The sequence below is a fragment of the Perca flavescens genome, chromosome 7, assembly GCF_004354835.1.
Source record: "Perca flavescens isolate YP-PL-M2 chromosome 7, PFLA_1.0, whole genome shotgun sequence".
Classification (NCBI taxonomy): domain Eukaryota; kingdom Metazoa; phylum Chordata; class Actinopteri; order Perciformes; family Percidae; genus Perca; species Perca flavescens.
In genome coordinates, this window is record NC_041337.1 from 6,376,154 (window position 1) to 6,438,852 (window position 62,699).

A 62,699-nucleotide genomic window follows, 5' to 3' on the forward strand; every position below is an offset into this window, starting at 1 on the left:
CGGTGAATAAGCTAAATTCCCAATAAGTCGGCGTGTTCCTTTAACTTTGGCATTTCGGTTTAAACTGCAATAAGCTAATATTGGCCAGGCCAAAATAGTCTGTGTTGCTCATACTGAACTGAACTGACCATTTTTCAGTATTTCAGTACAGCCCCTTTAAGGTTTATTCAGTCTAAAGCACTTCAGGTTATTGAATTATTGCTACGTCTTTCAGTGGCGAAAAGTAACCAATTACATTTATTCAAGTACTGTAATTAAGCACAACTTCGAGGTACACACACTATAATTAAGTATTTCCATTTAATGGTATTTTATACATCTATTTCATTACATTTCAGAGGGGAATATTACACTTTTTACTCCACATTTATTTGGCAGGTGTAAATACTAGTTACTGATAATAAAACATGATAATCTTACAAAATACAACACATTACCAATGGTTCAGAACCTTTTTGGCTTGTGTTTGTCAATGAGTTATAGCACGTCCACCAAAGAGAAAGATATCTCCTCTGAGCGTCTCACATGGCTTCATGTCAACAACAGTTTGAGGCCTAAATTCGACGTCATACAAAACGGACAAACGTTTCACAAAAAAAAGCAAAGATTACAGAGAAGTGAATAAGAAAAGAAAAAGATATGGGCATCAGAACATTTTTTCTTCTTTCCTGCAACATTAATCATTTGCTGAGCCCTCAGATTTATCGTGTGACCCTGTTGCCTGATCCCAAGATTGGGAACCACTGAAATTACCTCACTGTATCTAAAATCGACAAACTAGCTCCACCTCGACCAGCTACAATGGTAAAATGCTATTTATGAATCAATATTTAACATCTAATAGTGTAATATCTCAGTCTCAATCTCCAATTTTCTGCAAAATGAGTATTTTCACTTTTAATACGTACTGTAAATAGCTAACAGTTAAGTACTTTTATTTAAGAGGGATTTTACATGCAGAACTGTATGTTTACATTTTTATATTGGTATTTTTACTCAAGTAAAAGAATCTGAGTACTTCTTCCACTATAGGCCTGTATGGACGCCTTGACAAAATGAATCTGATCTGATGTTTCCTCTTCCTCTATGTCCCCCCCCCGCCCCAACAGTAGTAGCAAGGTGATAATGTATTGCCAGCTGCTCTCTGACATAAATTCATTCCACAAAGACATGGCATATGCTCAAGGATCAAATGTCTTCATCCTGGTAAAAGTTGCTGTTTTCTAAATTGAAAGAGCATAAGGTCCCACTTTCACGCGACAATGTAAACGCCTCACCTCAATAATTGTATCAGCTTATAAGAAGCTTACTGTAATTACAATATTGTCGTCTTAGAGCAGCAGCCGAAAACATGAAATACAAATCACCCATTTCTAAATTAAATGCAAACTCGTTCAAAGAGAAGCTATACTAGAGGAGGCAAGATGGGATTAATGTGTAAGTCCGGCACATTTAATATTTACAGCACAATCACACAATTAATCTGACAATGTGTTCTGTATCTAATACCTGAACTGACTGGGCCTCCACCATTATCACTGGTGTGCACAGGGGGTGGGAGGAGCAGGAGTGGGGGCTCGGTGGGGGCTGTTTACAAGTGCGATCCAAATGCAACCCATCCACCCACCCTGCAAAGTTGAATATCTGCACTTCAAACTTTCGCTTTTGAAAGTTTGATTATCATGTGGAAACTGCGGTTTATAGATCTAAATGTCTAAAAAAAGAAGAAGAAAAAAAAAGCCCTAAATGTTTGCAATGTAGCCAACTAGCATTTTGCCATCTAGCATTTCAGGAAGAACCTGTGACAAATGCTGTTTCTATCCTCCATAGTGTTGTCTTCTTTTGTGGGACAAATAACACAGTCCAGTTAAAGTCAAGTTTGAATCAGATGCCACTGTTTTACATGATGAAAGTTATTATGATGATGACAATACATTAATGTCTTAATGATTGTCGAGCTACACAGAAGTCTTCCACCACCGCTGCGACATTAAAGTAATGTTCACATTAATGCGTCACTAATTATAACCCAGTGATATACTACATTATTCTGAAGATATATATATATTTTTTTTTAGAATAGATTCAACTTTATTGACATTGTGCTGAGTACAAGTACAAAGACAACAAAATGCAGTTTGCGTCCAACCAGAAGTGCAAAAGAGCAGAAAAGTGCAATGTGATATACAAAGTATAGACAGGTGGTGGACAACAAATATATTGCAGTGTTATTGTGTTATGTTGGGGGGTTAGTATGTTGAAATGTTGTTGAAATAGGCCATTATGAATAATGACTACTTTTACTTTGGTACCTTAAGTATAATTTGATGCTAATACTTTTATGCTTTTACTTGTTTGAATGCAGGACCTTTACTTGTTACAGAGTATTTCTACACTCTGGTATTGCTACTTCTACTTGGGTCATTCCTGTAATGTAGGAACAATTCTGTCTCCATTACTGACTTCCTCATATTTTCTTTAAAATATGTCAAATATTTATAACAAGTGGCTTAAATTACCTTAATCACATAAACAGAATAACACACATTAAAAAGAAAGAACTATAGTTTTATTTCATTGTTTTACCTTTTTTTTTTTTTAATTAACTGTCACCAAAGTCATTTCCCACCCTGTTTATTAGTTTGTAGTTTCTCGCCTTCCACAAAAAGAAGACGACTACAATTCCATTGAGACCATTTTCAGGAAGTTACATGTTTCTTTTTTTTGGAGGGAACTCAAAATTTAGGGTGAGCACAACTTTCACTATTTTCCATGTTTCATAATGTTAATACTAACTTAGCTCAAGTTTTCCCAGCCTGTTATATATAAGTAAACTATAAACCAGTCATCATGAGTGCCTGGCATTGGCTAATGCGTTTTCCTCACAGTTAATCATGTAACTATTGCAATAAACATGAAAAACACATTTATTATTTGTTCAAATGTTTTGAGTCCAAAATGTTGCTGCATAACCGGAATGACTCACTTAAATAAAAAGTAGTAAAATGACTTGTTCCACCACTGAATACATTTTGAGAAGAACTACATAGATAGGCATAGGCCTATACTACCATAAAATTGCTCTTAACGTTAGTCTACTACATGAATGTGAGACGTTCACGATCACCTCCAGTAATGAGTATGCGGCGCACACGCTTATGGCCTCGCGCGTTTCAACAAAAATAAGTGGTGTGCTGAAAGCTACAAAAAAATTAAAAACCCTGATTGTAGCAGCTACACCCTAACGCAGAGGTTGAGGGGTAAAAAAATAAGATGCTGGTGTCTTTAAAGGGTTAACAGGAGGAGGCGCAGCAGCAGCGGTCCGCTCGTCTGGGTGGAGTAGAGTTTAGATATAAACTTACTACAACAAATTAGCCAAGAGGACTGCATTATGGCTGGGGCGAAAATACCAAGAGAATAGCAAACATCTTCAAAACTGAATCCCGGTCGCTACAAAGACGTGCTAAACACTGAGCGGAGATGGGTGATGTGAGCGAAGAGTCGCTGCTGGATTATTTCTACTCCACGGGAGGCAGCTCAGGCAGAGTCAAAAATGCAGATTTACTGAAGACATTTAAGCCCTTTATTGGCCACAGTGACTTGCAGTTCCGTGGTAAGTAGCGAGTCGTCGTCTCGTGGATTCGGATGGGTGAAAATATTAACCCGAAAAATGGCGAAATGTGATGCGCTCGCGCGGCATCAGTTTAGTGCTCGGTACTGTGAGACTGCACAAATTCAATTCAAATTCACCCCACTTCTCATACATAGTAGGACTAACATGATTCATTTAGGGCTATTTAAACGCAACATTCATCAGTCTGCTCTAACAAACGGCTTTTTTTTTTAAATGTCCTTTCAGTGTTCCCGCTGTTGTAAAGCAGACATCTGGTTTGCATTAAAAGCCCCTCCATACATCTAGCTACAGTTTCAGCAGGAATTGTGTCATTTCCTCCCCCAGGCCAGTTGTATCTGCCTGATAACTGAACACAGGACCTGAACACAAACCCATCACCGAAATATATGTCACCACCATGCAAGAAGGCCCAGTGGCTCCTCAGACACAGCTGTGGTCTTTCAGCAAAATGAGGAATAATTGTGTGCTATAAATTCACCATTTTCCACTATTTGCTGAAAAGATGTTTGCCCGTGTGACTCCCTGCTGTTCTTCTCCACCCACATGCTTATGCAACTGTTCTGAATCATTGCTTACACTAAAATTCCTCCCATATTTGGCTTCTTTAGACAAATGTTTTTGGGTGTAACGTTACTTAACACCTAGCTAATAGCCCTATAATAAAGCCTGTCCATTCCACTTTAAAGCTAGACTATGTAACTTTTAAAAACAACGACGCAATCTTCCTGTTACAAATGAAAAGTTGAATTAAAAAGCAACAACACACAGTATCAATCAGCTCTGCTACACTCAGGGGTTATGCGGCTACAGACTTACTTGGTCTTTGTTGTCCTTGTTTTTAGCCGTTTGTCTATTTTCTGATTGAGAGCAACCAAAACCCTGAGTCAAATTCCTCGAATTTGCACACTTACATATATGCCCAATCACTTCAGGGGGCTAGCTACAGCTGCAACAAATAGTCAATCAGTTAGTTGATGGGAAGAAAATTAATTGGCAGCGATGATTTCCAATCATTTTCAAGGCAAAAAAACCATCATTTAAATGGTTACAGGTTCTCAAATGCTTTTCTTGTTCTTACATTACAGTAAATTTGAGGTTTTGGACTGTGGGTTAAACAAAACAAAGGCATTTTTCTTAACTGTTCTCCGATGTTTTATACACCAAACTGAATTAATCAATTGAGAGAATAATCATTAGACAAATCTATAAAAAAAAGAATTGTTAGTTGCGCTAAAGTTAGCTAACTTTAGTAGACATTGTTTTGTACCTGACGTCACTGAAGTTGGCCAACTTTTCTCCACTTGTGTTACTGTCGTACTACATCTTAACATGGCACAGATAACTAAGGATTTTTCACAAAAGTAAAACCGATAGTAAACACATTGTACCTCACCAGGAGTATCTAAAGCCTGCTAATATTAGCCAACGTTAGCCACCAGAAGCCATTGGTCACACCAGACTAAGTAAGGTTGTAGCAACGTGCATTCGCTGAGCAACATTGCATTGTATTGCTTAGGATGTCAACTTTTATGATTTGTGACACAAAGATTGTGACAGTCTGGTGGAATGGACAAGATTTATTGCAGTGCTGTTGTATTAGCTTGCATTGGTTTTAGCTATAGGTGTACCTAAAATAGAAATATCCCATTGAAACCCTTTAAAAGACAAAGCACACTTCACTGGCTAATGACTGCAAAATATATTTGGCCCAGAATACAAACAAGCTTGTAATGATTCAACTGTACCTTTACTTTTGGCACCGCCTGACATGCAAACATATTTTAACCTCCCTAAATGATTATCCAAAGTGACCTTGTATTGCCATTGCCAGCATGTACTGTCCAGATGCTATGTAAGCACTGCAGTTGTTGACAGAGGTTTAGAGAGCTGCCTTGATTCTCTGCCATCTGACATGTCTGTCCAATTAGAAAAGTGCTTCCCAGACATTTGAAGTCTGTCGTAGCATGTGGTTGCAGATTTCGATGTCGTAATTGTGATGATAGTGTTTTAATCACAATTAAGTCCACATGCATGACTGGAGGTAGACCTCTAATGGGGTTGCTTTTTTTATCAGACTGGAAAACTGGGGCATGGTGGGAATATAACGGTGTTGGGGGAGGGGAGGGGTGCACAAGTGTGTGTGCGTGTGGGAGGTCCTTGTTTGTGCAGACCTTTGGCTAATAAATAACTAGCATGTATAATGTGTCATGTTGGTGAGCAAGGAATTCTTTTGTTGAGACAGATGTAAGTGGCTGCTTCCTTTGGATTTCCTGTTGTTGTTGAACGCCAGTGGTACAACTATCTTACTACAAATGTTCTTTCCGTCTGCATCAGGAAAGGGAAACACTTCAATTGTCCTGAGCTGTGTGCCCATGTACACCTATGCATGAATGGAATACCTACGCCTGGAAAATTCCTCTTTTGTTTAGCCAACCTGGCTGCTCTTAATCACACAGTCTGCACATGTGTGCTCACTGCTGTAAACTAAAAGAAGAAAGCATTATCTGATGAGGTTTATCAGCTGTAGTTTGTTTGCTTCCCACAGGAAATATTTTACTTAGGTCTTAAGTGAGGGTCAGGCTTTTGCCTTTGGGGATGCACTGTGATGTGTTTGGATCTTAGCTGCAGGGGAACATCTTTCCTCTGAAGCTTAATGTGCTGTGATTTCATTGAAGCAACCGTTTCTTTACAATGTAAGCTGCATCTAGCTTTGTCAGCTAAACAGACACGGCAGCAGAACTCCTTCCTCTTACTGCGTCAGAAACACAAATCAGCAAATCCTCCATCGGACTGTAGCTCAACAACCCCACATCAATTGTAAAGAGACACCATTACATTCTAGCTGCATCTGTATCTGGAAAAACTTAATGTGTTTTTATAGTAAATCAAACTCTTTATCGCCGTCTATTTCTGTCACCCACATAAGGCAGCTGAGCTGAGTTTTGTGCGCTTTCCTTTCACCCTCACTTGGAATTTGTGGGTGTTGGAACCAGTGGTGTAGTCTACATGATACGCAGGTATACGCAGTATACCCAATAAGAAATCTCCATGACTTCCATATACCCACTTAAAAATGTGCAATGATACACAGCAACATAGTTTTGTGACAGAACTTCCACTTCAGATATCTGCATTCACAAATACGGGGTCGAGTAATGGGACAGCAAACTAAACTAACACTGCAGAACATGCAGAGACCCTTCTCATCTTTCATCGACCCGCACCTCGCTGAGCGCGGTGCGTAGTGTGCGCGTAGGGGCCAAATGCTCCGCCTACGCTAACGCCAGTATCCTCCCTTCACCGCAAATTTTAGACAAATATAAGTAGCCTATTTTATTATGTCCTTTGTTGCTTTGGGGTCAACTTTTGTGATCCAGGTTTAGTTCACTGATCTGAAAGCCCCCTTACTGCTTTATATTCCATTATATTTTTAATATATTTTGGATGTCATCAGTGTTTTTCTTCTCATAGGATAAATAAAGGTTTTCCCACCATAAATTGGTGCATAAAAGTGTATGAGAATGCAGGAAAGTCTTTGACGCTCAAAATAACCCTGTGGGAGGACACCCAGACCCCACACTTTGATATGCCCCCAAGGCCCATTCTGAGCCAGGAAAAAATAAATAAAAAATATTATATAAAATTATATAATATTATATTTATGTGGTACAGTATACCCACTACAATACATTAGACTACACCACTGGTTGGAACCACTTATGTTTTGCTGAATGCGAGAAATTAAAAGCTATATTTAGTTCTTACTTCAAATATGTTTTTCCCTGCAGCTAAATACAGAGAGGAATTCAAGCTCATCATTGACCGAATCGCTGTGGTGAAGTCAGAGAATGTGAGTAAAATATTTTTACCTTTTGTGGAAAAACCTCTGCTGCCGTATATGCTTTACTCATATCTCACCACTGTGGCATAAACAGGCGACTAGATCACAGTTATGAAATGTTCCAGCAAAACTATCATGACGTATTAAGGAGTTGTCTAATCTTTGCTTTTTGTTTTAAAGAACTCTTTGTACCCACTGGTTTCCCCCAAGGGACTGCAGCTGCAGTTTTCATTTTCCTTGGAACCATTTTTACGACGCATTTTCACATATTGACAAAATGAATGAACAGTAGAACTGGTGCTGCCACAGTTTATGTTTAAAGTAACTAATCTGACTTGTGATCCCCAAATAATTGGATTCAAAGGGCATTAGACATATATTTATATAAAAAAAGTAAGTTGTGCCTGATTTTTACACAAAAAAAGTTGAATTACCTACTTAAAGGTGCAATATGTAATATTGTGTGTAATACTGGCAGCTAGCGGTTAAAATAGTTACTGCACTACCAATTCAAAATATGGAGAGTCGTTTCCCCCGCCCCCTCCTGCCCAGACTCGAAGTTCACGGGGGTTGCCAGGCTGAGACCGCAGCATTCACAACAATGTTGCTAGACGCCTTTCTCACATAGCCAGACATTATTCCACAGCACAGCAGAGTAGCTAACGTTAGATGCTAGTCTCACATAGCCAGACATTACTCCACAGCACAGCAGAGTAGCTAACGTTAGATGCTAGTCTCACATAGCCAGACATTACTCCACAGCACAGCGGAGTAGCTAACGGTAGATGCCAGTCTCACATAGCCAGACATTACTCCACAGCACAGCAGAGTAGCTAACGGTAGATGCTAGTCTCACATAGCCAGACATTACTCCACAGCACAGCAGAGTAGCTAACGGTAGATGCTAGTCTCACATAGCCAGACATTACTCCACAGCACAGCGGAGTAGCTAACGGTAGATGCTGGCTATATTGACAGTCATAAAAGCCCGTGCTCACGCTGAGCTCTGTAACCAACTGACAGACACACTTTTTCGGCTTAAAATGACAGTATGAACCGCTAAAAACACAACAACCTCACTGTCCTCTCCACACGCCAGTCAGGCACACTTCCTCGGCTTAGAATTACAATACGAAACGCTAAAAATACCACTACCTTGCCGACGGAACACACTTCATTGGCTTAGAATTACGGCAACAATCGCTAAACGCACTGCAAACTCACAGTCCTCTCTTTCCGATTTACAGCCCCCCTGTCGTGGCTTAAAATAACTCACCGTTGTCGGCTCCAGCCGCTGAAGAGGCTACACGCTGTAAACAGCCATGGGCTGCTTGCCTGGTCCTCCCGGTAACGTTAACAGTTAGCAGGGTTAGCATGGCAGCGTTAGCCAGGACCAGTCGGGATGACTTTACTGGCTATGTCTCAATTGTTTTTGCGAGAAACCAACTTGGGTACTCTAGCTATATAATTCAATGTGAGTACACAAATGTTGAAATGACAAAAAATGCCCATCCCTAGTAGCTGTGATAAATTAGCCTGAAGCTAATGCTTACCTGTTCAGGAGAAAATAAGCCAACTCTGCGTCCTTTTGGGATCTAAGCTGTCTCCATCTTTCAAATACATCTCCAATATTTACCAGGGGGTTGTTACGTCTCTGGTCACGCAACTGTAGAATCTATCTCCGTTGATCCTGTTTGTTTGTTTGCTGCTTTCATGGCTGTACTACCGTTACAGCTGTAGCGCGCTGGGTTTACGTTTTTACAGGTATATCTGGCAACCCGTCCTGGCTGTCAAACTGGACCGTTGATAACAACACACAGATCAAAACATAAACATAAATTCCGTCACGGAATGTAAATTTCAAAAAGAAAAAATACTGATATTAGCATTGTTGTCAGAAAAGATAGTATTTCAGTTTAACATGTTTCCTTAATATCTGATGAGGCAATGGTGTCATTTTTGGATTTATTACAGTGCAAATATTACATATTGGACCTTTAAAAATTATATTCCTTCCCTCTCATTACAAAAAACAGTTTCTATAATATATGCCAATACTGTTCCATTTTACTAGACACAAGAGTACGTATAAAAAACCCCACAGAAGTTATTGTAAGAAAGACAGTATAGCCTAACCTACATGTCTGTGTTTCTGACTGTGGATTTCTTTTCAAATGATATTGTGCAAACCGACTGCGTTTGTCGCAGGGTGAGAAGTATCTTGTCCTAAAGAAGAAATACAGACAAATGCTGCATGAACGAGACCCCAAACATCACGGGACCGACGCTGATGGACAGAGCGGTTCGAGCCCGGCCAGAGCTCCGGCCACTGTACAGTGGGACGCAACGGACGCCTTGGCTTCTTCTCATCCACAGCAGGATGAGCAGATGTCATGTGGAGGGCCCGATGGTGCTGCAGAGGTACGCTCGCTATTCTATTCTCTTCTATCTGTAAAAACTAAATAAACTTTGGGCCAAGCTGCTATGATTCAGCGACAAGTCTGGACGCTGAAACGCAATTTGCTGATCCTGCTATCACCACCCCAGCACAGTGTTTACTCTTTATGTGACTGACGCATTTATTTCTAAACAGGGCCATCTTTGTGTCCTCTGCCTTTTCACAGCCATGTGTCAGCATTTAATCACGGTTTACACAGAGAAATACAGTGGAACAGAAAAATGCTCTGTTACTGGAGCAAGTTAGCCACTATGAGGAGAAAGAGAAGGTCAAAGGGCTTATCACGTCTTTACATAAAAGGCAGAGCCGTTTAATGCATAGAAGCACTTGACTGAAAATAAACACTATGTGCCGGTTTTAATGCACAATAATCCTCTGAACGTACTTTTACATATTGTTCCTGCAATAAACTTGAGCATGTAATCATAGATTTGAAAGATTAAATGTATTTCATGCTGCTGGTTTAATGTTCTCACACATGATTTGCTTAAACAGGCACCAAAAACATTAACAATAACATTTATCCACATCCAGATGGTGCAACAAAAAAAAAAAAAAAAAAAAAAGCTGAGTGCTAACGCTGTCCGTTATCCTCAGCCAGCACTTCACACAGCTAAATGTTTGAAGTTTAAATTTATAGCACATCATGTCTGTACTCCTGTAGGACCAGCAGACAGGAACAGCCTTCATGCAGCCCACTCTACTGCAACTTCCTGTCATCCAAACCCAGGGACCCTCGGCACAAAGCAACGGGGACGATGAGCTGGACAAAGATTCAGGGTCAAAGGTGACAATTTGGCTATAAGAGAGGCAGTGCTTGAATATTGGGCCGGTACTCGCTGGCTAGAGTATGTACTGCCACTTACACTACCAGTGGTTGTAGGTATGCATGTTGTATTTCATTTACAAAGGCAGGGTTGGTAACTATTTCCATTATACACTTTTTTATATATATATTGTTTGAAATGGTCTTTACACCCCGACAACAACAAATAACTTCAGGGCTCTGAAAAAGGAGTGAAAAAGACCCGTCACCTGTAGCTGCCATAATCCTGTAAAAACGCCCACCAATCACTGCCTCGCTGTCCACACAATGGTGATCGACCCCTCCCAAGTACGAGCCTGAGCTCAGTGGGCTGGCGCCGCGTTGCTTACAGTTTTAAACATTCTTTGTGATAATATCAGCCGTTTGCGTGCCGTTGAATGAGACATGAAGTAGGTGGTGATGGCGCAGTGGATAGGACACATACCTTTGGTGTGGGAGATCTGGGTTTGATTCCCACTGTGTTACATCATCCAATGTGTCCCTGAGCAAGACACTTAACCCATAGTTGCTCCAGAGGCGTGCAACCTCTGATATATAGCAATTGTAAGTTACTTTGGATAAAAGCGTCAGCTAAATGACATGTAATGTAATGTAATGTAATGAGGTAAAACGTCGGTCCTTTCTCCACTCTGGGGCAGCGATACAGCGGTGCTCGTGCACGTCTGTGTCAGGGAGAGGGGTTAGCGAAGCCCAGAGGAGGTGCTACTTTCAAATCTTGCGAACATTACCAACCCTGCCTTTTTTTTTTTTTTTAGGACAGATTAGGTCAGGAAAACGGGAAAGAGAGGGAGATGACATGCAGCAGAGGGCCACAGGTCAGAACCACGACAACGATTAACCCTCTGTACATGGGGCGCACGCTCAACCAGGTCAGCTAACCGGGCGCCCCCCAACCCTGCCTTTAAGGCTGGAGGTATATCATTCCTTTTCCGGCCAAACGAGGCTGGAAAAGAGGCGGAAATATGATGCTGATGGGAAACGATTAGTGGATCCACAGAAAATGAATGACACAATTTTGTTAATCATAATTTTGCTCGTCTCAAAAGTCACACCGGTAATAGTCATCATAGACGTTTTTTTGAAGCTGCTCTATTCATACGGTATTTGTGACGTAACATAGCATGCTGCGTTTGTGATTTGTGTCGTTTTTACAGTCATTATTAAAAAGCCGATGATTTCCAACCAAGGGTACTTGTACCCCCAGGGTATTTGGAAAGACTGGTGAGTAGCTCAATTAATTTGGAGGAATTATGATTTGCCATAAGAAGTATTTCGACACATATACACACACAAACACACAATTAGGAGTACAAATGTGAGGCTGATTTTAAGTATATTTATTGTCACAATAACCAATAACCTAGCAGCTACGATAAGACGACTGCACCTCCCAGACAACCTAAATCAGTTGTAACACCTGAACAACACGAGACGCGATTGAGTGTAAAACCAATTAGCACGCAAGCAGAGACATCAAAATAGAAAAATACAAGTTACGAATATATGGTTTAATGTTCAGCGTCTGCCACTCCAAGAGGTAGTAATATGAATACAAACTTTACCAAAGCTACTGAAAAAACAACAAAAAACAGACAATATAGGACCTCTGTGTCTTGTATGAATAAAATATATAGGCCTAATTAATAGTGTTGAGTAACTTCAATTTCACTTTAAAAATTCCATTAAAAACAACACGTTTGGGACATGAAGAGTGATGATGAAGGAGCACTCGAGATTATCTGACTGGGGCGTGGGGGTACGGTAAACAAACGGCCCACTTTAATATTCATTATTTCCCCACCAGTTAAGAGTTTATCCATACGAGGCTGTGTGACAGTATTTCATAGACTGTCGAGTAAGATAGCTGTTGGGACATAAGATGCCTGTAAATTAATATTAAAATGAACATTTACAGAAATGATAAAATATAATGTTGGAACACTGAATAAACAAAAACATTGTTTTAGTGTGTGGTCATTCAGGAATCTCAGTCAAAACAACCTAATGCAATATATTATCAATGCTTACATTATAGCCTTTTTCCGACCAAGTAGTTACAGGAACCTAGTTATAGGAAAAGTCCACTTTTAAGCAGATCCGAAAACTTTGAAGCAAATTGTCAATTTGGCATGAATTTGAGCAAAACTGCCTATATTCGAAATCTAAACAGTTCATTTATTGCCTAAAGTGTTGTCAGAAGTGAATTTAGTGATGAATAAGATGGCGAAAATTGTCCCGTTGTTGGTCTGTCTGTACCGGAAAACCCGACCCTCGTTGACCTAGGTTCCTATGCTGAAAAGGGAACAGCGAAAAGACCCTGCCCTGAAGTAGGAGCTGAAAGAGTTACAGGAACTGCGGCCAGAGGAACTTAAAAATCCCCAAATTGGTACGGTTGGAACACAAGAAAAAAAAGGGTTCTAGGAATTTTATGTTCTAGGAACTGCAAAAATCCCTCCGGTCGGAAAGCAGCTTATGATTACATTTTGAAATGTAGGCGTCAGTGTAAATGGCTTTATGCAGCTTTGTTTTAAACTACGGAAGTCATATACATCACCATTAACACTTCTTTTTATTTAAACCTTTGTGTCTGAAATAATGAACTTGTAGTATAAATATAAGCTCACTAATTGGTCGCTGGCACCTTTTTGATTTAAATTTGAAGTTTATATGATTAATATCCTGTCATTCTGAAAGTCATGTAGATGAAAAATACATTTAAATTTGTTTTATTACCTATGACTGTACGTGCTCAGAGGAAGGGCACAACTTGGACTCATACAGTAAATTTTCTCCTAGGGTCATTTGAGGTCGACAGACTGACTTCCAGGTCACTCTAGTGGTTCCTCCTTTACCCACCAGGTGGTGCTAAGTAAATTACCTAGTATTGCAACCTACAGTATGTTGAATGTGAGTGGGAGGAGGACCCATTGGGGAGAGAATCTGCATTTAAATTAAGCTCTTTGTTATTATGTTAAGCAGCAACATGTTGGAACTCATTAGAAAGATAATAATCATTTGTGCCCATTAAAGAGATTGAGATCAATCCAAGAGAAAGATATGTGGCTTCCCTTGATGGCCTACACAATAGACAGATGAAATATGTTGAAGTGTGTTAATATAGCACCAGCAATCAGATTAAGTGCGTTTGCTTAAGGTATTAGTCACACCATTGAACTTTTGTATTTAGGACACCCAGTGTTGATGGTTGTTTCACATTACAGAAGCTACCTGGCTGCTTTCTTAATCACAACACCTGAGGCTGTAAGCTTTGTTGATAGGAACTGGCATTCATAATGTTGTGCTTTTAAATGCAGGATGGCTCTCTGGAGCTCCTTTAAGTTTAGTTTTAAATCAGGAGGAGAGCATCGTCCTTATCTGGTATCTCAGTTTGTATTTTGGTCCTTCATAGAGAATAGTCAGCTGTCGTCAGCTTGAATTACAATGGATTCCAATTAGACCTCAAAAGATAGCGCTGATATATCTTTATCGGCATGTAAGTACAAATAAACTACAGTACATGAATGCCAAAGATATTTTAAAGGGCATTTTGAAATGGTTGTCTCCCATTACATATTTGTCCTCCAGAAAGAGAACAGAAGTTTATTCTTGGACTAAAGAAAATGTGGCAACACTTTACTTGAAGGTATCTACATAAGAGTGACATGACACTCTCATGACACAGTCATGACACATGAACCCTAACCCTAACTTATGACAAAAACTGAATGACACTAAAAGAAGCGTTAAGTCATAAACGTTTATGACTTGTTTATAATGTTTATGACACGTTCATGACAGTGTCATGTCACTCTTATGAAAATACCTTCAAGTAAAGTGTAACCAAAAATGTTTCAGTGCATCTCTGTCTCAGTTCTTTACAAAAAAAAAGCATTTTTGCGATCCTTACCAAATGTTTGTTTAGGTTATGTGTTTAAATGTTGCATTTTAAAAACAAGATGGAAAAAAAGCTTCTGTGGATGTTTTGGCCATTTTCTTCCTCCAGCTGTAAAACCTGTTACCATAGAGATCCAATGTAACGGACATGAATTCAAGCTACAGCTACAGTTCCCTGCTTAGGACAACCATCTTTGAACAGCTATCTTTCAGCCTGTGGGAGATTAGCATATGAGATTAATTCATTTTGGATATTGTCACTTTGATTAGAGGAATGGAAGTGTCGGTCGGTTGGTGGTCCGCCACTTTGGCCCAGACTGAAATATCTCAACTATTGGATGGAGTGCCATAAAAATGTGTACAGACATTCATGATCCCCAGAGGATGAATCCTACTGGTGACCCCCTGAAATTACGTGGGCCGTTCTAACGGACGTTCTCAACTACAGTTCCGAGACATCTGTTTAGAATTATCTTAATGAATAATGCAACAAGGACGAAGCATGTAAACTGCGTTGTTCGTTTATTCAGAATGGAATGGATCGCAAATGGATCCGAATGATGAAAGTAATGATTAAAAAAAAACACGCGGGCAGAGAATCTAAACTCTAACTCAGGATAAAGTGTAATTACGTTGGGGATTCCTTAACCTTTCTTCTAGCACCACCATCAGGTCATCATTTCAAATTTGTCCAATACTTACACGATTCAAAGCTTATGACCATACACTTGCAAAACTGATGATATTTCTATCATCCGCATGCTCGATGAGTCGATCAATCAATAAGTCTATTGACAGAAATGTAATCCTCAAATTTCGATCCAATTTTGATAATTGATTCATGGTTTCATTTATCAAGCATATAGCATCTAGTTTATTTGTTTTATATTAATTGTAAATGGAAAATGTGGGTTTTGGACTGTTGGTCGACAAAACCTTGAAGACGTCGTGAGATGTGCAACTTTTCAGTATTTTCGGACAATTTACAGACGAGATGGATAATTACAAAAAAAATAACTAACAGATGAATCAATAATGAAAATAACAGTTGCAGGCCTTGCAGTTGTTGTAACCTCTCAGTCTTTACCTTCATGCCCAACAATGTTTTTTTTCTGGTTGTTATTATTGGTCTCCACCAAAAGTGCAAAAAAAAAAAAAAAAACGGGCCAGAGTGGAATAGGCTGGATAAATACAATCCCTCCACTTTTCATGTTCAGCGCGCTGACGTGTGGCAGTTTGTGCATGAGACTTGAAAGAGCCGAGTGTTTTAACGTCACGTCTCGGTTTGATCTGAGAACAATTTGCAATCAAGTCGAGAAAGAAGAAAGAAAAAAAACGCTCACATAAATCAGCCAAAGTGACACTTTTATACACTGCCAGACGGCCGTGTTCATTATCTTTTAGAGTTTTTGTCTTGACCCTTTCAGACCGAAATGGTGACAAAAACACATGGCCTGACTGTAGGCGTGTTGTTTTTTTTGCTTAATTGTTAATTGGATTGTTATTCATTACCCCTTATGTGTGAAACCGGCACCTTTGTCTCGCTGCCTCATTACCTCTCTGTCTGTCTGACACCCTTTGGTCACGTCCCGTCAGCTGGAAAACATCACAGCAGTGTGACCAGTGTGTGAAAGTGGATGTGTGTGTGTGTGTAAGTGTGTGTGTGTGTGTGTGTGTGTGCGTATGTACCCTGTGATGCTGCGACCATTACAGTTAACTTTCGGTCACCGCTGAGTCACCGCTTTTTCTGTCTTTCAGTCCGAGTCAGAGCAAGATGAGGAGTCTACGGGTAGTATGGGCTCCGCTGCCGTCGCTGTAAGTGCTTTTTTTACTTCCTCTTCCTATGGTTTTATTATGACTTTCTTATTACAAAAGGCTTAGAGAGGGGCTATAAAAGTCTCTTAATGATAAATGACCGTTAGGGTTTGGTCTTGGACATACTCTCTCACTCTCCCTGTGGTGTCGCTACCTGTTCCCTTTAAACTAATAACAGGAGTAAAAGTGTAAACTGTGTGATCATGGGTGTCTCCCACTATGTGTGAGTTGGCTGTGACTCAGTCATTCATAGGAAATGGATTAGAGGTTTTGTAGCTTCAAGCACTATCAAAAGAGCCTACAACAGGATGTGTCGGGTGTGTGTGTGTGTGTGTGTGTGTGTGTGTGTGTGTGTGTGTGTGTGTGTGTGTGTGTATATATGTGTGTGCACATCTGAGCTCCCTCTCCCCTCTCTGTATAGCTGGATCCTATAGAGAAAGAGTGGATCTACTCGGCTGCAGGTGCTCGAGTCCCTGACCTCTCCCAGCTGCTCAGACAGGACCCCTCGCTGGCAAACAAGAAGGTAGCGTTGCCCTAAATTACCCCGGGATGTTTTATTTTTATATGTCTGTAATAATAACAACATCTGGGGATGTGTCGATGTCAACATCAAAAAAGTCTAATGGGGCGAGAAACAAAAGCAGTAAAACAATCAGACGGTTTGAAACAAACGGCGAGGATAGCCAAACTTATTTAGAAGAAAGGACGAACTGTAAAATTGTTACCCGTAAGTCGTCCCGTGTCTCTTGAGGGACAGCCATGGCCTGACACAAGGCTAAATCTCTGTGGCCTTGCTGGCTTGTGTATTGTAAGAAGGTCATCAGTGATAAACACGTAAAACTGTCCTTGAAAAATTACAGCAAAAGAGAAAATGCTTGTCAAAGCTTGTTAATCACCCTGCTGCATTGTCTCCATTTACTTTGGACTAGAATTTGGATTATTTAGTTGTGATAAAGCACCGAGTTCACTAACTTCCTTTTTAAATCTTAAATTTCTACTAAAGTGTATCCATTGCAACATTTTTTGAAATAAAAAACTCATACGACGTTATTAAACCCACATCTACGGCCTGTCCCATGATGTGACCCTAACCTCGCAGGGTGCACTGTAGCGGATCCTCGTGAGTCTCCCGTCACAGTTCACTGACCGACTTCGTGGCTCATCTTTAACCTAGTGTACTAAACATAGTTACGGCTGCACTCAGTTTCATGTGCAACGAGACATGACATGTCGGGTGCGTTCACTTTCAGTTTAACCTCCAAATAAACTGGTTTTAGATAATCTGGCAAAACTGCTGAACCTCTACTATAGCTTCACTATCACTAGCTGCCAAAACAGTCTGGGACTAGTATTTCCAATGGCAAGGACAACTCGAGTTCAACTTAATTCGCAAATTAATGAAGTACTGAGTATCTCTAGCCTAGAAATCTAGACGCACCCTAGCAGCAGCAAATGTAATTTGCAGCCAGGGTCAGTCTAGCAACTCTCTGTTGGCTAAAAACCAAACTCTAGTCAGGCCAATCACATCGTGTATAGAGTCGGTGGGCGGGCTTAACATAAGTACGGCAGAGTTGCGACGGTTCCGCGTGAATTCCACGCTATTTGAAAACAAAGAAGATGGCTGCTGCTTCTGGCGAACAGCGGTCTTTCGAATCGGCTTTCAAAATAATCTCCCTTGTTCAATTCACTTTCATTTTAGAGTTTAACAGAAAGGCAGGTATCTCTGAAGCAAATTAAAAGTTGAAGATACTCTATTGGCTCAATACAGCACATTGCTACAGGGAAAAAAAAAAAGAATAAATAAAAGACCAATGGAACCTAAAAAGATCTGACTACAAACAGGCAATAAAAATCCCACTAAAGCAACACAGATAATGTGCTTCATATTTTTCACTATTACGTACTTAATTTACACATCTACATTTGTACAAGTCTGGAAGACTTGGAGTTCAGCTTTTCTTTGAGAAAAGAACAAAGAACGGCATGTGTTCGGAGTTTTGCCGACCGGATACGGAAAAAGTTTAATCTATCAACTAGCGTTCCTCTGCCTGGTTGTAGTGCTATCCTATTGCGCGCAGATGGAATTTGAAAGACAACGGTTTATCCCGCCCCTCGGATTGAGCCCTGCCAATGGTGAGTTCCCAGACCCAACATCTTGATGTGGGTCTGGCTTGTCAGGTTAGCGTATCTATAGTGTGAGTATCACATTTCACGTGATGTTTATTGACATTTAAAACAAAAGTTACGGCTTCCCGACTGGTTTAAAAAAAAAAAAAAAAAAAGTGCAAGAAAGTAAATGAGAGAGAGAGGGAGCGGCGATGAGAAGTTAAAGTGAATCAACAACAGGAATAAAACTTAATTTGCTCATCATTTCATGGTGATTACAATCTAAAGATGAAATAAATACAGATTGTATTGCTACTGGGGAGGGAGGAGCTTTCGGTGGAGTCGGGTTTTTGTTTCTGTGTGAAAATTAAGTTTGTCGTTTAAAAAAAGAAAGTCATCAGTCTAATTTCCCTAATCTTCACGCAAACAAGAATGCACTAAAAAGGGACTTCTAAGCTCCTAGTTTAGTTCATTCGGTTGGACTTCGATATAGTGATGATGCCCCGTTCTCAGATGTCAGCGATCACTTTGGTGGGTGCAGTGTTCCGAAGTTGTAATAAACCGTAACCATCTTTTAATGTAACAAGAATATATATATATATATATATTGAACAAAACTAAAATATATATGTGGTTGGATACATGATTTCACTAACATATGCTTTTGTGTCTTTTTTTTTCAAATCAGGACTTCACCTCGGTGAGTATTTGATAGGACACATGTTGCATGTTGTGGTGCAGTTATGTCACTTATTGTTAACACGATTTTTGTCTGACTTAAAGCTTCTTATTTTCTCATTTTGACACAATGTGGCTCCCGACTCGGTGACCATGACCATCCTTCTCAGGGGGTAAGTTCCATCATTGTGTAATTAGAACTCTGAAGGCCTACTGTAGCCTGTTGGAACTGCTTGCGTCGAATGAAAGTGTTTCGGCTCTGCGCTTCTTGATCTTTCATCTGTGATTGTGATTGCGTCGCTCTCGGACTCGCTGCGTTTTGCTTGTATAACTTTCACAAGCTCATTCTGCCGAGACCTTTCCCTTAATAGTATTCTGAGAACCCTGTGTTAAAACATCCAGATCATGCATTTCAAAAGGTCCACTATCAAAAGGATTATGAAAGATAGCTTTTTAGCTCCTGTGCCCCCCTGACAACCCAAATCCTTTTATTTGTCTCCCTGTGCGCTTAAGAGATTTGAGCTCATGTTTGTTGTCCCTCCCCTGTGTCACAGTTCTCACACTGTCCTGTGGCCATGTGCAGACCACCTTCTAAGAGTAGCCCTAAGCCTCTGCCATCCCCACCCGGACAAGATAGCACGGCCGCCATTGAAGTGTACGGAGATGCTGGGGGGGGGGGATTAAGGAGAGTCTTAATGCCCCCCCAAAGACTTCACCCACTTAAAGATAATCTGAAAGTAATAGAGCAGGCTGGGATTAATTGTAGAACAATGCTGGTTGTGTCTCTGGGAAGGTGCTAAATCCCCCCCAGGCCTCTTTGATGTTCCCTTTAGCCCTCAGCCTTTCCCCGTTCCGCAAAGGTGGATGCATTTCCAAAGATAACGTACAGAGATACAGAGAATCACAGGACTCCTGAGAATCAGTCTTTTAAAATCAGGCGGTATCATATTTGATCTGCAGTGCGTCATGTCCTCACTGTGCTCAACAGAAGTTAAGTGTACCAAATACCAGGCTCTAGTTCACATGTTTGACCAGGACTGAAGGGATTACTCTTCATCCTGGGAGGACTTAAGTGTTTCCTGTTCTGACCGAATGTTTGTTGGGATCAGGCGTTTTTTTTTTTTAACGGGCGGTTTAAAACATGAAGTTGCTTGAAAGTGAAGACAGGTCGGGACACCTAGATCTCACCTCACGCAAACACCTCTCACTCCAAAGTCTCACGCTTTTTTTTTCCCCCTCTCTTCCTGCTTCTCGTCGGGACGTGGGCCTCCATTCCTGCTGTGACTTTCGGACTTCCTCTGCCGCACAGTTTGTAAGTACATCATTAGCCCATCACTCCCCTCTGTCTTTCCTCCACATCAAGTGTCAGGAACACTGGCCATTGTGTTGGCCGTTGACGGGCAGCCCTCTTTGGCCACCACTTCCCTCACTGGGGAGCGCGTGGCAGGGACAGGGATGTCCCTGAGTGATTAGACAGGTGGGGGGGTTGGGGAGGGGCCACCCCAGTGGGCAGGAACAGAAGCGCAGGAAGGGAAGACGCAGCATCCTGTTCGGCCTCGTCCATCACTCCCGCACACCGGGAGACCCGCCGAGCCGCCTGTCAAACAGCCCTTTGGCCAATCTGTCTCAAGATGCAACAGGGGGACAGACAAAAGACACGGAGATACTCGACCAGACAGCATCTATCTCAATCTGTCTCCCAGACGCCCGACACCCAGGAGGCGTAGCTACCTACCGCTCCCTCAGTCCCTTCAGTGGACACAAGCGGACAGTTTTCTCTCTCTCGCCAGCTGTTGGACAGGCTCGTAGTGCCACGGTTAGCACAATTAGTGTCATAGCACCTAAAAAGAAAAAGGACCTGTGTGTTGTTCGAGCGGCGTGCGAGCCCCAGTTTGTGCCTCGTGTGTCTTATTATCACGTTCACATCACAGAGCTAAACATCCGTTTCTCTGCTAAATGGGTGCCCGGTGATGTCGTAGAACAACTCTTACAGCTGTTCGGAGGGTATTTCCAGAATCCTCAAAGACTTTTCTAACCTCGGGGATGAAAAAATGATTCGGTGCGTCATAAGAAAAAACATTTTTAACCCGTTTCTTGAGGTGCGACTGTATTTCCTAATCCAGGTAACCGGAAACAACATATGTGGTCATTTATTTTCTATAACACATGAAAAATATGAACCCATTATTTTTTATTTATTTATTTTTTGGCATTTTAGGCCTTTATTTGTATAGGACAACTTAGACTTGAAACGGGAGATAGAGGGGGAATGACATGCAGCAAAGGGCCGCAGGTCGGAGTCGAACCCGCGGCCGCTGCGTCGAGGAGTAAACCTCTGTATATGGGCGCCCGCTCTACCAGGTTTCCTACCCAGGCGCCCATGAACCCATTATTTTGTAAGAAAATACAACATTGATATAGACAAAAATCACTGATGGTAAAAAGGTTTACATTTTGGTTCATATTGACTAAATTAAAGCAAGGACATTATTTCCGGATGCCATCTTTTGTTTGGATTAACTGAAAGAGGCACAATTTGAGAGCAGGTTCAAAGTCTTAATAATTTTTCGGTCAGGCGGTTAAAAAAAGTCTTTGAGGACTCTGGAAACAGCGTACAAACGTTGCTACGTTTTGGTTAATGACGTTTTGGTTAATGTGTTTTTCAAAAATAAATGGGTTTTTTTCTCGGAATGCTTAGCTCTGTGACTCAGATGTAATGGTGATACAGGCTGAGGATGGTTTGAACAAGTTTAAGAAACCAACAGACTGATTTTTATATTAAGGACATTATTTGAACAAGGTGCGATTTGGTTTTCAACTGTAAAAAATAAAAATAAAAAAAAAGATTTCAAACGTTACGGAAATTACGCCCCAAAATCTTTGAAATTACTTCTAAATTCTGTTGGACATAAAAACTTCACAGTTCAACATTGTTGCGGTTGAAAACCTCCATCTTCACAACCTTCTCAGTGTCTTTTTTATCATTCAATCAAGAGAAGTTAAAAACTAGTGGAGCGCAGACCTCTGCCAAGGCCATGCCCCATCTCACAATGTTAACGAATTTGTCTATCGGCTACACCATTCCAAGCTTGATGAAAATGGGTCCAGTAGTTTTTCCGCGATCCTGCTGACAACCAGACAAACAAAGTGACCCAACCGTACAAACCCAACGCATAACCTCCTCGGCGAAAGTAACGATTGAGGTTATAAAGTTTTCATCTATCCACAGTTAATATGTAATTGTGAAATGGTTACCGTTTTTTGATTCACTGTATTCAGGGTCATACTCAAAAAGGAGTGGAGTGGATGTGGTAACTTAGCCAACATCTGCACCTACGCTCTGCTTTCACCTGTTGATAGCCCATGATTACGCAGCGTAAAGAGTGCAGGAAAAAAAAACGGTGGAGATCACAGTTCTAGTGCGACAGGTGGATGTGGTTTGCATGTGTTTTCAGTGTGTCTTGTACATACATCTGTCTATTATTCTCACATCTACACACACGTTTGAGTATCTTTGCGTGTGTGTGTGTGTATCTCTGAGGGTTGTGTCGCGGGGGCCCGTGTTTCCCTGCTTGACGTGTGCTGACAGTAGTGTGCTGATGTCTGGGTGGGTCTCCACTCTGCAGGTCACACTAACATCATCAATCTTCCCCCCCCCCCCCCCCCCCGGTGACAGGCGGCCGGGCCCCCCAACTGTGGGCACAGTGCGGTGTTGTTTTGTAATTAGGCTCTGTTAGATGGCAGGAAACCATCTCTCCATCCCTCCTTCTCACCATCCCTCCATCCGTCTACTCCCCTCCGTGCGCAGCTGGCCCCTCGGCCCTCACACGGCCAATGAGAAGCTGCCCCACTCAGCTTGGAATGACGCTACAGCAATTAACATACCCGACAATAGTACAGTACTTTGTAAAGGAAGAAGTTCATTTCGGGGCTGTGTAATTCATCGAATTTTGATCGCGATTTTGGCTCCTACCGATCACAAAAACAACAAGCAATCGAGAATTTTGAACTTAACGTTTTGCGAGTAAACGCTTATTTATTCTTGTGTTCGGATAGACAGATTTGTTACAAATTTATTTTGATCCACGTTATTTTTGTTTCTTTCATTTGTATTTCACTTGTTTTCAAAGGGTTGTGAACAGTTGATCTTATTTTGGGTTTATTATTTCATACGGTTTAATTTTTATATATTTAGAGGGGAATTCAAAAGGTTCAACGGGAAAAAGTATTTCAACAGTTCAAGGTGTTTTCACTGTTGATTTCTTGAACTGTTTCACTGTTGATGTTTTTTTTAAGTTCAGTAAATGCAACATCTTTCCAAAAGTCAACTAGTAATTAAAATAATCGGGACTTCAGTATTGACCAAAATGACTGTGATTATGATTTTGTTCTCCAGAATTGAGCAGCCCTGTTATAAATGACTCTTCTTTTCTCATTGCACACAGACCGCTCTGCACTGGGCTGCCAAACATGGCAACAAGGACATGGCCTCTCTGGTGGCTAACGCAGGCGCTGATGTCAACACCAAATCAGTGAGTGCATTTTATATTTTTTTTCAATTTTACGATGATTTTAAAAATCAGTGTTTCCCAGAGCCCAAGATGACGTCCTCAAATGTTTCGTTTTGAAAATATTCACATTTAAGAAGCTGGAATCAGAGAATATTTGTATTTCTTTCATGAAGGATAACTCAAACCAATTAATTGACTATCAAAATAGTTGCAGATTAATTTAAAAGTTGACAACTAATCGATTCATCTTTGCAGCTCTAATATCCAGTACAGCGGCTGTCATTAGAAATTGAAACTGAAATTGGGATTTTTTATAAAGCTAAATGATTCCTTGTTAGCATACAATAAAAAACTACAGCTCCCATGAGACTACACCAGCACAGCAGCCCATACAGTACTTGCATCATAGTAACTTGTTTTCTTTCATATAACCAACAACACTCTCCTCTAAAGTCATTTTCCCAACTTTGTAGCTGTAATCTCTGCCGTCTAAAAAGGTTCCCAGCGTTCAGTCATCTCCGTCCTGCTGTCTTAGCCAACTACGACCCATCGACTCGCTAATGGACTCGTCTCTTTTGTCGAGCTGAGCCGTTTATTCCGCAATAGTCTAAGGCAGGGGGTGTCAAACTCAATTTCACTAAGGGTCACACTGGAAAATGAGAATCACATCAAGGGCCAGACTTTTATAGTTTATTGACATGCTTTTATTAATCGAAAGTCAGATATCATTGACTGTATTATTGCATGTCTCATATAGCCTTCTCAAGTACAATTTGGTCCACATAAAGCCCTACAAAAGTTAGCAAAAATATATGCAAACTCTGTGGTTCTGTGGGAATTTCTGAGTCTCAAAGTCAGCGAATCGGCCAATTTCTGCTTTGAGTGTCGCGTAATTGTAGTTTCCTGTCTTTTTGGTTTGGCGCGCAACTAGGCGGGCCAACATTTATTGTAAACCTAAATTGATATGCGGGCAGGATAAAAATTTGCAAGGGGACGGATTTGGCCCACGGGCCTTGAGTTTGACACGTGTAGTCTAGGGTTTATGGGAAATGGAGTTCATTAACGGCTGCAAATAAACAACAATATTAGATTGTTTTTGTTTTAACTTACGGTCTTTATCTATACATATGGAGTCAGAAAGGCCCTGTTCCAAGGCTGGATTTGCAATTATTTGCATTATTAAAAATTGCCATTTTGAATGAGGTTTTCTTACTTTTAGAAGCCACGGTTCCAGTTTTACTGGGACTTGCTTGCCTGATAAATTGCTCTCATTTTTCACACTCCATGCCCTCAGTTTGTACCACAGCCTTAAGGTCAAATATTTGAGAACTGTAGTACTTTCCATGCTGAGTAAACTGAACTTTGTGTGGTAGTGCTCTTTTAATTCTTTGACACACTGATCACTGATTTATTCGTGGTATTCTTCTTTCTTGCAGCATGTGAGTACCCAGGTGTTTATCAGGAGGTGATGGGCACGTACAGTAGGTTGTTTGATTTGAACTTGTAACAACAGGACGAGAACAACACGGCTGCTGGTTTCTTGTTCTGCGCCCCTCAGTGATGTAATGCTGAGGACAATGGTCCAGCTGTGCCAATGTATCGCAGCAGCACAAGTACTCCGCTAATAAATCATGTCATGTCACGTTAATTGTTTCCCAAAACGGTGTGTCTATGTGCCAGCGTGCACAACTCTAGAACTAAGCAATTTTCAGCGAATTACCAGGCAATTATGTTTTTATCATTATCTTATGTTTCCATAACCTTTGCTAATTTGTGTATTTTTTTTCCTTCCACGCTGTTTTCATTGGCTGCATTTGGGCCTGGGAAACTCTAGGGGGTAGGTACTAAACTCTTCCAGCACTTTGCCACAGTTATCCCTTTTGAACTTAACAAAAAGTAAAAATAGACATTTTAAATCTCCTTTTATGTGTTAATGACGTGACTGTTGAGGGTGTGTTTGCATGTCACGTTACATCACCAGTCAGAATACGGGTCTTTAATTTTCTTTATGCATGCTTTCTTTTTTTGTTTCACTCTTTTGTTTTTGCTCTGCAGGGATACACACCTTTACACATTGCAGCGTTACATGGTCATCGGCATATTCTAGACCTGCTCCTAGTGACATATGGTAAAAAATGCTTTCATTTAAACTACATAACACCGCCTTTAATGCAAAATAGCAAGTGTTGTTCAAGCCCGTCTGTAGTTATAGATCAAATACATAATTGAAGAACTTGAGTTGTATATGACAAATCCTAATTTTGTATCTCATCTGAACATGATTCAAAATATAAGCATCGTAACTAGTAAATCAACCTTGAAATCTCAAACTCGATTTGATGTAAAATACATGAGTTTACGATAGAAGTGCCGTCCATCGGTGTAAGAGTGGCGGTGGGTCGTTTTGTTTACCGTTGGATTATGGATGGTTTCTTAAAGCATTAGGTGGAAGGTGTGAGGGAAATAGCTCACCTGCCCTCCATGACTAGTCTCCGTTTTCAGAGATTTTATTTTTCTCTTATCAGGGGCCAAAGACAATTTAAGGGACTACAGCGGCCATCTTGCCCGCCATTATCTGAACATCAAAGAACCGGAGGGTCCAGAGGAAGACTGCGAGCTGCGTGAGTGCCTCGTACTTTTGCGGCTGAATTACAATTCATTTGAGGGATAATAGCTCTCAAATCGCATTCATGCTACAAGTAACGTTTTATAAATTTGTTTTATTACTTTGGTGGGTTTATGTGGTTCCTTTTTATATTTTCGTTGGATTTCTCTACGTTAAGCCTTTCCCTGAAGCACCTTGTAACTGTGGTGTTAAAACACGTGATAGAAAGACATTTTAGAAAGAAGAGCTGACCAACGTACTGACAGTGAAGCTTTTTGTTTGGAAAACGAGTCATGGGCTCACGTTTGTCATGACGACTTACAAAGATACAATGGTAGAGTTAGATAAAGTCTTTGAATGTCTTTGTTACGGCTGAAGTTGTCTGAAGTACTAAATACATTTGTTAAACAAAGTAAAATATGTAAATTTAAAAGAATAGTTGGTTGACATGAAGGTATCTACATAAGAGTGACATGACACTGTCATGAACATGTCATAAACATTATAAACAAGTCAAACGTTTATGACATCATGCTTCTTTTAGTAAGCGTCATTCGGTTTATGTCATGACAAGTTAGGGTTAGAGTTAGGGTTAGGGTTCATGTGTCATATGGCTCTTATGTAGATATCTTCAAGTAAAGTGTTATCGAAAAGTTCAGCATTTGGCGAAATAGGATTATTGTTTATCTATGTTGAAAGTTAGACGAGAAGATCGATACCGCTCTCATGTAGGTATGCAAACAATACCATGAAAAAATTGATACCACTGTCATGCCCGTCGTTTTGAACACAAAGCTCCCGCCAGCAACCGATTAGCTTAGCTTAGCATGACAACAGGAAGCAGGGGGAAACAGCTAGCGTGGCTCTGCACAAAAGTTAACAAAATCTTCTAACATGATAAAGATTAGCGAGGGGTAGTGGTTGTAGTGACTCTTGAAGGGCGACTGTACATTTGAATCCATTCTGCATACTGGGGTCCCTAAATGGTCTTGGAATTGCATAAATTGGGTCTGACTGGAGAAGTGAGACTCTTGTGGATTCAGTAAGCCCAATTGTGTTCATGTGTGATGTTAGTCCCCCAAGTAGCCATTTCAGCAGCCGCAAACTAGAGACGTAGGGCAATTCAGAGGGTGTATGGCTTTCCTATGTGTATTGCAGTTAGAGCATCCCAGGGCCTGTATTTATCAAGCTTCTCTAAAGTGCCATTTTAGTCTTAAGTGCTGAGAATTCATGAAAAGTACTCCTACTTTCAAACTTCAGTATAAAAGCAAGTTATTACTTTTTTTTTTTAAAGCTAAGAATCACTCTTACTCTCCCAGTTATTTAAGACAGCTCCAGAGGTCTCTCCGGTGGTTGGGAGTTGCCAGTGGGGGCTGGTGATCCCACTGAGGAGACAGAGACCTCTGCAAATCTTTCAGGAGAGCAACAGTGTCTTTGAAATGTTTGACGACGAGCAGTTAATCAAACCGTTATCATTTCAATAGAGCAGGAATAAAATATTATAACATCTAGGCTATATACATATAGGCAGGTCAGTTAACAGCACACCGGTTTAAAATGTGTAATTAAGACATGGTGGAAAACGTGTTCATCTTTCATTTCCAATGTGTATATCATAACGGATTCTCTTGAAAAATTCTTTATTGTCAAATGTGTGTTGAATGTAAACTCCTCTTAGGAATTTCACCATTTAATGTGAATTTATCTGAGAATATTCTTAAATAAGGAAATCTATCTAGTGATTGGTCCATGCCTGCTGTATGTCGTCATCTAAAATCCCGTTTGTGGCACAGCAAAGTGTCGCCAATCATCTCTAAGACTGACACTTAAGATATAGTCCTTCACTTAAATTACGACTGAAGTGCTTGATAACTAACTTTTAAGCGCAGCTTTGAGCAAAATTTTTTTTTTTTACTCTTAAGTCAATTCTTAGCAGTGTTCTTGTGAGTAATTCTCAGAGGCTTGATGAATACAGACCCAGATTATTATGGGATGGATTCAAATGTAGCCGATTTCACCGCTTCATTCTGTGAACTCTCATCCAGCATGTTATACAGTAACTAAAGTAGGTTTCAGCATTAGTAATGCTGTTTACGTCAGATTCCTACCACACCTATGTTATTTAAATGTCCTATGGCATGAAAATGTCACTTTATGAGACATTTTAGCATTAATATGCGTTCCCCCAGCCTGCCTATGGTCCCCCAGTGGCTAGAAATGGTGATAGGTGTAAACCGAGCCCTGGGTATCCTGCTCTGCCTTTGAGAAAATGAAAGCTCAGATGGGCCGATCTGGAATCTTCTCCTTATGAGGTCATAAGAAGGAAGGTTACCTCCCCTTTCTCTGCTTTGCCCGCCCAGAGCATTTGGCCCACCCATGAGAGAGAGACATCATGGCTTTCAAACAAGCAAAAGGGCAGTTGGCCAAGGCCACACCCCTACCCTCCACCTTGACCCCCCCCTCTCCTCCTCAATAGCTACAGACACAGAAATGGCACGTACTAAGGAATGCTCATTATGGGACTGGCTCTAGTGGCTGTAATTCTGCACCAAGGCTGAAATTTGGGAAAGAGACTTCAGATACAGTATTAGGGGACCACTAAGGTCTATATAAAAGAGACTTCAGATACAGTATTAGGGGACCACTAAGGTCTATGTAAAAGAGACTTCAGATACAGTATTAGGGGACCACTAAGGTCTATATAAAAGAGACTTCAGATACAGTATTAGGGGACCACTAAGGTCTATATAAAAGAGACTTCAGATACAGTATTAGGGGACCACTAAGGTCTATATAAAAGAGACTTCAGATACAGTATTAGGGGACCACTAAGGTCTATATAAAAGAGACTTCAGATACAGTATTAGGGGACCACTAAGGTCTATATAAAAGAGACTTCAGATACAGTATTAGGGGACCACTAAGGTCTATATAAAAGAGACTTCAGATACAGTATTAGGGGACCACTAAGGTCTATATAAAAGAGACTTCAGATACAGTATTAGGGGACCACTAAGGTCTATATAAAAGAGACTTCAGATACAGTATTAGGGGACCACTAAGGTCTATATAAAAGAGACTTCAGGTACAGTATTAGGGGACCGCTAAGGTCTATATAAAAGAGACTTCAGATACAGTATTAGGGGACCACTAAGGTCTATATAAAAGAGACTTCCGATACAGTATTAGGGGACCACTAAGGGTTATATAAAAGCATCCAAAGAGCACCATGTCATGGGACCTTTAACTTAAAAAGAGTCCATGTTTGCCTCTCTTTAGGTGGCAGGAGTGAAAGTCATCCTTAACATGTGTTCTGGTTTCAGAATGATGAAGACAATTGGAGAACAACTCGATATGAAATAGGACGTAGGCTCTACAGGATGATTTCTTTCTCGGCAATAATCATGTTTTTTCCCAAATGATGTACAGAATGTTAAGCATTCTATTATCAAATAATAAAAAAAAATAGAAGAAATTGTTGCGGTAAATGGATAAAAAAAAAATGTTGGAATATTTCCAACATCTGGCTCCGCCCCTGGTTTTTCCTAATCATTTTACTTTGGTTGCTTCTTTCTTCTTCTTCTGTCAGATTTTCAAGTCACTCAGGCCAGAGAACGGAACAGGAACAGAAAGTTGGTATCGCTGTTTCACTCCAAGAAGAAGTGGGGCTCAGCAGAGGAGCTGGCTCCGATAGAGGAGGAGAGGACGGCGTCACATCAGCTCATCCTTCCTGCATTCAGGCCCAGAAAATTCTCCCGCTGAGAAAAAAACAAACAAAAAAACAGACACAGGGAACAATTTCTGCTCTCCTACACTCACACATCCACTTAATCCTTACATGCATATATAGCTACACACATGATGTAAACCTACATGTCTGGAAGTGTTAATGTGCATACTTGTTATGTACACAAACATAGACACCGCTTACAGACACAATCCCCCCCGCCCGTTTGCCGATGCACCTACACAGCTCATCCCAGTACTGAACACACATGCTTATATGTGTATTATCAATATTTATACTGACCATAAAGTATTTCTTGAAGCCTTTTTTGAAATGAATGTTGCCATATGTCACTAATGCCTTAATAAGCCCGAGTCACGTGGATCCTTTAAGCTCGTCATCGCCTTTTGAGTTAAAATGAGCAACAACTGGACTGCAAAAGTGTCTCAGTGTAAAGAATATGGTTTGAGATATTCTGCTTTAAAAGAAGATGACTTATCCTTTAAAAAAGGAGCACACTGGTGGTTTGTATGTTTTGGCCTATTAAATATCAGTTATACTATCATTTGTACTTAATGCTGAACATTTTCCAAAACATACCACAAGTTGTTTGACTGACTTTTGACCTTACAAATGTCAGTATGGCATTATAACACAATTGCAGAGACACTGTAAGTAATCCATTATGTGGGAAAAAAATGAATTCATTATTCTAAAATCACAATTACTCTGTCAACTAAGGCACTGTATGAAAGTTAGTAATGTAGGGAGGGGGGTGAACCTTCCTGTTTAAACCAGCAAGACCCTTCAGTGTTTTTAATAACTTATTTGGATTTAGAAAGAAAAAAACGTGCACAGCCCCCTTCCCAACAATATCTTAAAATATTACATTGTTGATACAACTCAATTCACCATTAATAACAAAAATGACAAAACAAAGAATTTAACATGGTGGACCCCAACCTTTCCATTTAACCTTAATATGTTAATGGCATAATCATTTTCACTATTTTTGCATTTGATCCTTTTGACATAGGCCTACAATTAATCTGCAAGGCGGATTTGAAATAAAATAGAAATCTGTGGTGAGGACAACTTTAAAGATCCTCCCCTGCTCTCCCAATGCACCTCCCACCAACAACTCTCCTCCTTTCCTGACCCACCTCTCCTCCATCTTTTTTGCACACAGTCTTGAACGGCAATGAAAGTCTTGTTGACAGCCGAGATTGTGATGCAACAAAACCATTGCGTTGGCAGCAAAGTTGTAATTCTCCAATATTGGATAATGTCCATGAATGCATAGAGCTGTCAATCTTCCTCTACCATTCAAATCAAACCGAGAACTCTGTAACGAATCATTATCTAACAAGTGTATTAAAAGAGCTCTGTTGTGAAGGCTAACGTTGCTCGGTTAGCACAATGACATCATGTTAGAAAGCACGCCGAAACGATTTGTCATAAACTAAGTAACAACCACGATGCTAACGGCATTGATAACTAAGCCAAACGGTGCTGTCACTACTATTTTAGTGATTTAAAAGCAACCTGTTTCTTGCAGATTGTTACGTTACTTAGAATCCAGCTGTTAGAAGGTAATATATGAAGTCAAACAAACTTTAGCTGTCTCCATGAAGCTCCCAGCTAAGCTCCTATAACTCGCGACGCAGTTAGGAAACCAGAACGAGCTAACTATTGTAACATAAGCATTTTGGCTCGGTGGATGTCCATTTTAAAAGTCATGTTAAAACTATTTCCCATCCTTCTTCCGATTTCCTGCCGCAGCCCGTCACTCCCCCTGTACTGACGTTACTCTGTACGTAGCGTTAGTTCACAATTCCTTCCTCCCGTAACTTGTTGTTCATCAGAAATGGCATGAGAAGAGGGAGATTAGCTAACGTTAGCCAACCTATTTATAAAATAAAAAATAAAAATCACATTTGAATAGTAATTTCAGCGTTTGAATAGTACTGGTGCTGCAGGAAATTCCGCCGGATACATGCATTTTCACTGATGTCTGTTTCCTTCCTCTTTGTGTCGGCGTTCTAAACCCCGATGGATTTCTGAGGACTATGGTTAACTGCCCCTCAGATCTCTGCAGGGTAAATCCAGACAGCTAGCTAGACTATCTGTCCAATCTGAGTTTTTTTCTCGCATGACTACTTTTCCGTGCGGAGCTTGACGATTGTGATTGGTTTAAAGAAATGCCAATTAACCAGAGCACGTTTTTCTCCCATCCCGGGATGCTGTGTGGACTAGCCAGACCCTCCTCCGCTCTGCAGCGTTGTGAATGGTCTGGCAAAGTGAGACTAATGAGACAGTAACAGAACTTTGACAGCAAACAGCAACAGACCAGTCACCATTAGTTATTTCAAGCTACATTCAGTTGAAAGTTATTTTTCAAACAAACGCAAATGAGTCTAAAAAGTTACACTTCACTTTCCTAAATGTTTGTCAGTGAAGTGTTTGCAATTAGTAGCCTAGTTAACTGGCTTCAAACATTCAAACCCATCAGTGTGTTACTTTATCCGAGCCAATGAGACATTCCATTTGGTTTGAGCTTTCATCGCTATCTCCAACGCTAATACGGTTCAGGGTTTGGATTCAATGCCAGTTGGAGGGTGTTGTCACTCAGCCACCTTCTGTCGTATAATGGCTGATTTGTTTGTCTGTGCTTGCCAATTGTTGGCGCGACTTTTGCCACAGAGGTGTCCTTTGACTGATGCGGTATTAGCACAGATAATATCCGACTCATAATTTGGTAAACTTGTGGCGATTGTCGACGGATTGTCCTTTAAATTTGTGTTCTGTGTTCTGAAGTGCTAGGTTAATGTTTGAAAAAGACGTTTGCACTACTACATTTACGTTGTCCATCGGCCTTTTGGATTGCTTCAGACATCGCTTTCATTTGTTGGAAAAAGATGTTCTTTGTAACCATTGCTTTGTAATTTCGTCCCATTTGTTGAAGTTAACGCTCACGCTAATTGTATAATCTAAAAGTGAAAAACTTGCCTCCATTACTGTTGCACAATATGTATATATAATGAAGATATTTTGGTATTAAACTGTATTTTATATCAAACTGTATATAGCTGCGTTTTATTCTCATTCACGCGGCTTCTTTGGCACCTGCATTGTTCACTGGGAACACAGTTGAAAGTCATTGTGTTTCTCCTACATCAAACTCCAATCTCTGCTCCGAGTGACTCGGCCGCTCACACACAGAGTTTCTCCTTATACAAAGCAGGGAAGAAGAACAACTTGTGATAATTCTCCCCCCCCCCCCCCCTCCTTTCTTTCTTCCTTTCAATACAATAACCCTATTTTAAGCTGCCTTTGATCTTACTTTAACTACCTGACTTTGTGGGCTACAGATGGAGTAAATATGGGGCCTGCTAGCTCGCCATACGGCTTTAGACCTTAATTCCTGATTAGCTGAAAAGGGCAGCACTTGCTTTTGGGTCTTGGATATCAGACGACACAGAGGGGAACAGAGGCGAGTGTTTTTGTGCTTCATTTTTGAAGCGAGGATGTTTGGGGGATAAGAGGGAGTTTCTGTAATAGATACTTATCTTACTGCCCTCAAGCCCCTCAAACAAAGTCCCCCTCTGAAGAGATTATAACCCAGGGAGGGCACATTAACTCTAATCCGATGCTTTGAGGCCTCGCACCCCCATACCACCCTCTGCCCCACTTATTTCAACCCTTCTGTTGTTGGGGGGGGCTACCTTGTATCTAGTGCATGTATGAGTAAGGCCTGTGGCTACACACGATGGTTGTGTGTGTGTCTGTGTGTTTGTGTGTGAGTCAGGGGTGGAGGGACTGTTTCAATAGCACGCTGACTCTAATGAAAAGCATTGAGGGGTGCATACTGCTGTGTAACTGATTCCTCTCTCTGAAGAGATTAGGCGCTACATTGTTGGTTCAGTTGCTCATTTCCATGAGAGCACAGCCTCCCACCAGCGGCTGCTTGGCTTTGTTATTTTGAGTTGGAAAACACAGAGCCCAATGTCCGGGGCTTCCTTGTTACCATTGTCTCACAAATAGGCCAAAATGTAGATGTCACGTCACAGATGCCCAATAACCTCATTAGCTGCTCTCTGTGAGGCTATACAGAGAAAATAATAGATGCACGAACTTCAGTTTGTTCAACTGTATGGAGCTTCTGCGTAACACTGAGACATTAATGCACCCATGTGAAAATGTCTGGCCGATACCCATAACCGATGTCAACATTGGTGTTAATGTTATCATGACCAATACCGATGTGACTGCAGACATATTGTGCATCCCTACTTAAAACCATTTGTTTCAATGGAAATAAAACATTGGAATTAGATACATGTGCAGGAGAAACTGTAGCGGTATAATAACTTTTATAGAGTAAAAGGCAACACTTTACTTTAAGTCCCCCATTCATTATTAACATATAATACATGGTTTATAACTCCATAATGTAGCAGTATACAGACAGACATGTTTATTAATGTATTAGTTATACAGTATGACTTCTCCTGTGGGCACCCCCATAGGTGGAGGCTGCTGTAGAAGCAGATAATAATACATAAAATACATCTTAAAACGGAAAAGTTATAATTGTTGACCTGAGCTGCATACAAGTATATTATAGTGTTGTATATGGTTTGTATAATATGAATGCAGACTTAAAGTAAAGGGTTATTGGTAAATAATTGAATTGTATTGAGAAGATAAATGCAAAGATTGCCCATTTCACTTTGAAATGGCATCCCTGCCTTCATTCAAATCTACACACAGCCTGCAGCTGAGGTGGAGAAAGGGGACGCAGCGAGAGAACGATCACTTTTTGCCACTGCATCGCTCAGAAATAGCCTGTATGGCTCCGCCCTCTACATACTGTATGAGCAGGAAAACCTGCAGCTCTCTCCGGCTGCTTCCTACGTCAGTACGGATATAGTCTGTACGGACAAAGTTCCACTTCCGGGATTGCTCAGGTGCTGCCGGAAATTCCGCCAGCTGTCCATTTTTTTTCCCCACCTTCCACTTTCTATGTGTTGGCAATCTAAACTCCGGTGGACTATGGTTAACTGCTCCTCAGATCTCTGCAGGGTAAATCCAGACAGCTAGCTAAGGCTATCTGTCCAATCGGAGTTTTCTGTTGCACGACTGAAACAACTTCTGAACGTACACACGTCCCACCAAAACAAGTTCCTTCCCGAGGCTATTTTGCAGAGGCGCCGTTATTCAGTCCGGCGCTTAGCGTCAGCAATTGGTTTAAAGAAACGCCTATAAACCAGAGCACGTTTATCTCCCATCCGGGAATGCTGTGTGGACCAGCCAGACCCTCCTCCGCAGCGCTGTGGAGGAAGATCTGGCAACGCGGGACTAGTGTGGCTAGAAAAGGGAACGAGCCCCGAGCTATGCCTCCGGGCTCGTGAATCTTTAGACCTGAAGACATCCGCTGATGTGGAGAAAAAGGGTGCAGCGAGCCAACAGGGCCGGAGCTCTGTAGCCGAGCGATCCTGGGGAGACCCAGCACCCACCCACCCACCCCACCCCACCCAGCAGGGCCCGACACAGGGGGACAAACCAGCAGCAGCACCAGCTGTCACACAGGCCATCACGGCCTAACCAACGCCGGCTGTCACTCACCCAGCGGAGGGCCGTCAATCACGCTGCACCCAGGAGGGAGCTGGGAGGCGGGCCACTGTCCGGCCCTAAACAAAGACATACTTACATTTGCAAGCGCTTTCAGCGCCACTACCATTTTGAAAGAATGATAGAGTGGTCCTGATAAGAGTAATGACAAAGGACAAAGAGTGGAAGGGGGTCTGGGGAAGAGGGGAAGAGGGGAGGGGGGGTTGGATAGTAAGGAGGTGGGAGAGCTTGATAACATTCACACTTTGCTTACATCTGTCCATTTGTGTTGGCGGCCCCCAGGACAATCTCATTAGGGAGTTCTGCTTGGAGACCATCGTACGTGTGTTGTCAAATGATTTCTCTTGTGCATCTCACTATGCAAACTGTCCTTCTGAAAATGTAGCTTTATAAACAAATAAATAAAAAAAAATCAAATGCTCTGTCAAAAATATCTGAAAACACATTTTAGACACACAATTTGTATCCTTTCATTTAGCTTTTGTACGTCTAGGCACTTTTCACAGGATAGACTTAAAATAAGTACCTATTTCCCCCTCATCTGGCTCAGTTTCTATAAGCCTCTCTGTCAACTTTCTCCCCTTTCAGTATCTGGTGCTGTAAGAAAAAAATAAAATAAACTAACAAGCAAGAGGTGTTGAAGACTCTGTGGATTCTCTTTAGGCTTTTGTTGTCCTGTTCACACCTACCTATGAGCCATTCTGACTGCATGTTTAGTCCCTTTGTCGGCTTGCTTTGCCTGTAATTGAGGTCCCGTACCTTTTGTCCCGACCTGCTCATTAGCACCTTGCACCGTCGGCCTGCATCTTTATTCAAAACCGGGGCCATACTTCACTTACCTGTGTGTGTAGCGAGTTCTAACGTGGAACATGCAGACGATTTGTGGATAACGGAAAGTATACAGCACTATGACAGTACATAGAGGAATCTTTCAGTGGTGGTGGGGGGGGGAAATAGTTTCTCGTATGTATCTTGATTTTATTTTATCTTTTCGACGATTTTTAAAACCAATTCTTTTCCCCATGTTATGTTCTTTACAAATGAAGTAAACGTCAGACTGACTGACTGACTGCCATGTGACGTGCGTTCTTCTTAGAAAACTATCAGTTTTAGAAATGTCTCATGATATGTTGTCTCCAGAAGTGGATGATTACATTTTTGGTTTTGTTAAAGAAGGAAAAGAAAAATCGCAATACTAAATACTCTAATCAAATTGCAATACTAGAATCGCAATCAATAAAAAAATCTAAATACAAATACAAATCGGGCGCCCAGGTATCGTGAAAGCAAATCCAAAATCGGGACAAAAGCACATGGTCCCAGCCCTAGAATCTGAGGGGCTATCAGGGATTAAGGTAATTTCCTCCTCTTTGCTATCTGGTATTGCATCTCTCTGGGTACTGAGGACTGTCCATTTGGTCACTTCTCTCTCCTGTAAACGACTGACATCCTAACGGCAAACGGCACAAACTCGACCTGTCAGAGCAAGACCAACACCTGCATTGTGGCCGAGCTGCCAAAAGAGGAAGAGAATGAAAAGAAGTTCTACAGGAGGGGACAAAGGCCGCTGCCCTGAGCTGTTTGTGTTGGGAGATGTCGACTACTGATGCCATAAGCCTCCTTCTCTTTGCACTCTGCTGGCCCATTGTTACTCTTGTTCAAATTTGCTTTAGGTTCTGTGGACCCCACCCAAATACATTCCTCCTTTACCACTTTTTTGTTTTTATTTTTTTTTATCTGTGGCTACCCCCAGTATCTCTCTCTCTTCACATTTGGGCCCATGATTGATGATGACTGGATACCCTCACTCATATGACATAATATTAGAAACACCTCTTAAGAGAACGATGCAATAGGAGCAAAGTGGGAGAAACAGAACAGGAGAGGTCAGCAGTACGAACGATTCTCATTCTTCGTTCAAATTCAATTATCGGTTTGATTAATCGACTAAATATCAACACAATTGTGGAGAAAAATGCTCAAATTAAAAAAAAACAAAGATATTTTGTTTATGATTACTACTATATATGACAGACGCGGCAAATTGTTCAACTTGAAAAGCTGCAACTTGATCATGCGCCAAATGTTTTTCACTGTTAAAATCTGAATCGATTATTCTCGTCAAAACAGTTGCAGATTATTGTTATCATCAAGAAAACCAAAATCTGCCGGTGAGACAAACGACTACTACGTATTCATTCCTTCACATTGTCGGATAATTCAATCATGGTTCATTGTGGAAATGGTTTTAACCCGCACAACTTTCTGTGAGCATCAAAGGGTAAGATTAGTGTATCCGGAGAGACCAAATTCCTTTTTAATCAGTTCATTATTGGGAGATTTTGCATTCACACTTCTCTATTTTCTATATTTTTGTTAACATTTTGCAACTTGCGTGTGTCTATTTCATACAGGATAACCCGATACAGTTCAACCACAGCCATCGCCAGTCTAAAACAGTTCCAACAACATCATAGCCTTTATTTAGGAGATTATAGCAGGACCGCTGCATGAGACTGCATTAGTTTCAGCTACAGTAGGTGTACACTAAGTGTACATTCTTAGCAAGCATACATTTGCTGCTACAAGGAAACGGATGCATTACATAGTTTCACTTTTTCCCCACAATTACATTTGCTAGCTTAATTTTTTTAAACTGTTAAAAAAAAAAAAGTTAAACCCATGCACATGCTCAGATTTGGGAATACTGCGTGTGTGCGTGTACATGTTAGCCTAATGTGAGGCTTAAACATGAGAAATAGAGACCTTTAGTTCATAAGACTGCAACTTGTAGCCTACATACAGGTGTTATTTATAACATTGAGGGCCAATGCATTTCTTTAAAATAAAACAAATAATGTACGTGAGACACGATAGTTAAGCAAGAGTAAGCACTGCCTGGGGATACTCCATTCAGCTTTAAAAATGCTCCGATTTTAAAAAGAGTTTCATCAAAAGCAAAAAGGTAGAAAAAGTAACTTAACTAATAAAAACAGCACTCGTGCGCCAAAGGTAGGGTTTCAGCTCTCAGCTTTTGAAATGGAAAAATTGGACATCTACATTTGGGGTTTTGAATAAAATGCAACCGAAGAAGAAAAAAAAAAAACAACAACCTGAAACTGAAACATAGGATAAGTAAGAATCTATTCAAAAAAAAAAAAAAAAAAAAAAAAAAAAAAAAAAAGGGATAAATTACATTTTTTGTGTTTCTAGGAATCATCCCTGCACCTTTTGACCCTTCTTTAACACTGTACTCAGTATGCTATCACCACCAGCACTAAAACTGTTAATATAATGCTCCAAATTATGCGAGATAAGAAAGTCCCTTGAACCCAAACACTGAGCTTAACTGTGGCTCTTTTGAAGGGCATGAAGGGAGGGTGGGGGGGTAGTAGTAGAATAAGAAGTGTAATCTTCTCCTCTTATCTCCAACAACCCCCTTACACACACACACACACACACACACACACACACACACAGTTCTGTTATCTCACAATTATCATATACATTAGTCAACAGCTGTTTCACTTAACCTCGTTTAATTAGGGCCATTGAAACGCTGCGCCTCACTCTAAACAATGCCATCCGACATGTTAAAACATTATTGTTATGGTTCAGTCAATAAATTCACAAATAATAATAAAAAATAATAATAATAAAAAGAAAAAGGTATGGCTCTATGAGGCTGAACTGTTATGGTTGTATTCATTTTCTTAATTCATTAATGAAAGAACTGCAAGAACTTTTATTTTTGAGAATGGAACAACCTTTTTCGCATGAGACACTTTTACGCGTGCTCAAAAGCTATAGGCCAATCTGATTGGCTCATTTGTGTAATGTAATGCGATTGATTTGGTTAATTCAATTCACAAAACTACAGATGTGCAGGCGACGAAGTGTCAAGAGGCGAGTGTAGAGGCTGGCGGGATGTTGTTAACTGGATCCAGGTCACTTTCGAAGATCTCCGCCGATTAGTGCGAGACGTGCGAGGTGTTAAATTCGTCCTAAAAAAAAAAGAAAAGAGAGAAATGACACCAAACTGGTGTAAGCTCCCTTCTCGTCAAAAAAAAGGTTAAATTTAAAAAAAAAAAGTAAACTGAAAACACGTCAACTAACGTGGTTAGTAGGCTATCATTCTTTTAAAAACTGAAAACTTTTTCTTCTGTTTAAGCTCTTAAATATATTTTTTTAAAAAGGGTCAAAATTTTATATTTCTGACCAAATGTAAGATGCTTTAATTTGTGAGATGGAGCTGATGGTTGATTCGGAGTTGTTCAGCTCCTCAAAGAAAAGGTTGCATTTGAATTGTGACTTAAGTTCTCTTCAGAAATCAATCTCTGTGTTGCGATAAGAAGCCCATGTTTAGCCTCTCCACGAAAAACGCTAAAAGGAACAGCGGAGGGCTTCTTTGATCGGATTTGTTGCCAGTGAAAGATGTGGATCTTTTGAACGTAGCTGTCAGTCACTAGCAGTGGGACCTCCCCCACCCCCCCACCCCCCCACCCCCCAACCCGCGAACACACGCTGGCAGCTGGGTGTGTATAAATAGATCCAAGAGGCTGGATTGCCACTCAAACTCGAATAGCTGGGACGCAGGAAAGATGCCCGCATCGCAAACTGGAATTGGCAGCTTTTTCTTGGAGCGGAACCTCAGCATGCCGACTGGATATCATCAGATCCCGCTGCTGGGATCCCCGCCGAGTGTGCAACAGCAGCAGGCTCAGCATCTGGCAGCGATGGCAGCTGGAATTCCCATAACATACTCAGGACTCCAGGGATACAACTTCATCCCCTACCCACACCACAGGCACATCGCACACATGGTGAGTTGATCTTTCACACAGTCCTTCGGTCGCTACATGAAAAGCTCCAGTGGAATCCGTACAACCTACTTTTATTTTTTTTTTTTAACTAAAAACGTGTGTAGAATGTGATCTCGAGACGCTGAACAACAACTCACCTAGGAAGATTTTATTCTCACCAGTTGTACTGAAGTTATGTTAGCCTACAACGCCTGAAAAAGTCCCTGAACTCATGAGTTCAGAGGGATTTCCCCTTCATTACATGTCGGTCTATAAACTTACCGCTCGCTGAATCGAGCGCTCTGGGTCAAGGGTCGCGCAAATCCGTGCGTAATTGCGCACAGTCGAGATTCCGTTGCTCCCCCTTTACGTTGCTTCTCTCTGTTTTCCAGAACAACGGTTTCGACTTGAAGGCCGCCTCTCCCTACCACCACGCGCTCCTGGCTCGCGGGGGGGCTTTCTACCCCCCCTACCGCCCCGGAGCAGCCGAGGATCCCGGCAGGGTCGCCAAAGTGGCCACCCGAGAGAGCACCGGGGCGCTGAAGGCCTGGCTCAACGAGCACCTGAAGAACCCGTATCCGACCAAGGGCGAGAAGATCATGCTCGCCATCATCACCAAAATGAGCCTGACGCAGGTCTCCACCTGGTTCGCCAACGCACGGCGGCGCCTGAAGAAGGAGAACCGGGTGAGCTGGGCGTGCAAGGGGAAGTCGGACGAGGAGGACGACGAGCAGGAGGGAGAGAGCGACGATGCGGACACGTCCGCGCACACCTGTCACCTGGATGAGCGGGATGAGGAAGAGCGTCAAAGTGACCACGCAGACACCGATGGGCACGCCGAGAGCGCGTCGGACAGCTCAGCGTCGGTGGAGGCGCGCTTGGAGATGCCGAAGCAGCCAAGCAGCGAGCATGAAGACAGAGAACTTGCACTTGCCAAGAAAGTTGAAAAGAGTGACTCTGATCACACGCTATCCGCTTTGGGGAGTAAAGAGAACATTGCCAGTCAGAAACCCAAAATCTGGTCTTTGGCCGAGACGGCCACTTCAGAAACCGTGAGGAAACCTCTGGACAGTATCTACCACCCGGCCGGAAAACTGTGGGCTGAGTGGGCTTCAAGAAACGGACTGTTTGTGCCGTCATGTTACACCACTCATGGAATTGTCTAAGCGGGTATTTAGACACGAATTAAGAGACGTTTTCCACATCCTTTTGCACTTTAAAAAAAACTTTTCAAACCTCAGGGATTTTTTGTTCCTGAAGTTTGCAGTGAAATTTCAAATCTGTTTTGAGACCAAAAATTAAAACATGTTATTGTAAATAAATGTAGATGTATTTTTTTGCATCACCAACATGTAAATTATGTGCCCTCTTGTCTATTCATGAAGAACTATTTTTGCTTAAATAAAGATCAGCTTCTAGCGAAATCGGGACATGCATCACTGGTCTTTGTTTGGCGTTAAGGCAACGATAGGCCTACATGTAGGCAGGTTACTTTGCATAAATGGAAATCTATGCAAGATGCGTTTCCTTCTTTGATGTGAAAGCCTAAACTATCAAATATGAAGCTCCAATATGTAACACACATGGTTTGTGTTAATAGGGGTCTTGCACAGAAGGTATACTTTTTTTTAACATCCACTTAATTCTCACGTAAAACCAAAATGAGAAGTCGGCTTATTCATGTAAATTGGAGGAGTACAAAGAGAGTAATGGCCTTACTTTGCATATCAAACGCAAATCTAATAAATCTCGTTTTTGGTCAGCTTGTTGCTGGTTAATCCCTGCTTGAACCATTTCAGACCTCAAATTTCTAATATAAAAGTTGATATAGTTTATATTAGCCTCCCCCCCCCCCCCCTCAGGTACAATATATAATGCACTTTAAATTAGGCAGCATCTGCAGGCTCACAGGTCTGTTAAGGTTTTATTAACGTTTAGGGCCCGGCAGAGGGATTCTTTACTAGGACTCTCACAGGTTTCCATGCAAATTCAAAAGAGCTGTACCTCCATTAATCCGGGGCTAATGCGAACGTCCCTGGGAGCGCTGTGGCCTCGCCTTGTGGCCTCACCTCTCCATGCAAATCCCTACAAACAGGAACACACAGAGGGCACAGCTTAGCCCTGATCCGAGCCGCTTTTTCTCACAGAAAACAGATGAATACAAAAGAATATCGTGGCGTGAAACTTAAAAAAAAAAAAAAAAAAAAAAAAAAACTTGTTTAGAGCTACTGGTAGGTAAAACTCTCCTTTTGAGTTGGACTTTCACATTGGCACTTGATATTTTTCTACTCTTTACGTTTCCTGTTTTTTCAGGCTCAAGGAATGTAATCATGGATGTATTATCACATCATAGCATATAGGGCTGCAACAATTAGTCGCAATTGTATCGAAATCGCAATGTGGACTAGTGCAATATCCAAATCACAGAGCGGGGAGTGGGGGCGCAATATTTGTTAAAGGCAACATTATGTGTCAAACCATTCTGAATGAAGTACTGTGGCGCTGCAGAGAGGTCACGGTCTATAAATCCTACCCTACAGACTAAAGAAAACTATTTGTTTGGTACAGATCCTTGCAAAAAAAATAAAAATAAAAAATAAAATCACACCATAATCATTTTAAGAAAACATTTGTTTGTTACAGATCCTTGCCAAAAAAATAAAAAATAAATCACACCATACTCATTTTAATGTTTAATGAAAATGATATAAAAATGATCATTCCCTCCAATATCGTGAATCATATCGCCATCGCAATATCGGTCTAAAATAATCGCAATAAGATATTTTCTTCATACCATGCAACCCTAAACAATATAGAAGAGCAAGTGGGCACTGTAGAGATCATAAACAAGTTGATGAGCTGAACTGAACAACAGTCTACAGTGAACCTCTAGCCCCCCCGTGAGGAAGTCAAGAGTACAGCACGACTTCTTCCATTAGACCAGCTGGTTTCAATCTATGAGGCGAGGTGTTAAGGCGACAGGTGCGTGCCGGTGTTTGCCAATTGTCGAGTCGTAATACAGTCAAATGAGTAGGCCTATACATATTTATTTTAGATTCATAGGACTTACAGTTTCCGAGGACCTCATAATCTCCGATGTGCATCATCACGCATAAACGTCCATAAATCCGCGTCGGAATCCCAGACGCTCCTTAGAACTTGCAGAACTTGCCTGAGAATCTTGACGTTTTTAAGTTTTCTTCAGGATCACAGTAATCCAGTGAGAGTTGTCCGTACGTCCATGGGTTCGATGCAAACAGGAACTGTTTGTATCTAATTCGGCATACTGTTAATGTTGCCAGTAACGCCACAAACAACAGGAAAGAAAAAAGAAAAGAAAAAATAGATTGGGGTCAAGCTGTAGCTCACAGCATCTCACTGAATCCATGGCAAACAATTGTACTTCCTCTTACTGTGCCCCAAAGCATTATGGGTCTCTGGCACAGTTTTGATGTCATCTACATACTTTGAAAACCCCTGCAGTTGATAGACACACCATCCACCAGCATGAAAAAATAACCCCCCAAAAAAAATACACTCCCACGATTTAACATTCGAGTTGCATACATTTTAATGCAAGTAAAAAGGCTTTTAAATTACATGCTGTTTCCATACAAAATTATCTTCATAACACACATTTCTACCTTGTGCATATGTAAACAAGTAGCCTATACTTAATATGTAAGTGTTTTTGTGAAGAATGAACATAAAAGTGGATCACATCCAAATACAATTTAAACAGTAAAAATAAGCCTACAAAAAAAAAAGAGAAAAAAATGCTACCAATCTCAAAACTAATGCAGTCAAGCAATGTATACTGTAGTATGCAACACTATCTTCTAATATCGTTACCTCATAACGTCATCTTGTAAACACATTATTTAAAAATCACAACACTGCTATATACATCGACAACGACTATCTACAAAAGGAAACATGGGACAACAATACACAACAGGTTACATTCATAATTACAGAGATACTGTACTGTCAGCAATGATCTTATACCGCTATCACACCACTGACCAGGGTTTCACCAGGGTTGTCTGATCAGTGTTCCACCCTTCTTTTGGAAATTCAAACCAAGCCAGTCTACATGGGTATCAGTCCTTCCAGAAAAATGCGGAGTTTTTTTGTGATTGTTGCGGGCAAAAATCCTTGATTATGCGGCACGTTTTCATAAAAAATGTGATGGAATATGCGGGATATTTATGCAATTTTATGCAATGAAATTGCGGGAACTTGCAAAAATTGCGGGAACTTGCAATGACTGCGGTTTGATGAAAAAGAGAGAAAAAAAGTGACCCCCCCAACACCCTGCTTTTCGATGATGTTCACGTTGCGTAATTACGTCACTTCATAAAGTTCCCATGGCAACAGGGGAAAATGGCGTGTGAAGTAAACGCAACATTTTTCAACTTTCTTCTACGAGATATGTGACTTTTTTGCAACGAAAATGCAGGGATTATGAAATCATGCAAGCACCGCATATTTTGCGCGGAAATCCCGGGTATTACCCTGATTAAGCCATAGGTGTGAAAGGGGTATTAGTAACCGCAGCTGTCTGGAAATGTGTGCGGTTGGGATTCCTGTCGAGAGAGGACTGACGATTTCCCATATTCCTCAGTCACCACCTTTCCGTTCTCAGTGAGAATTAGACCTGCTGATATCTCCTGGCTCGGCTGGTCCTCGTTTTCCTCCGGTGGCCCCGCACCACCCTCCTCTTGTGAGGACTGCAGCTCAGACAGCTTCATGGACTCCTCGTCAGTAGCATCAGTCGGGGTTGTTATCACCACTTTGGTTTCTCTCAGGGGCTGCCTTCCATCTCTGAAACATGATCCGACACAGACCTAAAGGGTGAAATAGGATTCAAATGGAGAAATATTAGAAATGTAGAAAAGTGTGTTTACGTACACTGTATTATTCAGATCACTCCACTTGGGAACTTCCACGTAAACACGAAACCTGGTTTCCCTTTTATTCAGGTTAAGGGATTAAGAATAACCCTGTAAATGTGTTCTATAGACCCTGTACACTTGAAATTAAATGGTAATTTTAATAAAAGTTTGACATTTTGAGAACTACCCTTATTTGCTTTCTTGTCCAGAATTAGATGAGATGATCCATAACGGTACTACTCTCATGCCTGTCATGCTTAATATGAAGCTAGCGCCGGCTTAGTGAGGCTAGCTGGTTCCCCTGTTTCCAGATAAGCTAATCACCCACTGGCTGCGGCTTCATATTTAACATGCTGATATACAAAGTAGTATCGATCTTCTAATCTTGCTCGGAAAGAAGGCGAATAAGCAATATTAAAGTGGGAAAGTGACATCATGTTGGAATTTAAGCAACAATGATTTCCAACATAATCATTCACAGTATATTGTCTTATTTTTTAAAGTGCAATTAATTGGATTGTTTACAGAATATTACTGGTAACTTTAGTCAACAAAAGCACAAAAACATCTATTTACCTTTACCTTTCCACGTGCATCTTCTTGGTTACCTAACACAGAAGGAAGAAAAACACAGAGCATTAGTACATCAAGTGCATTACTGAAACCTGAACTCAATACATATCTTATAAGAGAGAGCATTTAGATCACAGCATACCTTTGTATAGACACCACCCAATCAAAGATGCGACTAAAAACACAATCAGAAAAGCCAGAACAACGATCAGGACGATGTGCCCCCTTGAGGGAGCCTCTGCAATACAAGAAAAAGAGAAGAAGAAAAAAACATTAACTAGGGCTGTGCAATTAATCAAATTTTGGCTCCTAAGCATCACAAAAACAATGTCATCAACTTTACACATTACATTTTGCAAGTGAACTCTTATTTTTAAAAAGGGGAATTCAATAAAGTTTAACGGGAAAAGTATTAAAAAGGCAACTTTCACAGTTCAAGATGTTTCATGGTTGATTTGTTTAACATTTTACTTTACTGGAAATAAGTTTTTTTTCTATCTCTTTCAGCCTCAACTCAAACTAAAAAGGTGACGGTTGCTGCTCCACACCAGCTGCCTTTAAACATCAGATGTCCTCCCTGCATTTCTGTTTTTCAATCTAGGCTGAAGACACATTTTTACTCACGGGCCTTTTCCCACACACTTATCTCTCAATCTGTTATCATGTCTATGATTCCCTAATTGTAAATTGCTGCCTGTTGTTGTCGTTGGGGCGGTCTTTTTGGGTTTTCTTTCTACTTTTTCCACTTCTTTCTACTTCTTTTTATACAGCGCTATGGTCAGCTTAAGCTGTGTTTAAATGTGCTCTAGAAATAAACTTCACTATATCTGCCACACGTTTGCATTCCAGTAGAGGAAGCACATAAGAAGGTGTGAAGGTTCTCAGGTTGTCCATACTCATGTTTTAAATTCTTAAAAAGGGGATTCTTTAGCCAGTAATACACATTGGTGCCTACACACAAATGTAAAGCGTGCAGAGGTGAAAGCTTCTATTCCCACAGTCTAAACCACAGACCAACACAGATTTAGGTGATGTACTGTCTCAGCGCCTCCGCAGTTTCGTTTTGAGCAAGACGCCAGTAACCACACAGCTGCATGCGGCAAGAGAGCTTATGGAGAGAAACTTTCACGATTTATCAGCCTTCACAGAACTCACCGCAGATGTTGTCAGATTTGTCCGTTCCTCTTTTGTCGTATCCACTCTCACATCTGCAAATACATTTCACAGTGTTAAAGGACACATCCTGGTTTCAGATTTAGGGGATTATTTGTCCTGAAGTGTCCTAGCCCACTCCTATTTAAAACATACTGACACCTTTAGTGAATTGGGTACTCTACGAAAAGTGACAATAATTTATCAACAGTGGTAGCAGCACTCCAAAAACACACACACAAAAAAAGGTCTCAATACTATTGGCCCAGTTTACAAATGAATCTTGAGCCTTCATCACAGCAGCACCGGAGTGGTATCCTCCTCTTTCAATAGAGCAGTGGTTCCCAACCTTTTCTCCTTGGTGCCCCCCCTCATGTCTAAGAAAAGTTGAGCTATTTTTTTCCCCACTATGGTTACACCAAGACCCACCCTTAAATAGCATTCACACACTACTATTGGCCAGGCGTCCATGCTTACATGTACAGGTCCTAGCCCCTGACCAATCCCCTAACCTTAACCACTCGAGGTCAAATGCCTAACCCCAACCAATCGAGATGCTTCGTAGGGCGGGTCTTGGCGTGGCCATAGTGGGATTTGTAATTTTGCGTCCTGGAGGTTTGGCCTACTAAGTAGCCTGCCTACAATTTTAAGTGAGAACAAAAATATATAGTTTTTATACAGACTTTTGTACACATTATATATTCTAGTGTATTATCATAATTTGTTTAACATGTGCAAATATTTTTTTTTTTTACCTCAACCTCAAACCAGATAAAGACTTGCGCACCCCCTGTGATCTTTGCCGCCCCTCTAATGGATGCCTGGACCCCAAGGTTTGGAACCACTGCGATAGAGAATGAGCAATCATCCCTTCCACAATCACAAATAATATCCCAGAGAATACAAACACACATCAAATCCCACTCGGAAACCACAATATCTTGTAGAAAAAGTGCCATAGTTCTACAACCTAAATACAGTTTGAGGCCCTACTTGCAGGAATCGTTCAACACTTTTGGCAAATGTGCCTTTCTTACAGATAGTTGGATAAAAAGATCAATACCACTCTCATATCTGACCAGCTGGTTAGCATAGCTTAGCATACAAACTGGAATTGGGGGAAACAGCTAGCCTGGCTCTGTCCAAACACCAAAGGTAACAAAATTCCCCTACCAGCGCCTCTAAAGCTCACAGATCAATACGTTATATCTTATTTGTTTAAGACACTTTCACTAACATTAGGTTGGAGAGCTAGATTATCTGCTGGGAGAAAATGACACCACCCAAACCAGCAGTCAGTCAGTCCGACTGGCGGTGAGATGTCGCTGTTCGTAACGCCAGATTTGGTTTATCAAAGACACTAGTACAGAAAATAAGCACAAAAGAGACCACAGATAGGTCTGACCTCTGTGTTGTACTATATATCTTTAAACGTTAGGCTAAGAATGACAACAGAAATAAACAGGTTTGCCGATTGCACATATCTTCGAAAAAAAGCCATTTGTCTAACCGGAGGTGATTTTTGTGTTGGCGCAAAGTCATAGTGATTCGTCAATACTTACACTGTCCATTTCCTGCAGACACTGTCCCATGAGCTGTCGGTGGAAAATGTGCCTTCAGGGCATTTCTGACACACTGTGTCCACCGTATGGGTGCCTAAAAAAACAGAGTGCGATAGATTCAGCACATTGCCAAATCAAAGCTGATCATTCTTTATGTTCAGTATTTAAAGGAAAAAGATGTGTCATACCTAGGCGTACAGCCCCATGTCCTGGTTCACACTTTGTGTGCGGCACACAGGTTACGCATTCTCCACTGGAGCAGTGGAATCCATCTTTACACATGCAGGGGCTTTTTTTATTCTTGCTCTTATTGACACCAACCTGAAAGTTTGTATCTGAAAGAAAAATGGACACGAGTCGTATACTGTGCAACATCAAACTAAAGTCTATCAGTATATAGCATAGGAACAGTTTGGTTTATTTTGTCTTACTTGGGTCACAGTATGGCTGACGTTGACACTTGGTTTCCTTTGTGTATTCCTCCTGATATTCATTATCGCCACAGGCTGGGCAATGAGGATCCTGACAAGTGCCGGAGGATGACGACATTCTGGTCCCTGAAAAACATTGTGCTGCGTCATAACAACTGTAGAACTGTGCAGTATTATAGTTTTTGTCTCAAGTAGATGTAGTAAATGGTGGCTTAAATTAATAGTTTGACATTTTGGGAAATACGCTTGCTGAGAGTTAGATGAAAAGATTGATACCACTCTTGTATCTGTCCTAAAGCTACAGCCAGAATACAGATAGTTTAGCTTAACCTAAAGACTGGAAACAGCTTCTGACTCCCAGACTCCAAGTGGACATCTTAAAATGTCTAAAATTGTTCCACTAAAAGTCCAAACCCCAAAGATTATCGGAGCACAATGATATAAAACAAATCCTCTGATTTCAAAAGCATACAAAATGAATTGATTAATCAACAAATCATCTCAGCTCTACCTAGACGCAGCTTTATATAGTGGTATCGATTCTTCTCCTCTAAGTCTTGGCTAAGTTAAGTACTGTGGACATTAGGATGGGGAAAGAAAAAACCAAATGCAGGAAAAGAGAGAAGCTAAGAGAAAGCAAAAGTAAATGTTTAGTATCAGTATTGATGCTTTTGGAGAAAATACTATTATAATGTTATCTTGAAACATGCTGCCTTTTGCCATATTTGTCTTCTACATACAGTTAATGTTTATTAAGCTCATGTAGCTATTGGAGGAGTTCATTCCATTTACACCTAGATATAAGTGGCTCCCAGTTGTTCATGTTTTGTCTTTTAAGAGCCCTTTCCCTTTTTTTTTTTTTTTTTTTACAGTCAGTGAATGGGACACCAGTTTGTGACTGCAACAATAGAATAATAAAAAATACCATGTTCCCGAGATTATTTTGAAATATGCAAACAAATGGTGGTTGCAGTGGTCCCGCCCCCTGTCAGTCAACCTTCCCTGGATCTGATCCTCCCGTGTCTCAATCCATTAGCTGATCATAGGAATGATCAGGCAATAGTCAGAGAAAGAAGGAGAAAAAGATGCAGAGCTGCTGTCTGTGTCTTTGCCCAACCAGACAACTAAATTCTGGACCATACCATAGGTATTCAGGTCATCTCCACCCCCCCCCCCCCCCAAAAAAAACTCCTGCTGTGTTTCATGTCTATGTTGTTTTCCTGTATTGTTGCCCTGAGGGGACAAAATAAAGTTTTAGAAGTTGTGTGTACGTACCTGGACCACACATTTTGCAGCACAGGCCATTCAACTCATGTTCAGTTAGTGGGTCACACTGGGGCTGAGCAGTGGTCATCGCCTGCAAAACAAGTGTGAGACATAAGGGGCAGTCAGGCCTCGTTTCCTCTGTAGTGATGGTGTTGTGTCTCCCACAGACAGTGAAGGAAATGGACACAGCGACGCCATAGACTTCCACGGAGACCAGTGAAGTCAATTAGAAGAACTTTTCCGGTGATGGCTGAGCTTGCCCAAATAGTTTCTTCCTTTGCTTTCACTCTCTATGGGCTTCTCCCTTGACTGTATGCCTCCACGTCCCCCCGACAGCTTCTCCTGACTATAAGGTAATTTATCTACTGTGCGACAGAAAGTCGCATGGTTATGACACAATCGTTAGCCTATTTTTACAAAAACTGCTGCTACAAGGCCATAACGTGAGATACAATGTAATGGAGCCTTTTATACATTGTCGTGTTTCTTTAGAAATAAACAATGGAAAAAGAGTCTTTAAACGCTTCAGATGTAAAAGTTACTCGCTTACAAAGTGATGCCAAAATGAATGGGAGTCAATGGGATGCTAACGAACGGTGATGGCTTGTTAAGGAGCTCGCACACTGCTCCAACAAACTCCAACATTGGACCTTGGATACTGCGACATGCAAAACAGGGTGTCTATCCTAACTTGTGTCAAGAACTACTCCAGCTTTTGCGAATTTTGCCCGTTTTGCTCCTCAAGCTTTTGAGGAATTACTCATTATGGTTACTCCCACTAATTGCAAGAAGAAAAAAACAAACACTCATTTTAGAGACAGCATTTCGAGCTGTTAGAATGTTGCCGTTTGTTGGAAAATGGGCTATACTGGTCTGACATTCTACGAATCCACCAGACCAGACTCGACACGTCAAACTCTAACAACTCCATCCAACACACTGCAACAAACACAGACCCGGCCCACACTGACCCAACTGTTGGTGTTTGTTGGCGTTTGTTGGAGCAGTGTGCAAGCTCAGTGGTTAGCACTTCTGCCTCACAGCAAGAAGCTAACACTGGCGCATTTACAGAAATGTTGATTGATGTGCATTGTCCTAATCAAATAAAACTTACAAGCTCCTTTAGCCTCAGAAACTCCCCAATAGGAGGTACGCTTTCCGGATGCCCGCTTACCCCCCTTGGTGGTCTCCCTGTCATCATGGTTGGTTCACTTCCTCTAACAGCAAACTGTTACTGGGCGTGGTGGAAAGTACCAAAAACATTCAAGGAGGGTTTTGAAACTGACAGCCAGGTGGTTTTCGTTCTTTCTTTTACATTTTTTTTTTGCTATTAATATCAATACTTTGCGTATAAGGATTCAGAAAAAAAAAAAGGCATGTGATTTCATTGCGCCCCAAACCGAAGTCTTCTCACTGCTGCGAGGAAAACGAAAGTGAAAGTAACTTTTTTAACAAACGTCCGTCATAAGCTGTAGCCTTGAAATAAAATGCGCAATTTCGACCAGAATGTAAGATGAAACTATTTCCGAATAAAAGATGGCTAGAATACACTAAAAGTAGCATAATGTAGAGCAAACGACCACACGACTAGACGATAAAGGGTATTGCAGCTACTTTCAGTTATCACCGGTCACAATCTGTTTGTGTTTTTTAAGTTTACAACGAAATGCATTCATCGGTCTAAAGTTACTTACCACAAAGCCCATGAGCATCATCAGCAGCAGTGCATGCATCTTACTGAAGTGTGCTGGTAGCATGTCGTAGCTCCGCCTGTCTGTTTGTGTCTGTCTGTGGTGAAGTGAAGGACCGTCTCTTCTACTAACGTGAGGGGGAGGGAGGGGCTGCGCGAGGGAGGGGGGTTTCCTCGGCACTTGACCATTTCCTGTAAATGATTCGTGACGCAGCCTACACAGTCAGTTTGGTTTCTGAAATGTCCAGAAGCAACACGAATTTCCTCAAATGTCCTACCCCAGCCACGCCATGAAAGCTTGTGGTTGATTTAGACCAGGGCATTATTAAAGTACAGTATATCAGTGGTGGAAGTAGAAGTAGCCTACTCTATTATCACAGTGTGGAAATACTCCAAAACAAAAGTCCTGTATATAAAATGTACAGGCTCCTTACGTAAAAATAACTATAACTTAGGACTGCTCCCTGTCAGTGCTGTGTTATGGTAGCCTATATTATATTATTGATGTGCACGCATCTTTTTACGGTTGCAGTTGGCTGAGGTGGAGCTAATTTTAAGTTGTATTCATCCATTTAATCTAGTTTAGTCTACAGCAGCGCATTGTATTTAAATACGCTCATTGTATATTTTGTATTTGAAATGTCAATCTGCAAAGAAACCCAGTAACTGTATAGCTGCAAATAAATGTAATGCAGTAAAATGCATTACATTTCCCTCTGAAAGTAGATCCCCAGAGTCGCACAGAAGTGAAGTACTTCAGTTTTCCCACAGGGAAAACAATATAAAGTCATCACGTGTATTACTGTATTCTCAAACTGCCATGGCTTCTTAGGAAATGTATGACAGATTGTTGTCATTGTTCTCGGTCACACCTGCTCTACTGTAGAGCCTGAAACTACCCCCAGATGGAGGGATTCCCCAAAAAGTTTTCATGTGGGGGTTTTCCCATATGGTCACCAAGTAACAGCTGGCGAAGGTGCGCCTCTTATGTTCAGACATGCGTACTGACCATTTACTGTGTTCAAAACGCGATCAAGTAAGCCCCACGCCCCTATTTGATCTGGTCGAACCAAGTCCAACGAGCTGCCGTTCCGATTTTGTTTTGATTGCGCTATTCTTGCAATTACGGCGCATGTAGCGGGTGCAGCCAAAAAGCATGCGCACTTCATTTGTTATAACCTTTTCCCTCACTGGAGATTCCAACGGTTTCCTAATAAGAGTGTCCTCTCCTGTGCACACAGAAAATAAACCCACTTTAACATTCCTGTTTTCCTCGGGTCAAATCTGACTCGCTTTCAACAAGTTTCTAGATCAGAAATTTGGGTTTCTTGCAACCAAATTGTCAAAAAAAAATAAACAAATAAATAACGTGCATGGTTCCATACAACGCTCTTCACGACTAATATAAATGATCAGTTCACTACTTTAATTGAATTAGGTTGTTTCATTCAATTGTATAGCATTTGAAAAAGAAAATGATAAAAGAACGTTAAAAAAAAAGTGGCAAGAAGGTCGAAAAAAAGTGGAGAAAAAAAAAACAATCGGGAAAAGCGACAAAAGTGTTTTCATTTAAAATTATGACGCAAAAAACCAAAGAAGTTGACGGGAAAGACAACACAAGGGTTAATATTTACATAATGACAGTGGATTTGTACTTCCCCCTCATGTCAGATCTCAGGTTCTTAGGTCAATTGTTTCAGTAGAAATCAGACTTCACCTTCATGTTATTCCCGGTTGTGTGATCTCTTATCATTCCTGTCACAGAAGATCCACCTGTGAGAGGCAGGGGCATTTTGAAGTGTTAATAATACACAAGCAATGGGACCTGGAGTCATTTTTTTCACGTTTTTCTTCTTCTTTAGTACTGACATTTATGTGTCTAAACTTTTTGTGTGCATTGTCTTGTATTAGACTTGCTCAGCTTGTCATATATTAAAATATTCTGAACACAGAGTGAGGCTGGGGAGGAAGGGTGTGTGAAGGGGTAAAATGTAAAAAGTTTTTTATCACTTTTTACTACACATTTCCAATTTTCTTGAACAAATATTCAGTGTAATGCATTCCCAGTTATGTGCTTCTCTCTTCCTACATAAAAAAATACTTATTTGACCATTTTTATTTTTAAATTCAGTCAGTAGACTTTTCATACTGTAAAGTTCTGCACTGTTGTTGGTATGGGTAAGATCCCTGGGCATGTCGGTAGTAAATGTGATGATAGTAGCACTAACCATTTATATAAGTTGATATAAGACTGAAATATAGGGATATCAATGTTATCCATATTACTAATGAACATTGATAAGTTTATTACATCACTGTGCAGTGCATTATGGGGTGCTACCGCCATATTGTGATGCCACACCCTAAAACAAACCAACAGACTTTTACTCGCTTTTAGTGCTCGCACTAAGTAGGCCTAAGGAAAAGGGGTTCCACAAACTGGAGACAAACTCCTACTGGTTGCAATATATTGAAAATATTGTGCTATATATTATCGGAAGCGTGGATCCTAATGAAATACCAAAAAGAAGAATGGATGCCTTGCCTCCCCTCAAGTTTCCCAATATTTTTATTCCCAAACTGGGAAACTAAAATTCAAAAGGTGCACGACCACTCGCGGCAAAAACAACATAAGATGTGGGGACGTCATTTCATAGCTCGCGCACCTCGCGACGGGAACACCACGGCTACTATCAACTAAGCTTAGCATCGCCTTGTTCTCCTGTTCCCTGACGAAACCTTTGTTCATTGTCACGTCGTGTTCTTCTGTTAGTGTTTTGTCTTTTGTCTCTCAATAAAATAAAATAAAAACTGTACACGAAAGTTTTAGTGATTTCTACAGATTTTGTCCTGTGTACAGAGGAAGAAGTTAACCTTTTTTTTTTTTTTTTCATTAAGTCGTATTTCGCCACTGTCGAACTTAATGCTTGCTCTTGGGGGAATTACTGGAATTGTTGGGGCTTCATAAATGATAGTGTGGTCTAGACCTACTCTATCTGTAAAGTGTCTTGAGATAACTCTTGTTATGATTCGATACTATAAATAAAATCGAATTGAATTTCATGAGTATAGAAAAACACATTCTGAGTAGGAATCCATGGGAGATATGAATGGCATTAATGTATTATTATGGGCATTGGGAAAGAGCTGCAGGTTTCTTAGCCCTCTCTACTGTGTAGGGAGGAGCAGATCGAACTGACTGGAAATGTTTGCCGAGAAACCCTGTGTGTTACTGTGGGTGTGGCTGAACAGACACTACCTGAAGTGTATCCTGAACTGAAACAGGGAGGTGGTATTAAGAGTGTTACAAATCACAGCACTCACTGCCTTCACAAGTCAGGAGGTGCAGATCCCTGTTTAGGTCTTGCATGACGGAAAAACAAAATCTTTGCTATTAAAAAGAGGATTAGTTTCACGGACTGAGCGGTTGCATGGATGTTTCCTGTGAAATCTGAGCAGCTATGATGCCAAACTTAGGATCAAGGAAGAAAGACAATCTATCCAGAATGGACAGATACACTAAGGACCTGCCACAGGTAATATTTCAGTTTATATACATAGACAAGGAAGCAAGCATCAAGCGATGCATTCTTTTAAACAGCAAATGTCAAGTTCTAATTCACAACGAATAAGTGTAAGTGTAAAACCAATGCTTCTGCAGATCAGCCCTCTCGCTTTCATTAACCTCTGTGCAGCAAAAGGAGTTTGGGTTTATGAGAGTCTCTCAAACATTTCCTACTTCCTCAATTTAACCTGACTTCCCTACTGCAGTAGTAGTTTCCCACAATGAAACACATATTTACTCAGTAATGTGACAGATAATGAGTGATTTAAGGAAGACAATAGGTTCCTGTAATGCATGCATCTTACAGATGGTGGTTCCTCTTTAGAGTTCCAGAGAACTGAGTCTAACTTTTCTCGCATCTCTTATCACCCATCATGCACAATCTAAAAGATCACTGAAGAAGTGAAATATTGGTCAAGCTAAATGGAAGAGCATGAAAGCCTTAAAGGATGTTTGAAAATGGCTTTGTAGTAGTACTCCATATGTTATTCGTTTGTTTACCAAATGCAACACTTTAAAAGGGCTAGATTTAGTCACACGAAAATGCATATTTTGGGGAAATGGTCACCAGAATTGTTCACATACAGTATGATTAGTTCACAATAGGGCTAACATCATGAAACATAAGACAGCAAATTGACCTAACAATTTCCATATAATACAATTGATCTCTATTTACCGTGTTGCTGTGCCTTCAGTTGAGCAATGAGATGCAGCTGAGCATCATGAACAAGGTGAAGAACGGAGAGCTGTCCATCGAGGATGCCATAAACCAGGCCAGGGAGCAGCTGGTCCAACAGAAGAACCTGGCTAAAGAGGTACCAAGATTTCAAACCAAGATTTCTCGATAGATTGTGGGCTGTGATCTCAAAGCTACCACGTTGGCCTGAGTTTGAGTATGGTGTAGTTTTCTACTCTATTTTGAGGAAATTGGGGGACTTGGCGTTTGGTGCTGGGAAGGTAGCACGCAGAACGAACCACATCAGTTAAGTTGAGGGCCATAAAACCAAAATAAAGGGCTGAAAGACACTTATGGCGTTTTCCCACTACATAGTACCTGGTCGGCTTGGCTTGGCTCGACCGCAGTTCCCCGTCCTCCGTTTTCCATTGCAGATTGCCTCATGCATGAGGCGAGCGTGGCTGGTCGCCATAGCGACGCTGCAGGTAACTGCCGTGACCAAACGCGACACACACTCACACAGAACATCAAAGGTGTGTTGTTTTTGATTCTAGGCATGTGGCCGTTGCCACAGCCAGAAGACAAACAAACACCGCTGGCTAAACTATTTAAAAATGGCGGGTTTGTTCAGGACACCCCCCGTCTGTCGCTAGCAATGATGACACAGTGATTAGTGACGATTCTCTCCGACCAATCAGTAGTCTGCAGGTTTTCACGTCACCTTTTGATATCACCTCAGCTCGCTTGGAACCTCAACGGAGGTGATACTAAAAAAAGTACCTGTCGGCAGGTACCAGGGACTTTTATTCATTATGGAAAACCCCAAAAAGGCGAGTAGAGTCGAGCTGAGTCGAGCAGGTAACGCCATAAGGTTACAACGTTCCCCATCTACACAACACAAACACATTAAAGCTTATCAATCTTTTCTGTTAACTCTCTGCCACTTTGAAATGTAATCAGTTTAAAGACATTATTTGCATCCTATATTGCTTTGCGAATGACCTACTTGTAAACCTGTCTTGTTAACATATTATTGAGCTGCTCAGCCTGCTGGATTGGTTTTAAAAGTAATCCGTCGTCGGCAAGTTTGATTTGCCAGAAGGAGGAATGTGGCTGCCTTTGTTCTACGCCTTAGCAGGAAACACTTGAATGAAAAAAGATTACTGTCCTTAAAAATACCTTTTTACATTGTTCACTGAAAGGGGTTTTCCCAAGTAGGTATTCATATCTAACATTTGAGCATTTTTGGTTGTTCTTGCAGGAACCTCAACCCTCACAGTGCAACTTCAGTGTCTACAAGCACAACCACTACAGGTGGCAGAAACGAGTTCTTCAGGTGAGTTTAAAAAGAAAAAGCCATGCTAGCCGCTCTGGGAAGCTGTATTAAGCACAGCGGTGCTTTGTGGTTCAGCATGCTAATACAACAATGCTAACAGGATGTTTAGCAGGTATAATGGCCCTGACACACCAACCCGATAATCGGCCGTTGGACAGTCTGGCGAGGTCGGTGACTCGAGTCTGTTCAGTGTGTTCCGTGCCGTCGTCCCTTGGAGGAGCTGTCGGCCTTCATTTTGGCCGACCTGACTTGCTGGGTCAGAGGGCAGGCAGTCGGACTCACTGCACCAATCTGATTGGTAGTGCTAACCCGGAAATAACGAGCGGGATGAGTGACGAACGCCTCTCAAAACGAAAATCTTTTAAACTGACCTTTGTTGATCTGAAATGAAGACAGATTCAGCAACTGCATGGCCTATTTCTTGCTTAAAATGTTTTCAGAAACACGTTTCAGTGAACTATTTTCGTAAAATACGAGATCGTATTTCGAAAAACAACATTACTATCTGCTGGAGAAGCCAGACCCACGTTGTCGTTTCCGGTTAAAACATTTTTTATTACGTCTCGCGCACGCGCAGAACGTACACTCAAGTCGCCGTCGCTTCGGTGTGTTCTGACTGATCAGTCCGACTGCCTTTTCTGCCAATGGTCAGCCATCGGGTTAGTGTGTCAGGGGCTTAATGTGTACCATGCTCACCATCTTAGTTTACAACATTTGCTAATTTGCACTAAACCCAAATCACATCGGAGGCTGATTGGAATGTCTTTAGTTTTGCAGGTTTTAGGGTCAGAAACCAAAGCATTGGACAACTTAAAATTTACCTGATTGAAAAATTACTCCAATGATGACCAAAGTGATTACAATTCATCCAGAGGGGTGCATGAATGTGTCACCCCGATGTAAAGAGGTAAAGTCAGAGGACCAACAAAGCCAGTATATGCTTCATCCTCTGGGGACCATGCACTTCTGTAAAAACTTTCATGGCGATCCGTCCAACAGTTTTTGAGATATTTCAACGTGGATCAGCTCGCTAGCGTGGCTGAAAAGACTGCATCACACAATCAAGTATGATCATTTTCACTGTGTTACAGTAGATGTAATATAACCTCTCTCATTGTGACCAACCCAGATTGATTTCAAGACCAAAATGCTGTGCAGCATCAGCAAAGGAATTGTAAAGAGACAACTTCCCTTTTCCATTGTCAAGAGTTGTGATGATGGAGTGGGTTCCAAGTTCTCCATTTCCTTTAAAGGACATCATGATTATGATTTGGAGGCCACTTCGCTGGAGGACAAACACAAGGTGAATTTACACTGACAATAGGCTCGTTCGAGATGAGCCAGACCTGCGCTGAATCGATCGCCGGCGATCGCCGCCCAATGCATGCCGGTTAGATTTGTGTCCGACTTGATCCCGACTTGCTCCGACGTCACGCACGCGTGGGCAACGATAATCTCACGAGATCAAGGTGGCCGCAGTTTTGAGACACAGGCAGCGCGGTTAATTTTCACCCGACTGCAAGACCCAGGCGGACCCAGGGCATGCTGGGAAACGCCGGCCTTGGTTCAGAATCGACTCAACACGATGACGTTTTATATAAACTTTTTTATTCATTCTGATTTGGAGGGATTTTAACTGCTATTTGTCTGATTTAAAGGCTTATTCTGTAGAAACCACTTGTTGTGTGGCTGATAGATGATGATACAGATCATCTACAGATCGCATGTAGAGCATTTTGACAGCTACTCTGTCAAAATAAAAACAACTGGAGACTGTATAAGAGCTGATATATTGGTCTGAAAACACTAAATCGGACCACAGTGTTTCTGTCACTTCCTGTTCAGCCTGAAGGCTGCTGGAATCAGCTGGAAAACTGTGCGACTTGAGAGCGGATTTTTGTCACCGCCCCCCGGCGGCTCCCGCCGGCTCTCGTCCACTTTACAGGCGAGGCGCAGTTCATCTCGAACGAGCCTAGTGCTTTCATTTAAATGGTAAAAGGATTTCATTTAGGTGGAGCTGCCATGCAAGGTGCTGGCCTGCTTTTCGGGAGCAACTTTGGGTTCAGTGTCTTGCTCAAGAAAACTGACATGAAGACAGGCGGAGCCGGAGATCGAACCACCAACCTTGTGATTAAAGGACAACCCGCTTTACCTACAAGTCCTCCAAATCATACGACCAAATAGGTTGTTTATTCCTACCCTCTAATATGACCCATAGAAGCGTTTTCATAAATTAGCGCCCCTAGCACCTAGCAGTAGCAGGAAATACAACCCACAGGAGCGTTTTTCTGTTTTTCATGTCTAAACTTAAAGGGGAACTTTGCAGTTGTTTATTTTTAGCTTAATGTACCTTAACTGAACAGCTTCGGAGTCATTGGAATGGTTATATGACTTTGGTTATATGACGGCCGGCAAGCCGTCGGCCTCAGCGTTCAGGAAGTATGGCGTGATATCAGGTCTCACGATGTAACAAATCGCTTCACAGCACTGCACACATACGCACCATTCAGGAACCGGCAAACAAGGTAGCGATGGAGTTTTTCACACTATGGTCATGGCTGAGCCGGCAAAAAAAGAAGTTGAAAGCTAGGAAAGCATTGTCGGAGGAACAGAGAAAGAGGAAACGGCAGACTGACTGACCGAGGAGTCAGACACGAGTAAACATAGGAACTGCCAATATCTATTCCGAAGCGGTATGGGGGGGTGGGGGCTCTATAGAGAAACCTGCAAGCAAAAAGTGAAGAAATGGCCAAAACTGCATAGCGCCACTTTAACGGTTGCAGTTTCAAAAAAGCTAACATTGTGAAACAGCAGTTTGTTTATGTTTAAGCAACAAAACTATTGAGTTAAAAGATCATGGTTTGGATTAAAATCAGTGCATTTGTTGCGTTACTGCATTCGAGTTACAAAGAAAAATAAATCATTTTCCTTCATTGATTCAATTATTATACTCCGTACAACTCTGTTAGGCGTGTCATTTACGGCGTGTTATTTGTACTTGTATTACGATGTATTACTTTGTGTTGTTACTGAAGCTTTCCTTGGCACTTTTTCATACTGGTGATCGTCTCTTTTTGAGCAGATGATGCAGCTTGTGAATCAGATCATTTATGGGAACATATTCAATGATCCTGAAGAGGATGATGCAGAAACATTTCAGCAGCCTCAAGCGTCACAAAATCTTCGGGAAGGTGTCTTGTTACTGCACAGAGGTGGCCTGGCATCATTAAAATGGGTGAAGTACGGATGTGTCCTTGTTATTGTAAAGCTGCTGTTAGAAAAACAGATAAACAAATGTGCAGCAAAGTTAGTGATGAGAAATGATTTATGGCCACATGTTCACACCCACATTCTCAGTTACAAATACATTTATTTATTTTTTAATCAGGACTGTGAATCTTAGCATGTTTTGAGTTTGTTTTATTCTCACACTGTAGAAGTGACAAACCAAAACCCCTCTCCAGACACATCTGACATATTCATTCACAAAAAACTTCAATGAACTAGTTAAAAAGTCTTAAAATGACATCTTCTCCTTCCCCCTCATTGAAAAGTCCTACATGAAAAGTCTCATACTAAAAAGTCAATTCTCAGTGTTGCATGTTTCACACGTGTAAAACTGCATACTGGACAGACTGATCTCATGAAGTGGCAATTCGTATGCCATTATTGGCGTGTTATCAAGACGCATACTCGCTGGGGGGGGTGGTGGTGGATGGGTCAAACAACACAGGACTTTCATTCATGCGGTGTCCCGCATGTGAAGTTTCCTTTCCACATTTGCTCTTTTCCTAAACCCAACTCTGTTCTTCTTCTCCTAATCCCAACCGGTTCTTCTTTTCCTAAACCCAACCCGAGTGGGACGTTTCCTAAACTCAACCGTAGCCTCGCAATAACAAGTAGCCTTGCGATAACACGTAGCCACACGCCACATGGCTTTAGAAAGTGGCGTGTATGTTTAAGCTGTGATGTTGCAGACTGCCGTCCGCTGTATACAGCGTAAACATACACGCGGATAGCTCAAAATGCGTACAGATAACACGCCACTTGGCTTTAGGAAAATGTTGTGTATGTTTACGCCAAGTCATGATGTCATGTTGCACTGGACCACAACTTTAGAGATTTAAGGTGGCCAGAGAGAAAAGATTCCCCCTTCAGCAGATGAATGTAAAAAAAACAGCCAAAAACAGCTAACCTGCAGAAACAGTATAGGTCTATATGACAGTCAGTATACAGTACAAACACTCGGTATGTCGTGTGTTCTTGGGACACAGCTCAGGTCCTGTTGTCGTGGCAGACATCGCCCTCTCCATTTTTGTTCCAGATATGAGGTCCAGCTCCACCTAGGTCAGCTAACACTGATCCCCTTCAGGGGACGAGGCCCTGCTGACGGCGAGGTGACATCCACGGTGCCCGTTTCCATCGTGATTCACCTGTCAGACGGCGACACCAGCGTACAGAAACCTCACAGCTCGGACACTTTCACCCTGATCACCCACAAAAATGAGTACCAGTGAGTGAGGATTATTAAGATGTGGGAACAGCGAGCAAGCGGTTAATGGATTCTGTCAATCACATTAGCCGTTTCTCTTCTAATTAATTCACAGCCTTGTAAGAGTGGGTAATTTCAGTCTCCTCTGCAATGCATTGAAAACATTTTATAATATTGTTGCACTTATGATGTAGCCTTGTTTGAGTAATAATGTCATAAATATAGGCCTCGAGGGTTAATTGCTAAAGTTATGTCAGCTAATGAGGGAAGTTAAATATTATGGATTTATTGCAGGTTCCGGGTGCCTGTCCCAGATCAAGCATCTCCCCCTGAGGCTGTCCAGAGGGAGCGAGATGCCTGGGTCCAGGCCATCGAAAAACTGTGCTCAGACTGGAAGAGGAAGTCAAAGGGCATACACATGTTTGTGGAAACAAAGGGTCCACAACATCTCAGCATAGCCAAAGACACGGAAGACACTGACACAGATCTCGAGTCAAGCGGTGGATTGGGTGGTATAAATA

The 62,699-nt window shown here is 41.3% G+C and overlaps 3 protein-coding genes and 1 long non-coding RNA gene across 5 annotated transcripts; 2 read left to right on the plus strand and 2 right to left on the minus strand.

The window, feature by feature from the left end:
* Positions 1–3,281: 3,281 nt before the first annotated feature.
* LOC114558444 (ankyrin repeat domain-containing protein SOWAHC) lies at positions 3,282–33,179 on the plus strand. Its single transcript, XM_028582454.1, has 14 exons — positions 3,282–3,613; positions 7,423–7,484; positions 9,684–9,896; positions 10,598–10,720; positions 16,412–16,468; positions 16,890–16,991; positions 19,263–19,274; positions 19,423–19,425; positions 23,698–23,784; positions 25,200–25,202; positions 25,598–25,600; positions 25,819–25,891; positions 26,289–26,384; positions 29,958–33,179. The coding sequence occupies exons 1-14, from the start codon at positions 3,481–3,483 to the stop codon at positions 30,128–30,130; spliced, it is 1,140 nt and encodes a 379-aa protein (XP_028438255.1). The 5' UTR covers positions 3,282–3,480; the 3' UTR covers positions 30,131–33,179.
* A 6,275-nt stretch (positions 33,180–39,454) lies between these two features.
* On the minus strand, positions 39,455–44,676 carry LOC114558446 (uncharacterized). Its single transcript, XR_003692964.1, has 3 exons — positions 43,605–44,676; positions 42,536–42,616; positions 39,455–39,733 (listed from the first exon to the last, which is right to left on the minus strand). It is a non-coding gene; the product is annotated as an uncharacterized LOC114558446 (long non-coding RNA).
* Positions 40,331–41,808, plus strand: irx7 (iroquois homeobox 7). The gene is made up of 2 exons (XM_028582455.1): positions 40,331–40,552; positions 40,924–41,808. The coding sequence occupies exons 1-2, from the start codon at positions 40,331–40,333 to the stop codon at positions 41,695–41,697; spliced, it is 996 nt and encodes a 331-aa protein (XP_028438256.1). The 3' UTR covers positions 41,698–41,808.
* A 289-nt stretch (positions 44,677–44,965) lies between the features above and the next one.
* Positions 44,966–52,297, minus strand: cd40 (CD40 molecule, TNF receptor superfamily member 5). Of its 2 annotated transcripts, none has more exons than XM_028582861.1 (9): positions 52,111–52,297; positions 50,426–50,507; positions 49,151–49,276; positions 48,908–49,054; positions 48,720–48,813; positions 47,161–47,213; positions 46,148–46,243; positions 46,009–46,040; positions 44,966–45,384 (listed from the first exon to the last, which is right to left on the minus strand). In XM_028582861.1, the coding sequence occupies exons 1-9, from the start codon at positions 52,171–52,173 to the stop codon at positions 45,082–45,084; spliced, it is 996 nt and encodes a 331-aa protein (XP_028438662.1). In that variant the 5' UTR covers positions 52,174–52,297; the 3' UTR covers positions 44,966–45,081. The 2 variants fall into 2 exon arrangements, with proteins under 2 accessions (XP_028438662.1, XP_028438663.1); XM_028582862.1 differs by having other exon boundaries at positions 46,015–46,040; positions 52,111–52,281.
* Positions 52,298–62,699: the final 10,402 nt, after the last annotated feature.

Coding starts and splice junctions, on each gene's coding strand:
- LOC114558444 (XM_028582454.1), top strand. CDS start 3,481: ATGGGTGATGTGAGCGAAGAGTCGCTGCTGGATTATTTCTACTCCACG. Junction 3,614..7,422: donor CAGTGACTTGCAGTTCCGTG/GTAAGTAGCGAG, acceptor TTTTCCCTGCAG/CTAAATACAGAGAGGAATTC. Junction 9,897..10,597: donor GGCCCGATGGTGCTGCAGAG/GTACGCTCGCTA, acceptor GTACTCCTGTAG/GACCAGCAGACAGGAACAGC.
- irx7 (XM_028582455.1), top strand. CDS start 40,331: ATGCCCGCATCGCAAACTGGAATTGGCAGCTTTTTCTTGGAGCGGAAC. Junction 40,553..40,923: donor ACAGGCACATCGCACACATG/GTGAGTTGATCT, acceptor TCTGTTTTCCAG/AACAACGGTTTCGACTTGAA.
- cd40 (XM_028582861.1), bottom strand. CDS start 52,173: ATGCTACCAGCACACTTCAGTAAGATGCATGCACTGCTGCTGATGATG. Junction 50,508..52,110: donor TGATGCTCATGGGCTTTGTG/GTAAGTAACTTT, acceptor CTTGTTTTGCAG/GCGATGACCACTGCTCAGCC. Junction 45,385..46,008: donor ATGCACGTGGAAAGGTAAAG/GTAAATAGATGT, acceptor TTCACCCTTTAG/GTCTGTGTCGGATCATGTTT.